General features: G+C 34.0%; 1 protein-coding gene across 2 annotated transcripts; it reads right to left on the bottom strand.

Annotated features, from left to right (window-relative positions):
* Window positions 1–8,028: 8,028 nt before the first annotated feature.
* Window positions 8,029–40,634, bottom strand: rau (RA domain-containing protein rau). 2 transcript variants are annotated; one of them, XM_018551540.1, is made up of 6 exons: window positions 40,570–40,634; window positions 38,739–38,958; window positions 10,530–10,786; window positions 9,773–9,836; window positions 8,971–9,219; window positions 8,029–8,622 (listed from the first exon to the last, which is right to left on the bottom strand). In XM_018551540.1, exons 2-6 carry the CDS (start codon window positions 38,940–38,942, stop codon window positions 8,248–8,250), a joined length of 1,149 nt encoding a protein of 382 aa, XP_018407042.1. In that variant the 5' UTR covers window positions 38,943–38,958; window positions 40,570–40,634; the 3' UTR covers window positions 8,029–8,247. The 2 variants fall into 2 exon arrangements, with proteins under 2 accessions (XP_018407042.1, XP_018407043.1); XM_018551541.1 differs by lacking the exon at window positions 40,570–40,634 and adding an exon at window positions 40,255–40,301.
* Window positions 40,635–53,115: the final 12,481 nt, after the last annotated feature.

The following is a 53,115-nucleotide window of genomic DNA, read 5'->3' as shown; positions in this document are numbered from 1 at the left end:
TGTTTTGTGATTTAATAATAATATAAAACTTATTCTTAATTGGTATCAATTTTTTGCATATTTTTTATTAACTTATAAACAAAATGTTTTGAAGGAAAAGGTGATACAATTTTTCTTTAATCTTACATTTGAATTTTATAAAACTTTATCCATATTTACCTTATATTTGTCAATAAATGCACATATTTATTTCTGGGATTCTATAGTATATATAACATAAATTATACATATATATATATATGTATATTAAGTGCGCGCATTTATTGATAAAAGTGAAATGTGAACACGGGTCTTATCTTTGCCGAAGAAAGAAAAAAAGCATTGAATTGTAATTGAATTAATTAAGACATTATTTTGCAAACTACTAATACAAAAAATTTAATTTTGTCGAGAAATATCTATAGCATTACGTAACATCTTGTTGCAGTTGATTGATACCAATTAAGATATCTATTGAAAGATATCTACTGAAAGACATGAAACATAATTGATTTGCGCACGCTACAATTACGTGCTACGTCTCGTTCATCTTTTTTAATAATACTTAAATCTTAGATAGATATATATTTATACGGATATATGTATATATATGATATATTTGCCTCTTTGAAGCATCTCGAAGCTTCGCATGAGATTTGGTGCCGACAGGAGTTATCGCGCCAATATCGCTTATCAGAGTGTTGAGAATGTAAATTTTATCTTAGGAAGAAATTTTGTAAAAAGAATTACAAATCTTTAATATCTAACGTCGAGCGTTTAAATAAGAAAGTCAAGAACAACAGAAGTTCCGGTTCTTTAACAATTAAAGTATAAAGTCATCGCTGAATCTTCTCGATGTGAAGTTTTCGTAACATACTTCAACGCTATCACAAAACGAATTTGTGAATGCAAAATATATTTCGAGACGATTAACCACGAAATTCTTTTGCAGCCTAGATTTGTACATATTAGGTAAATACGTTTCGTCATAATTGCTGTGAATCTATATATAAAAAATTCACACTGGTTTTTGCTTCCAACAGTTTATTTCCTATAAATTAAACGAGATCATCCCGAGGAAATGCAAGTACACGAATATTCTGGATATAGAAAAATTCGCTTGATTAACTTTTAAATGTGCTTATAAATAGTGGTTTAGTGAAAAACAAAATTTTCAGATATTTGTACTTGTTCCAGACAGGAATACAGTTATTAATATGATGTAAATACATTGTTTATTTATTGTTAAAATTTAGCGATTATATTTTTGGCAATTTACTTTGTATATTTTTATTCCCTACTCTTTTACTGTTAATTTAATTTGTTTTACAATGATTATAGTATGATATTTTGCAGGAAATAAAAGCATTTTGGATGAAATAGATTCCACATTCTTCAGAAGAGTTTAATATGATAAAATCAATTTATACATATTACAAGATTTTTTTCTTTGTAAAGCGGTTTTCTGCAGATTGAGAACATCATTCCATTAATTGATTCAATTTGTTTGTGGATCGGAAGCCCGAGTAAAGTGAACTATATAGCTATAGTTGTGCACACAAGATGTAATATGTCATAGATATTTTTTAATTATCAAGATGAAAATTTTTATAATATTTTGTAACTCCTCAGGATATAAGCAGCGATGAAAATTTACACCATAAATATATTAACTCATATACATACATACATACATACATACATACATATACGCATTTGCATATACGGAAACGTTCCTCTAGAGGAAATGCATCTGTAGCAAAAATATTTGATTTAAGTTTAAGACTTAGCTGCTTCGATTCATTCGTTACTTTCCACATCGTTGATAATACTTCATAAATATATGTAACGCTCAAGTAGCACCGAGAATTCAGTATGTAGCTTGATGGAAACGATCCTAAAAATACGTACATTCTTCGATCACAAGTGCTTAGATCGACGCTCGTAGTTTCCGCGTATAACTACATGATTGACTCAAAACCTCCAGCGAAAGACAAATCACGTCGTCGAATTTTGAAATAAACAGAATTCGTCGTAGAACTTTGATGAAATTCTTAAATTGTTGTCTGTATGAAGTTATATGTGTTGTATAAATAAAATAAAATTTAAATATCTTTTTTATTTTTCATTTGAATTAAACAGAAATGTTTTAGTGTTAAATTTATATCATGATAATTATGTCATTGTGCGCATAATTTATTCAGAGAATGTACTCTCTTTCGCTGTACTTTTCAAATTAATTTTTTCAAGATTTGACGACTTGATTAAATGACTTGTACATTTACATATAAAGAATCCTGCGTCGCCTATAAACATTAGATAAGAAGCTTTGATTGAAGATGATCATAGGCGAGGCGAAACACTGAAAGTCGAATTGGGAACATACCAATTTTCTGAAGACTAAAATGATTCTACGAGTATCGACGTTAGATGAAAGAGACGAAGGCTGGAATACGCTATGAATAGCCTATGAATCTTTGATATTGTATGATAAACTTGCTTAAATTGTACTTGTGCCTAAATCGTATCATAGATATTATTCTTATTTAAAGATATTTATAACGCCCTGGATGATATAAAATAGAAATAACCAAGAGATAGCATAAAATATTCTATAAATATTCTTATAAAATACAAATGTTCTTGATTTTGGAATATTTGAATCAAATGTTCTATAAATATACATAAAAATATTCTATTTAGATATTTATATTTATTTCAAAAAGAGCATTTATAGAATGTTCCTTAGAATATTCGTAGAATATAAAAATTCGTAAAATATTCTATAAAATATTGTACAAAATATTCTATTTATGATCGTAGATTATATTTTTTAGATTATACATTTATAATTTTGCCATTTAATATGAGTATACTATGAGCATATCAAGAATATTTGACAATATTTTGTTTTGAATTTCATACGAATATTCCTAATGAACATTCATAGAATGTTTATGTGCTATCTGGAAGTAGTTAACATTTTATATCAATTATTGTTTACAATTTATATCACCAAGCGTTGTAAACATTTTTAAATCGAAATTACCATAAACGATTTATATACAGGGACGATTTAAATAAGTTTACTCTATTTGTTGTACGAATTGTGCGCGTGTAGGGCGCGAACTGACCTGATAATTGTGTGGGATTTGGTTTGTTGGCTCGCACTGTGTGCATGTAATAATAATCATTCGCTTAGTTAGTTGGTTACGGTATTGTCTCATCAACGGATGCTCTTAGTCGCTCTCACGCGATCGATGCGTTCGCTCGCAAAGTTAAGGATCCAAATATTTATTTGTTGGAACGAAAAGCGAGTTTAACGATTGATTGATGTTGTTTGATCCGTAATTGATAATTAATTAAACGATGATTGCTTGTACCACTAAGTATTTTATCGCACCGTGTGCACGCGGATTTGTAATTAAGATGGAGTTAAGAGATCTCTTTTAGCTTCGAATGCAATCAGATCGAAAATCTCGAAGCTATTCGCGGATCTACTTTGATTTTATACAATGTGCGCAGGGATGTAAAATTTTAACGGATTCATCGTGGCGGAATCGTCGACGACGATCACTGTGACTGTCGTAACGATGGATTGCGGGAACGATCGAGAGACCTCTTCGGGACGACAAATCATTTTTGTTGATAGATTACATGCTAGGATAATTATTTATTTAATGCTTAGTAATTATTTGATCAACTCCATAGCGCGTATTTATAGAATATTTCTAGTTACAATTACAATTTGCGATAAGAAAATCTATTATGTGAGATCGTAGATTTTTTCAAGTGTATTTTAAGAAGAACTTGTAATCAATGCATGTGGAATGTCGTTGCCGTAAACGTTATGGATTTTTATTGGTCACTTTATAACTTGCAATGCTATTAATACGCCGAGTCGTCGACGACGATTTCCCTCGTTCGTCCCATCGACGTGTTTACTGAATGTAACCCTATATGGTTGGAAGGTCCAAGTGAGAATTGAGCACAGGCCTCAGGTACTCTCGCATTAAAGCGAGAGAAACATTTGGCTAATGCAAATCCTCTCAGTATGATTAAAATACTATGAAATGTTCTATCCTTGTATCGAGGCTTACGGCATAATATTGTTGATGGTATAATGCGGTTTCGAAAGTATATCTATATAGCGAAAAGAGGAAATGCGGTGTAAGACTGCTACGGCGTTATACATCGACCCGAATGGATGTGCTTTTTATTCTTAAGTAAATATAAATTAAGGTAGCAAATTTTATTAAGCATATGATAATTCAAAATTTTCTAATTAATTAACGTATTACGAAGAGTAATCTATATTTAGATGTTATTAATCTGTAGCTTGTTATGAGTACTTAAAGAATGAAGTATAGCTTTTTTATAAATATATGTCCTTAATTAATAGTTGTTTAAAAAACAGAAAATGATTTTAAAATAAATATTAATAACGCGAAAGCATGTAGCTTCTTTGTAAACGCTAGTACATATTGTTAAAGAATTCAAATAACACCTTTCACACGCATGTATCGCGAGAGAGACGTCAATTCGGGTCGATTAACGTTTGTACGAGGATTAGATGCAATTCTGTCGCGTGTGTAGGAATCGTCAAAGAAATGATAAACTTCGTGCACGCGCGAGCGTCCTCGATAATTCCCTTTTGTGGCTGGTTCGTCGGATCAAAGATTTTCTCTGTATATTATCTATATTATTGTCACACAAATGCGCAATCAGCGTCGCCCACTAATGAACGCGCAAATGTTTTAGCACGTGGTAGAATGCTCCACGTGATCCACCCGCGATCCATCCGTTTTTCTTAAGAAGAGAACTTTATTTCACTATTGTTGCACCGATAATGAAGAAAGCGAGAGAGAATGAGAGAAAGAGAGAAATAGAAATATAAAATATTTGTAAACTATTGCGTTGAATCGTGTCACATATTATTCAATTGTACATCTAATTATATCGATCGTAAGAATGTATAGTGGATTAAGAAAAGAAGAGAAAGAGTGCGTGAGTGAGCGAGCGAACGAGCAAATGAGAGAATATGGCTTGCGTATAGTGCGTGTAGTTGTTCGGAGATGGAATTGAGATGTTTATTTAACGAGATGTTGTAAATTGTTTTATAGCAAAAATGTGAAAAGCGCTACGGCTATTGCAACGCGCTCCTCGAGAGTCCTAGTATAAAAACGCAGACGAGGACATCTCTCTTCCTGTTAAAATATCGATTTTTAAACATCTTTAAGCGAGTAGAAGCTCGTCAAACGTTTCGGTGATTTTCAAGGAACGAGCTGCTTTGACCGTTTCGATGTTGATATGTCAATGCTGTGATGTTATCCTCTGATCTTTAAACAAGAAAAAAGCTATATTCCCAGCCCCCTGACACGCCCCACCTACGTACCGATCCCTCTTCCCTGAATCCCTGAGGTCCTGCAAAACAGGAGGAACCGTGAGATACCAAATATTTCTATAATTGTAATTCCACGTAGCCCTTAAAATAGCTAGATTTTAATCGTACTTAATGTAAAGATTATTATTGTTACATCTCAGTGATTCTTTCCTTTGTCACAGTGATGTTTTGGAGAGACAAAAAACGAAAGCAAATACGAGGAATGCAAAAAAGCATATTTTAAAAATCATCGCAGTGGATGGCCGATCAATTCTCTCCCGCACGTTACTGGTACCCGAATTCCTACATCTGTCGCATTTGTAAATAAAAATTTTTATCGTCACATAACACTGAGACAATTTGTATTCTCCCTAAATTATTTTTCATCGACAGAGAAGTATTTTGATGATGTGATATATAGGCAAATAGTTCAAAAATAATAATGAATAAAAATTTTTCATGCACAATAATAGACAAAAACTCTTACCTCAGAAAAGGAAAGTAGTGTAATTATTTATTGTAGATCATACTCTCTCTCTCTCTCTCTCTCTCTCTTTCTCTCTCTCAACAAAATTACCTTTCTAAGAAAAGGGGAAAAAGGCGCCAAGTGCGTATTCCCCTCACAAAAAAACGTTACATATATTATAACAGCATACAAAAAATTAAATAAAATCTTCAAATTGCGCCAATTGTAAAAGAAATATATTTTCTTGCAACATATACAACATATATTTTATTTTAAAAAGTACAAAAAACTTGGAACAATTAGCGCAATTTAAAGATTTCATTTCATTTTTTGTATACTGTAATAATATATGTAATAATATATGTAACGATTTTTTATGAGGCAAACTTGGCACCTCTTTTTCCTTTTTTTAAATAGGTAATTTTATTGAGATACTCTATTTACAAGAATTAGTCATTTGCCTCTAAGCACGCAAATAATTATCGATAAAAAATAATAAACAAAGATATTCCATATTGATAGAATTAAAGAGGGGATTTATTCTTATGAAGTAAGCAAAGTGCAGACAAACTAAAGGTGTAAGCTCAGGTTAATAGGGGTCGATTTGAGTATCAGAGATGGCAAATCGCGGTAATTAATATCGCTATTTGTTTCTTACACCAAAAAACGCTGAATGTTTAATTGTTTAATACGTTAAATCCACTTGAAAAATTTAAATTCGCCAAAAAATAGAGCTGATCTTTCTTACATCTTTAAATTGGGCTATTCGATTGGATGTATATTCGGGCAAAATAAAAAAATAGAGAATAATTTAGGACACATGAATCATTATTCGTATTCTCTCCTGTAAAATATAAACGGACAATACAAAAAGATATTTACATTTACATAGGTACATTAATTCGACACATAAGTGACATGAAGTTATATCCTATCGACACACATTGCTATGCTGACGACATACATATCAAAGACTCCTGTGGATAAATGCACATTCGGCTGCCGTATTCGACACACGCGTGTGTTACTCTATGCTTTTATATACGTATCGTACCGAGAAACTCTTTGGTAATAAAATATTAAATGCACTGCGATAAAAAAAGATACAGCTTAATCTTCATTCATTTCCTCTGTATATGGAAACAATGAAGTCACGTGAATCACCATTATCACGTAACTTTTAATAAAGCTTTTCGAACAATTTTAGATGTTAATTCAAAGCGATAAAATTGTTTGCCTTTGCGATAACGAGGAAATGTGTTTATAATCGTAAGCCAATTTGTTTGACGTATTGCAAATTACATTTCTGTAATCATTGCAATACGAACGATAAATATATACCTATATCATTGAAAGTGATTGTTACAATTTCTTGCGGTATTCAAATTAACATGATATAACGGCGAATGTTACTTAAATATTTCCCGTTTACGTGTAGGAAATATATGTCCAGTATTCTAGCTGGATTGCACGAAATTTTGGGTAGGTAAGAGTATTCATAATTTAAAACAGATTTTAAATGAGCTTAACTAAATGCTGTTTACATACTTTTTACATTACATAAATAAATAATAATATTTCTTTCCTTATTAATCATCTTTTGCGCATCTTAAATCGCTCCACCTGAACGAGTCTTATTTTCGCTATGCAAACACGATTTTGTTTAACGTTATCTATCGATTAATATTACAAAAAATATATAAAACAATTTATTATCGAGGTATCGACTTGATATTTCTTTTTTGAACATAAAACAAATCTTTATAAAAATTATCAAAATCTTATTTCGGGCTTGATAAACTCTACACACTTCCATAAATGCGAAAGAACATATTATTTATATTTATATATACTATATGTATATATACTACGTATCTAAAATTTTATACGTCTACCTTTGGTACAATTTCCCTCACTACTAACTAATATCGTAAATTCTCTTTGTTCGGTGTTATCAGCCTTTAATTAGCTGAAATACAAGCGGCAAACGAGCATTTAAACATTGCAATTTAATCCCTTTCTGTTAAAATTTTAGAAAATTTCTATTCATTGAAACATTAATTAAATATCATACAATAGCCACCAAAAATTATCATATATGTTTTGATATTGACTGAATTTCATCAATCTATTATAGCAAAATTAATCAAAATGATTAAAAGCAACGATAATTTAAATTTACATCTGCAACGAAAGAAGGCAAACTACCTTTTTAAATAAAAATCAAAGGTACACGTTTGCTCGCGCCTCATAATGCTCATAGTATTTGACGTCTAAATGTTACACGAAGACAAATGCTATTGAACAGTTGCGATATGCGTATATGTTTCTCGTATCTTCAACGAGTTTCTGGTAACTCTGACCGTTTTCGACGCAGTTTCTTTCAACTTCTATCGTGTTTACGCTTATCAACGATTTTTTATATAAAAAGATAATTCTCGTAATCGGCATAGGAAGAGGCAGTCACGTGTTTTGTTGAGAGCGGCGTCGACGGTACGCTCTGCGGAAATTGCTGTAATCGCGGCAGCTGTACTTGCGGAAGATCCGTTCCGTGGGATACGACTATTCGTGACGTTTGACTGATGGAACCTAACGACGATGAGTGATGTTGATCCCGATGAATAACGTTATTGTTGTTGTTAATATTTGCGGTCACGCTGGTTTTTCTGGCGAGATGATGTAGGCTCAAGTGGTTGTTGTTTTCAATTCTCGAATTGTAATGGATAGGAAGACTATCGTGGAGATTCAGCCTCGACATCGCCATGGTGATGCTTGAGTCCGACGCCCACATACTCTGAAATGACGTCGGATTATGTAACAGATTTGACTTTCTATTAAGCACTTATGAATAATTCTGATGACAGCTAGTAATATAATTACACGGATTGGATTTTACGATTATAATTTCTTTGTCTGAAAATGCAATATCTTGAACTCTCTGCTCCTTAGAGATTGACTACAGAGAAGCTGACTCACTGTATGAGACAACTTATATGACAAAGCATTATAAATAATGAATTATAGTACATTCTTTCGCGAATATAATTTCCAATTTAAATATCAGAAATTAACCTGATTATATTTAAACAAGTATTTTTTTAAGTGCATTAATTATTAATTTAATGAATTTACTATCTATTACCTTTCGCCTGTGTTGATTATAATCTGGATTACGTCTAATGCGAAGATGCCGATCCGCGGTGGTCCATCGTTGCGTGACCTTGAGCGGAGAATCGTCGGGGTGTAATTTCCTTTGGTACTCTTCACCTTCACAGACCTCGTAGAGAGAGAATTGCTCCACCGGTTCCTTGGAGCTATAGCAGCTTAGCAGCATTTGGATCAACTCGTCTACGGTGGTCTGCTCCGAGACCAGAAGGCTTTTGTACTTAGACTGCGAACAATAAACCGAGTTTACTCACAATTACTGCAATACAAACTGAAGCCCCTATTTAAGTAACAATTTTACCGCTCTAAATACTTTGAAAAAAACTTAAATATTACTTTTAGAAGTGGAACTATTAGTTTTTAAAATAGACATTGTATTATGCGAAAAGTAATTTACGTATATAAGTAATTGTATATTACTTAAATATAATTTTTATTTTCAGACTAGTTAGCGTTTCTAGAATAGAAGATTTATATTGCAAAGCTATTTAATTATAAATTAAAAGTTTTTTTTATAAAAATTGTTCTTATATAATAAATATAACATTTTATATTATAAAACTTACCCCCGTATTCATAGTCAGACCTTATACTTAAGGCTTCCTTAAATTTATCTTTAGATACTCAGTAGCCAATAAAATAATTCGTAAATCATCTGAAGATAAATTTAAGGAAGCCTTAAGTATAAGGTCTGACTATGAATACGGGGGTTAGTTTATTAATATTAAAACGACTGTTACGTTTCTTTTTTGTTCGTATAAGAGTAAATATTTATTTACCCCGGACATGAGTGCGCTGTCGTATATTTTGACAAGTCCGCCACGGTGTGTCTGCAACGAAAACCTGCAAACAAAGAGGAGGCATATATAAGTTTATGCAGAGATTCTATGACAACGGCAGGAGTCGGTGAGTTCAAAGGACACCAGACCGAGCGTTATTTCTATATAAAAGCACCGGTTTACGTCTGGAGACAAACGCTCTCGTCCTGTTCTATTACGCGTTAGTCGCGCCGGAAGTCTCAGACTGCCGAGAAAACATCGGTCGCGTCGAGATTCCTTCGCAAATAAACCGTTCTAATCATCAAAGAGTTACATTCAAACATTCTTTTTATATAAGTGCATAGCGATAATATTTCTCATGCACAGTATATAATGCCGTATCATGTTGCAACTTCTGCATTATGATGCGCACTCTGCGTGCGTGGAATCTCAAAAACTCCCGCGTTTCTACACGACGATCTATAACATTTACAACCGCTGTCAAAATTCCATAAATTCCATTTTGTCTCGTAATCGAACAACCCCATATTTACATTCCTTGCGAACCGTATATCAAGGATTTACAGCGACCCACGCGACCAAGTTTTGTGTCCAAGTGTTATATCAGTGAGCAACGCGGAGGACGTCGAACCATTGTTAACTCGTGCTTGGCGGCCGATGGAATGTGTTTATAGTCGCGAGCCCTGAAATTACGTCACGAAGCCGACCGAAACCGAAAGGGCCGGTGGTCAAGTACAAAGGCAGACAAGGAACGTACTTGGAATCGCCACGAGGATGGCAGGATTGCAGGACGGCTGGCCTCGCGTCCTCGTCAAGGGGCAGGATGGTACGCACATTGGCCCTCCTCACGGTCACCTCCATGGTCAGATAAAACAACCGGGGGTCGCGATGTCTCATGCGATACTTGTTCAGAAGGTTTTGTACGACTTCGCGACAAGTCGTCTCATAGGTGATGCTTAGGGTCTTATATTCGATGTCCGGTCGCAGGCAGTTGGCGTAGACTTTAATGGTGGTCTGCAAACAAGATTGAAGATTTTCCATCAATATAAATATTAATATCAATAATAAATTATTTTATATAGAGCTTTCTTTCTTAAAAATATCTCGCTCGTTAATGTGTCTCGTTCTTGTTGAAAAATATACCATAAAAGGGGTAAGAAGCAATTCTTATGGTTATAAGCTAAATTTAGTAGCTCCGGAAGGCGACGTCCTGTTTTGGCGGTACAGTTAGTAAAAAAATGCGGGCCTTAACAATCAGTCCATAATTAACTCAGAGATATGTTGGCCACGCGCGCGGCATAAAACGCTATCAACCCCTCCGATATGACTGGTTATATGGGGATGCGCACACTGAAAATAAACCAGACACCAGATCACCCCGTTCGCAGATGCCACTGCGCGCACGCATATGTTAACGTCTGTATTAATATCCGCTTACCGAATCTATGCGGATTTAGAATAACAGATGTAATTTCATATAAAACTGCTAGAATATATAAATAAAGACTGAAAAGATGTTAACATGTAGAAAAAAATCCATAAAATTGTTCATTTATTTAAATAAATAGTTTTATTATATTTATTGGATATGAAACCTATTATGTGCTATTGTTAATTATTTTATTTAATTTTTTTATGTTTGGAAAAATTTCCATATGTACTTTATATTATTTAAATAATTCTTTTAACAAGCTTTGTTAAAAAATATTATTAATAATAAATATATTATTGTATTTATTATCTATTAATATTGTTAACAATATTTTTTAATAAACTTCGTTAAAAACATCATTTATTTTGTTATTAAAAATATTTTTTATAAATAGTAACACTCATCTTTGCATTAAAAGGAGAACTTCTCACATTTTCAGCATTAAAGATGGTCAGGTATCACTAAGTCACAAATCAGCGGCATGCCAGCTTGGGTGTCACGAACATATGTTTACACGTAAAGGGGTCTTCTCTCGAAACACGAGTTTTCATCGGTGAGATTTTACGAGTCAGTTGTACGCTTTTATCACTTTGTCGAAAATCCTTTGATCCGAAACATGTCTCACAAACAACACGAACGTATATTCGAACATGCTTCTACATTCATCCGAAGAATAATTTTACCGAAGTTTCGTATAAATCATGAAATCGTTACAGGAAACAGGAACCTGGGTTACGAAATCCAGTCTATAAGATCCGGTTGAGTCTCAATCGTGCGAAATAAACACGTTTCGATGACAATCGTGGGATTATACCCTCAATCCGCTTATTACAATGTCAACAATGGCGTTCGTTGCGTACTGGTGCAATCACGTATTGTAAGCTGAATTCGTTGAGGTTATTATTATATTTCATCTCTTATTGTGGACTTCGTGGAGATCCCTCAAAAGAAGACATCGTAGATGACTGATTTACCGTTACACAACCGAAAGGAAGTGATTCGCAATATTCAAGTTCCGCCTTAAGACAAAAGCTATCGAATCTCTTGATCAAGCACAAAAATGTAAATGTTCTTTTCAACGCATTTTTATTTATTAACGCTCTTATAAAACAAAAACACAAACTGATATAAATTTGCCTCGAAATTGTCAGTAAAGTTTTGCGATGACCGAGAATCGATAGGGAAACATCGAATCGAGCCTAACAAGTGGCACCTTAACGAAGCCGAAGATATACAGCGTTGGCGTAAATATACAACGTCTGGTATCGTGGCTGCAGAAAGATTTCCATCTCACCAGCACACTTTGCACGTTTTCGCTGAAATATCTTAACATGTATATAGATGCAACGAGATTTCTGACTCAGCTGTTGGAATTCCAATACATTTACATTAATACCGTTTACGCGATTTTCAATGACGTGTACCAATCTTTCTAGAGTTTCTTTCCTTAAGTATACCGCATCCAGGCAAGGTACAAAGATCGTTATGAATCATTCATTCTAAGTATAAACGATAATACTTTTTTTCTTTTTAATACTAAAGTAATAAATATAAAATTTATTGCAGAAAGAAACATGAGTGATAACAACTATGAAGCGTGTAAAAGTAACGGCAATATTAAAGTTTTATAAATCACAGAAGTAAAAATGTCTTGATCAAAACCAACATTATCAGTTCATGTATAAACTTAAATTCTTGATTAAATATTCAAAATTAAAAGTTGTACAATATAAACATACATATTTAATACACATAGTTAAATAAACTATTTAGTTATTGCAACTATAAAATAGTTTATTCAACTATGTATATTAATTCCACATATAAAACTTGTATAATTATTATAATATATACAGTTATTATTATTATATTTCTCTCTGAGTACATATGAAATCAATATCTAATAAAAATAATTCAATTAAAAAAACTTTTTTAATAAATTATTTATTAAAATATAAAATTTATAAGTACAAATATTATACTTCTGTTGAAAATTAATTTTAATGACAAAAGTTACTTTATTAAAAATCACATCAAAAATCGTTTGCTGAGGATAATCGGTCGACCAATATTTTCATTTGACTGACGGCTAATGAAAGAGAAAATAACGCTAAAGGTAGAAAGCATATGAGTGTCAAAGCAAAGTCTGTGTCTCGTCAGGATCGAGAAAGACGTACGACACTTCGTTACGAACGGTAAGCTCCAATATCTTGCACCCGGTTATGCAGGGTTGACAGAAATACGTCTTGAGATATTTTAGTTCGATATTCCTTTTCAAGTTGAAAATATTGCTTACGCATGTATGATTGACATTACCATCAAAACTGTTGCCTTAATTTTTTATTATATACACAGGATTGTAACATTAGTATATACAATTAAGATAAAATTAGAGTAAATTGAATTTAATATAATTGAACTTCTGCAGGAGATCTTCTTTATTTTCTTATTTATTTCAGTATCTCTTATATGTAGAGTTGCCAGATTTAAATTAACCGCAGATATTTTCTCTTTGGTAGAATAATTTAACTGTACAAACTGGACAGAAGTAATAATTATAAAATTAGATTAAATATAAAATTTAATTAAAAATTACTTATTATATAATATTATTTTCCAAAGTTTTAAAATCAGAATTTCAACACGCACGCAAAAATAAATAAATTCTGTGTAAATATAATTCCTGATTATTTAATAATTACGTTGCATTGTAAAATAAATCAAGCTTGAGTTTCTGATTAAAGTTGCCGGTTCTTAAACGTCATTCTCCTAATTTGAAGCGCTTACTAGCAAAGTGCCATAAATGTTAGCAAACGACTTCTCGTGACTCTCAACAGTTTCGACTGCTAATGGTATTAGGTATTTGAAATGGAGAAACATTGTTGAAATCCGTTGAATTCTGTTTATAAATTTCTTTTCATATGATGTAAATTTTATTTTGTTTATTGGCTACATTTAAAAACTGGACATATGACGTCTGGTTTGATTTCAGTCAAACATCTGACTCCCGAATACCTGATAATCCGGTTCAAAACCAGACGATTGGCAACCTTGTGTTCGTTTACTAATACAGATTAACTTTAATCTATATTAGTATTTATGTTAGAGCTATCATAACTCTAGTCTCTGTACAACTTACTATTCATCTTTTTCTAATTCTTAGATCTAGATGAAAAGTTAGTTCAACCAAGATTAAAATTAACCTACATTGGTAGAAATGGGCATTAATCTATATGGATCTTATTAAAATTAAAAACTTTGCTCTCTGATATATATATTCATGCCATGATCGGGGTTATCAACGTGTAACTCACCTTGCATAATGTGCACGATGATATCACCAGCGTTATTTATAAAACAACGCAGAAGGGAGATTTTGATAACACATAGACTAACTTTTTGTGCCCTTGATCTTACATTACAGTCGATAATATAATGCAGCGAGTTCTTTGCTATCGAAACAATAGCAGTTATCAGAATGTGTATTATATTAATTTTAAAATATATAATGAAAGATAAATTGAAAGAGAAAGAGTGAGAGAAAGAGAAAGAAAGAAAGAGAGAGAGAGAGAGAGAGAGAGAGAGAGAGAAAGAGAGAATTAATTTTAAAATTTTAAACAGAATCGTAAGGTTTGTAATATATTCTCATAAAACTTATAAGAACTTTAACTGCTTATATCTTTATACAATATCTTTACAGACGGCTTTTCACTAGCTATAAGATTTATAAGAAATCATAGATATTTACTAACAATAGTATTCTATATGTTTTACGATACATACGCTTACAAGTTTTATAAGAACAAGTAACAAGTCTTACAATTCTGCTTAAAATTGACCTATAAATTTTTTAGCAGGAATCACTCTGCATAATTATTTAAACACCGATTAATTATCATATGATATATAAACAAAATTCTTGTCACTACGATATAAAATCATTGTATACAACACGGGACTTTTAAATTTTATAAAAGTAATTAGAGTTCCTTTTTTGCATACGGTACTTTAAGTTTTGTTATTCAAGTTTATAATATATAGATCGATTTAATCGATTGCTTTCTAAAAGGTATCATAATTATACGTTGGAAATAGATTGTCTGACAACTTCACTTTTTTTATACTCATTAATTATGGTATATAGTACGACGGATTCAACACATGGGAAACGACTAGAATTTTTTCATTATCCTAAAATCTCATTCTGTAAATCGAAGCTCTAATAGGAAAGCCAGATTGAGGAATTCAAAGTGGAGGAAGTCCCAAAATTTAGCTGGTAATACGCCATATCGAGCACACGATGCGACAAAAAATTAGAACGGAATAGTGAGCGCCATATGTCACGGGATGCCGTTGTAATAAGGGGGTCCAATTTAGCTGGAATCCATAAAAATCTCGAACTTGCTCTTCGCAAAGGAAGAACACTGTAAATACAGTGTAGAACTTCTAAGCCGTTAATGGTACGTTCGAAACCGGTAGATCAGTTATTGCTTGCTTTGACTTCAGTCTTCTTCCTGTTCTGATTCGTCCTGTTCTGCTAGTAGCTCATTGGCGCTCTAAATATAGTCACTTTTATCATAAGTTTATCGTTATCGGCTTAGTTCTCAGCGCTTCAAAACGTCACCCGTTATATATCTTTCTATTTGGAGCAAGGTAAGCAACATTTCAACGGAAATTTTTTTTTCATGTTACATTGTTCTAATTAATAAATATTATTGTTATATTATTATTATTATTTCTAATTAATATATATTATTATTAATGATATTATTATTATTATATCTGTGCAAATATAATTATATTATATATTTGATAAAGAAGAATTAAATATATTCAAACGTTAATTCTTAAAGTAAATGCTACAGTGACCATTTTCTTTTTTCGAAAGATACCTTATATTAAATATAATTGGCGGAGAATGATGTTTCAGTCGATTTACTATGTTATATTGTTCTTAATACGTGTTGTCTCTCGTATGGCGCCGCCCGTCTATTTATAATATTTGTTTTCCAATTGATAAGATGAGCGACGCTGACGCTATATTCCACTTGAACGACAATCGAAATAAATTGAATAATAAAAAATTATACTTAATGATGATAGTCTTCCGTGTTTTACTTGAAAATTGCAAAATTAATTGATAAATTGTGGACAGTAGCCTGCGTATCTTCTGGACTACTGTCTGGATTTCCAGTGATATTGTGTATAATGTGAGGTCACGTTCAATTACTCGAAACGCGATAGTGCAGCAAATTATGTGTCTGCTTGCTTCACGTGAAACAATATATTACAGAAATTCATATAATCTCTTAGCATTTCTACTCTTTAATTATAAAGTTTTAGTGAAAGTGTTATCGTTATTTTTTGATTCTGTGGCAAGATAAAAATTTCTAAATTGATGAATGATTACAAATATAAGTCTAAAAACTCTAACGTATTCATTAATGTACAATGTCATCGTTTTTTAAATTAAGGTTAAAATATATAATATTAACGCACTGTAGATTCGGCGTATTCGAAGTAGACGACGTTTGTTCATTTCCATGCAACTCCACGTAACATTCCGTGAACAGCGGTTTCAATGGCTACCGCTAGTGTCTCAGGTAAGAGACCCGTGCATAATAAATTTCTTATCCCGGCGCTCCATTGAATCTCTTCTTTCATGCATGGCACGTGCTTTTCGGCCCTCAGCTGCCATTTTTCCTCGTGTAGTCTTCAGGTACCGTCGTTACTCGAGCACGTGTCCTCTCTCGTTTATCCTCCCCTCGGCTTCCGGTCGGAGAAGGGCTCGAGAGAACGGGCATAAAACAAAAACTCACTTCTAAACGGACAGGAAAAACGCTGCAGCTTTGCCCTGCAATGCCCCACTTTTAGTTTCTGGAATAATTATCCGCGCGTGGTGATCCAGTCAGCATCACATTACGGTTTAAAAGCGTAAAACCGACATTTCACGTTTCTATTTTAGAGTCAGAATGTTTTTACTTTTGCCTCCTCATAATTATTTTTAATTATTACTTTATTTATAATTTTTATTAATTATCACTTTTGTTATCCTTCTTTGTCTTTATATTAATACAAAGACAGCGCAATCTTATTTCTTGAAAGTGCAGATAGTTTAAACAAGGATAAATGATAATTTTTATCTGGATACAATTAGAATATAAATTTTTGCTCGTGTGCGATTAGAGTGAAAATGATACTCTCCAGCACCTGCATCACGCGCTAACAAAGCTTTGCTGATTATACATAATTTGATCAGCGCGAAACCGCCATTGGCCATCTTGAATATTGTCAGCAGATAATATTGGATTTCAAGTGTCATCGGCTTTAATTAATTTGCTAATCATACGACACTCATTGTTGCGATAAGGCGTAACCTTTTACCTATACGCTATTGTTAGCACGCGGGATAATATCCTTAACACTATTCTAAGAGTCGATGTCTGTTGACTATAATTAAAATTATCCAGTGTGCAGCCACACATTTAATTAAATGGCTGATTACGATTAAATCTAGCAGTCTTCATATAAATAAATTACAATTAACACGATCTGGACAAAGTGCTTGTTATGTTAATTAATTCCGCACATTAATCTCCCTGTCGCAGTCGTTAAACTCAGAGCATTGCAATTGATCCGAGTACAATCACCACTTTCTCTATTTTCCTGGATCTCACGTAAATCGTCCTTTCAGGATCGTTCGCTGATCCAGTGATCTGCGAGAGTGCGAATTCGTTGAGAAACCTCTCGACGGATATCTCCCGGTGGGTTCTTACTTTCGCGCCACTTTCCCGTCGCAAGACAATGCTTGCCACGAAAGCCATGGGAGGCATAATTGTTACCGAACGACGCACATTTCACACGCTCGGTAGAAAATCATGTGACTGGAAACCGTGTGGTGAAGATTTGACGGTGCGGAAACATCGCCCGCGTGCGACTTGTTCTTTTTATTCTATATCGCGAATTGTCGCACGACCCGGTTTACATAATTTCGATCTATAACAGGAATAACTGTTACAGATTGGGTAATGAGCTTGTTTCTGCGAGGACGCGGATACTGTTCTACCTGGAAAGTCCCGGCATTTCGCTGAAATCGCGGAAAATCGTTTCTGTCACGGCTGGTTTATCGTTGTTAGATGAGAGGTCGAAGTAATCAATTTAATAGAATAAAAAATAATTTCATCTTACGTAGATTAAAGAAATTTTATAACATATTTTATTTATAGTGATTAAATAAAATTGTCCTAGATTGCAATATGAGATATAGTGTGATTCCAAAAATTCTCTCTCATTCAAAGAATAATGTACTTTAAAAATTATAATATATAAACGTAATAATTAATTTTCTGTTGGGAGAAAAAGCTGAAATTTACAATTTACTTACAGATGGGTTGGTGAGATTAATTAAGAGCGGTATTCCTTCTTCGCATCGTATCTGTCTTAATTAGCACAGTAATTTGAGCTTTGCATAACGAACTCTATATATTTTAGTTTCGTTCTGAGAACCCTTATTTAGCATGAAGGCGTCGGTTTTCACGGTTCTTCTTCGCGAGAAGAAAACGACGCTAAATCGAGCGTGCCCAGTTCAACTCGTGCAGAGTCTCTGAACCCGGCCCTGGAGGTCAGGAATTCCATGCAAGGGTCAATCACTGTCACTTGCATTGTCGGATTCGAAATGATCGAGATTTCTTTAAAAATATCGTTAATTATTTTATTAATCGCTACAAGCACAGTGCATATATATCTGATTGTGAGATTGATTTCGAACTAATGTTATCTATGCCATAACAATTCTGTAAAAATAAAATCTTATTAAAACATAAACTCATTGCCTTTGTTTATAGTCTATAATCTCTAATTGCATGAGACGGAAGTAAAACTTCTATTACTGCAACATTTTGCATGGTTCTGTTTCCACGGAACAGTAAACTGTTGCATTTGGGTTATAAAATTGAGGATGTTATATCGCATGAAGTTGATGGCGGTAATAATGATGACGAGGCAATGCCATGTAGTGTGGGTCAAGATTATCTTTGTGATCTCCTTTTATGGATTACCGTTGTAACGGCAGATTTATCCGCTTCTATTTCATCGATAACATTTTCAGCACTTTATAAATCCTATATATGGTATATAATAAATAATAAAAATATAAAAAATGAAATTATCAATAAGATCCGCATAAAGAAGGCAAACGATGTTTAAATTATTCTAAATTGAATATTATATATTGAATATTGTACTAATTGACAGCAGCTGTCCAATACATGTCTATATGTCTATAATAAATCTTGACATTAAATAGCAATCTGGTTGTTACCTACTATTTATATCAGTTTTCTTTAAAAAAGAAATTTCACATAAATAAACTTTCTATTTATGTGTTATTTAAAGAATCTAACGTACCTAATAACTTTGAGTCATGAAAGGAACAGACAAAGGAAAAAGATAAGAAGATGCACTCTAAGAAATATATAATAAAAATCTCGAATTACTAAGAAGCTAACAACAAGTCACGCGCCCAGACAGAACAGTCAATCGATACCATATTTATGGTACGTATCTCTGCACACTACACTTGCATCTTGATAAGAAGCCACTCGCGCGAAGGACCACACAGAAGCGCGCCTTCTCAAATTCGCTCACTGGAGGATCGTGTCCGGCCGCGAATGTCTACGAGTAGTTGACAATTGACACCCGTTTCCGGCCCTTCATCGACTGCACAAAGGAGAAGCGATGTCCTAAAGAAGAAAAGGGAGCACGTGCCCTCATCGCGTGCCCCGCTTTTACGCTATGGCCCGTGTTCTTCGCAATGTGTTCTCGGTACATGGAACATAATACGGTCATGCTGGAAAGCTTCCTTCCTGCGAACGCACCGCCGTCGCGTCGTACGTAAGCTTCTTCTGGAGCCATATGGTATCGGGGCTTCTTCCTTCTCGCGCAAGATGAAAGCGAAACCGCATGTTGTTACTACTCGTTGCACGGGCGACTTGCATGCGCGTGCCGTCACGAGGATGCAATTCGCGTGATAGACGTGCCACGAACGGCTATTCTTTAAGCCGGATGCGGGACTCTAAACATTTCTCGCCGATTGATTTTGTAATCAGCGAGAAACATTATCGAATTCTATAATTACTATAGTAATTCCTTTTGTATCGGTGCTTAGACAAGCAAACTTAATTAAAACATTGATAGTTAAACGCACATTGTGGCATCTAACTAAGATATAAACTTTTGTTGGATACTTCTAGTATACATATTTATTATAAGCTGTGTGTTTTAATTTCACATAGTATCACATGGTATGACAAAGCGTAAATTGGTAAATTAAAAGATAAAGGATATTTATATACCTTGTATTTCATTGTATGTATTCATTTCAGTAATGACAAAGTCATCATCTACTCTAGCGAGTTGATGATAATGATGTAGTACGTGCACTGCATTAGTGTATTATGAATGAATCGGATAATACATTGCAGCAATGAGCTATACGGAAGCAATCAAATTAATTGCAAGAATTGCTACGTGGAATTTCTTGACGAATGAAAAATTTCTGCCAAAAGATTTCTCTCGCTCATGCGATTTAAATTCGCTTCATTAATCTTGCTAAATTCTTGCAAAATTCTTTTATAAAATAAGAGAGAAAATTTTACAACTTCTCAAAATTAATAAATCATCGCTTGACAAATAACGCAGGTGTTTAAACATACCACCAAAAGTAATCCGTGACCAATGGAAGTGTCACAGACAGTTGTTTTACTTCCATCATTTATATTTGAATGGGACAGGCTGTGTGTAGTGGACCGACGGGATATAGATCGTTTTCGAGTTTACATCCTGTCGCCTCTCAAAAGGCAGAACGGACACGGTGTCGCGTGCCGGTCCGCGTTTTTAAAAGAATAAGACAGCTGTGGTGAAGTGCCTTCCTTTTGCAAAGAAAGTGCGGCCGCTCAACTAGGGTGAAGTACTCTTCTCGAGAAATGTCTGCCCCAAAAGTATTTCATTAGAAAGAAAACTTATTCAGAGATGCAGCAACTCTACCTTATCGTAAAAAATAAATACGATGAAGAAATAGACAAATACTACCCTGAATAAAATTACTAAATCTTAATACATATTTCTTTGAACAGTACTAATAAAGGAGGGCTCATCAATTTCAATGAAATTTGAGAATTACAGAGTATATTCTGAATATAAATCATTCTCCATTAGAGCGTAGATGGTTTACTGTTTCCGAGATATTTTAATTAAATAATGTTCACAATTAAATATATCAATTAAATTTGATAACGGCATTTCCTTTAATTTATTAAAACGTTCATACTCGAGTATTTGTAGTGTAGTAGATGGTAACAGCAACAGCACCTTTTAACTTATAGACTCGAGTCTGTATATTATCATATATCCATTAATATTTATTATTAATACTATACACTACAAATGCTTATAAGTATGAATGTTCTATTAAATAAACTCTAAAGAGAAAATGCCGTTATCAAATTTAATATTAAAATATCAAATGGAAAGAGGTGATTTATATTCAATATAATTCACCCTATAATCTTGTTAAGTTTCATTAAAATCAGTGAGGACCTCTCCTTATAAGTAAACATTTACTTATAGCACATCTGGAGACACGGTAGTGTCTCGGCGCTAAGCCAGGCGTAGCGATAAATACATATTTACTCGATAAAAAAATAATAATTAAGTAAATAAAGTTTTTGTATCAGATAAATGTATGTTTATATTTAATAAACATTTACTTAAAATTGTTTAAACAAAAATTTCTTAAAATTTAATATTTCTTTGTAATACAAAATCTAGAATATAAGGAAATAAAAATAGAAAAGTCCACCAGGAAATTCTGTTATTTTATCTACTGCACATATCATATTATGCACAAACATTAGCACCATCGCATTTTCGATCTTCAATTCATTAGCTTGCAGTAGAAAATAGTTAGATTGCATGTTAGAACAGTTTCTTTTCACGTGAAAGCGGTGCTTCCCTGGAGAAACGCTATGTTACCAACGGCAAATTATACGGACATATAATACCGCTTTGTGCACACTTAATGTAACAATCTAATAATCTAGCAACTTTCGTAGAACGGATATTCAAAGCGAACTCAACGCAGTTAACCGTGGCTGAATTGTTCATACAATCAGCAAACTAGATAAAGGATCGTTTATGATCTTCACATCAACTGTATCTAACATTGAGCGGAATTGAAAAAATGCAGCAGCTATCATTATTATTAATTCATTAAGTAAAATATTCAATTCTTTCAAATATTATCAAAAATAAACTGCAGGCATTTTATATACAAGAGACGGCTAGTATGAATTTTAGATTTTTTAGGTTAATTCTTAGAATCAACAATATTCTTATATAAACGTAAAATACTTTTTATTATACTAAAATTATAAAACGTAATATACTTTTTTAAACAACTAATATAAAGAGATAAGGACAATGAGCCAATAATTTCGTTAAAATCTTTTTAAATTAATCTAATATATATTGCAAAGAATATTTTATATATTAGCATTCAATTGTCTATGTTACTAATTGATCACTTCAGCGCGAAATCTATAGTGCTTATGAATCTATACTGTATTATAGCAAAAAAACTCTTAATACAAGTTCCATACAGATGCATTATACGTATATAAAAAAAATTATAAAAGTGACAATTATATTTATTACCCAAAAAATATAATTATGTTATCATTAACGTCACCCATTCACTAAAAAAAAAAAATAATTGTAACGGTAACGATGTTACAAGCAATGTGATACTTTTCGAATTTATTGTTCGGCATTTATAACATTACAAAATGGCTCTTAACCGGTTCAATCATTCAATTAACATTTTTTTATTTCTTAATTGTACTGTTCGAAAGAAACAGAATTATTTACATACATTTAAGCATGTTGTTTTGATTACTTATACTTGTTGCCTGATCCGACACATTAAGGGAAGTAGAAGGTCGGTGACAGACGGTCGCAGGTCCGTATAATTGGTCCTTCCTCTCCTGCTGATTGTTTTAAACGAGAACAACTCGACCAACTTTAAGTCCCCCGTTTCTACCAACACGCGCGCGATTATTAGCGACACACAGCCGCCAGTGCGTGGAATGCTCGCATCCGGTTTGTAAAGTGTGGAAGAGCGACAAAGCATCCTATGCTGGTCCGACGTAGATACGGCTCTAATCTCATCGTGCGTGTCACGCTAGCGATCTCTTGAAATAGGGAAACAAGCATAGTTATCATACTTGCGACTCATCAAATGTCCTTCTAGACGGAAGACAAATTAACGCGTAATTGCGATCGCGGAACGTCTTGTAACATTGGCGTATATAATGATTTATATTTGACCCAACGCGTCGCGTCCTATCTCATTAAACATACATATCTATTATTTCAATTTATTATATAACTTTATATTTATAAGATAAAATTATGTTGTATCTTTATTAACGTATTCTTTATATTAATCTTGTAGACTTCTAAAAAAATTGATTAGAATAAATATTACAGATAAATATTAGGATAGATATAAGCTTTAATATTATATATACGCATAAGCTTTCAAATTGAATTAGGCTCAGTCGCGCGCGCGCAATTACATAAATCAATTCAATGGCTTGAATTTAGCTTTATGATTAGTCGTAGTTTAGGAACGGAAGTTGACATATTATTAAACTTGAGTTCAATTAAATACATCTACTTTAAGTGTCGATTGGAAAGCGAGAAGATATTTAGATGCATAAAATTGTACTGAAACAATTTTTAATTCTTATTAAATTTTATTATTTCGTACACATTGCATTTTTAACATTTTTTAATACAAATCATAGTATTTCTTTAAATTTATTTTACTGAAAAGCATCTGTTATTCTAGACTTAACTATCTAGCATCAATAAATCTAAAGTCTGGTTTCCTGATCTATCTAGTACCCTCAGCATGACTGTGTGTGTGAAAGTGATAGCTTATCTTCTAAAGTATATAATGCACAATTTTAATGTACAATTTGGCACTTGGACAGTGTGTTCTTCATGTACGTAATACGCATGCAGAAACATCCATTAAAGCTTTTCGCCTGCTCTCAAATATTAAAGACATAATTATTTGTAGAAGTAGTGAATAATATATAGCCGATATGTCAATCTCCTACAATTTATTACTGCATAGTAAAACTATTTGTCACTGCATAACATTAATATTATTATTATTATTAAATGTTATACACATATATATATATATATATTAAAATAAATTTTTTTTTACAAAATGATAAATATATGTGTATAATTAAAATTAATTAAAACAAAATTTCTCTACATTTACATGAATAAAAATATATTTGTTGAAATTTCTGTGTGTGAATATAATGTTACAAGAATCTCCAAAATATCATTTATCTTCTATCAATTAGTTAAGAAAAAAGAAATTCCAAAGTTAGAAACAAAAATATGCCATGATGAAACAATGCATAACTGAATCATGAAAAAAAAAAACAATGGAAAAGAAGCTTATGCCATTTTTCTACGATACATATCAAAACGATATTCAACGTCACTCTGTAATTTACTTCGCGATATATCATTTTTCGCAGTGATACAGGCGCATAAGATAATTCGCGGGAGTCACGAAAGGGCTCAAAGGGAGCATGATCGTGCATCCGCGCTCACGATCACGGTCACTGTTTTTCCTTTGTGCCGGACTCCTTTGGCTTTCGTCCAATCACGTCGCCACGCTTCGTATCTCGCCCTTGTTCCTTCCCAGTCAATGCACCGTCGCACCGACAGTCTTCCGCTGGACGCACACCTGACTGCAGTCAGCGTAACCGCGACGATAACACCGACAAGGGTGAATTATCATGAGTTAAGGTACGGGAGTTACCATGAATAATGCAACGTCGCGTCGCGCCTGGAATCCCATGCCATGAAATTTATACAGAAAGGAATCGATCTTTTTCGTCAGCAGTAATTTAAATCACACCTCTATAATTTCGTATCTGTATAAAAATAGTATCAGTAAAACAATATTACTGATGACAAAAAAATTTATTTATAATAAATAATTTATGTGATTAACTTCCATAATTATTTTATTATTAAGACTATGAAAATTGACATTTTTGGAGAGAATCGAATTTATTTTTGAATCAATTAAAACTTTCGTGCGTAACGATTGATTCGTAAACAAAACTTTTCTATCTGTGAAACGTCGTTAGATTTTAATTTATCATTTATGGATCAAAAATAAGCGACGAAGCATGATGACGCTCCATCTCATTTAACCCATCCTCTTGACTTCACTTGACCAAGTGTCAATAAGTCATACGCCATGACGAAAACAAAATTCACCATAAAATTCAACCTTGACTGGCAATATTTTTTCAAATCAGTAAATTTCAAATAAGTTAAAAAATCATATTATCTTTAATTTTTATTATAAATTAAAAATTATTTTACGTAGAAAGAATAAAATTTATTGGTATCTAAAAATTTAATATATTTAAAAATTAAATATCTAAAAATTAATGAATTAAACGAACTTACAGTGAAGTTCGATTATAATTATACTGTCTTGTCCGGATGGATAATTGTAGTAGCGTTCCGCTGCTACAATTATCCATCCGGACGAGACATAGCATACTTTAGCTAAATACTGATCTAAAAATAATGTTATTAGACTATCAATATAATTATATAGGATGCAAATTGGTTGCTGATAGATGTTGAAATTTTTTCACAGCATAAAAAATCCTACATAACTATTTTGATAATCCGACATTATATTTTCCAAGATTTCAGCAAAACTATTCGATCCGTGCAGTAGCTGGATCATTCAAGTATATGTTATTATAAAATAAAAAAAAATCACTTCTTACGTTAGCATTATTGGGGTTCAGAAAACGCAGGTGCAACGCGCACCTGCAGTCAATAAATTCCTTTTTGTGCAGTTGCAACTACGCCTATATATAGGCTGTCGAACGCGAGACTTCGATGACGTATATCTTACCGAACTCTATTTCCAGAGGTTCGCCGTAAAACTAATATTGGTGTCGTAATAAGCAGTGAGTGAGTTTGACGAGTTCGTTGCACCGGAAGTGTCATGTTCGTGCTTTAACTCTTTCGACGGGGGCGTGAGGAACTACGGAACTGAGGTAGTTTATCCGTCAACGATAAAAAAGACTAGGGGAAAAGCCTTTCTTCCTTTTATACGATGTTTATCGTCACTATGCATATCTAGTCGTGAGTGATAAGACTGTTTCTCCCAAAAATAATTTTCTACAATATCGTATGCAGTGGATAACGAAGATAGGTATATGTTTCATGATGTGTGCTGGAAATCGGAAGTATTATTTAATAAAATTTGGCACAAGTCGTGGTCATCATAATTTTGAGTTAATTTAAACTTTGATTACAATTTTGTTGGTTATTATTTTTATAAATGTAATTTTTCGTGCGCCATCCACTACATCGTAGGGAAAAGACACTTGATATCTCTGTGGCGCCACATTAGTCATTATATTATTAAAGTTACAATTGATCATGATGCTCAATGTATTTTTCATTCACTCATACAATTGTGCGAGATAATACTAATTAATTTTGAACGCCCTATTCATAGCCATTAGGAAGAACGGATGATACTAACGCTGTATACCTATAATTAGAACACTACTTATATTTGTCGTCGCTTATATCATCGTTACTCACGTTCAACAACACGAGAGTGTCATTGATACCATTAAATTAAGATTAAGAAAATGTATGTGTGCAAATAGTTATAAATAAATCTCGATAATGATTTAATTTGAGAAAGATACACACGAGAAAGATACTCGAATTAATTAATAATAGCATTATCTCATAATCGGATTGTGATTGTATTACTCTCCCTGACACTCGATACGTAGTTCGCAGACGCAGATATGCCGTGGTACTGGCGCCGTGGCTATCATTACGTTGTTTAACTCATAATATGCCGTAACACGTATGCTACTGCACACCCTGTATTACAATCGTTTACGCGTTTCAACGATCCAGCTCACACGTGTGCGTGTCAGAGCTGGCGCTCACACGTGCGCTAGACACGGTACGCTGACCGTCGCATCATCGTCTCGATGCACCATTATGTGCATCACGCGTAATATACGCACGACTCGACTGTTATGGTCGATAAATACGTACATCGGGACATTAAGTGCATGGTTTAAGTGCTCCCAAATGAAGATTTTCCACCTTATTTTTTCATAATGCTGTAATTATGTTTTGTGTACCTATTGTTGCATTATGAGAAAGAAGGTGCCGTCTTTCTTAAATATTTTCTATTATGGGTATATAAATTAAAGCAATCTGCACTCAGAGAAAAACAGTGATAGCAATCAATAGGTAACGGTCATATTTAGAACGCTTTTATATGTATAATATGCACTATATGTAAATAAATATGCATTTTTATTTCTAAAATTCTATACATGCATATGTAACGTGAATGTACACGTTAATATCATATCGTGATGTGAATACAGGACGATAACTATAGTTGTATTTTAATCATATAGAATTAACGTACAAATTTTTTGCAATACCTATTAAATAGTTTATTTAATTACGTGTATTATATAATTCTATATAAGATAAAACTTGTATAGTGTCATCTTTTATATATATATATATGTATATATCTTTTTCTCTAAAAGTACATTACACTTTTATTGAAAATATAATTGATTGTATATAAATTAAAGATATATTAATTAGTTCAAGTGTTGACATCTCTATTTTATAATGCGTAATTTTCTTTTCCCTTCCTAATTGTTATTTCCAAATTACCTTCAAATTTCTTTTCTAAATTGCGAATTTTAAGTATTTAATGTGGAAACGTACGTTCCTTGATTTCGAATCATTTTTATAGTTATCGATTCTCATCTCTTCCAGTTGATCCGTTTTGGACCCACGTACTATCATATTTATATAAGACACACAGAGAACTTCCGGTTGTTTTGAATCCTTGTATGGATCCCATCCGGTCAGCTTTTGAATATCAGGCGGTCCGTTCTCCGGATCAACTGTATCCTATTCAGCATGATCATTGACATGCAGTCCTGTGCATCTTGTCGGTTGACTTTCAAAGGATGCAATTCACTCTTATATTATATTCACAGACATTTAAATTCATATTTAAATTCAGACATTTAAATCCATATCTAAATTCAAAAACAGTTGAATTTAACTTATTCATATGTATTTAATTTCAAGTAGCTATCTCTCTGAGCTCGAATAAGGTATTTTATTTAATAAATTATAAAAATTATTTGTTTTTTAATCCGTCTATTTTATCGCTTATATAGGCGCTGTTCAGGTGCTCAAGCAAAGCCAATTTTATAGTTTTATTCGTGCCGTTCCCTCCTTTATTTCATTATTCACTGTCCAGGACATCGCCATAACTCCTATTTTCTACATCGTCGAGGAATAAACGGCGCCCACGCACTTTCCGATTCCCTCCAGACTTCTGTGAAAAAAAATCTCGCGGCGATAAACTGGCAGAGTCCATAAAACGCCACGAATTGTCAGGGGTCAATCGCATGACAGTTATCGGCAGTGGTGCCTCTCTCGTATTATGCAGTCGAGGGTCTCCCGATTATTATGAAATAGCAACGGAATCGAATCGACGTAGGCAGTGCGGCGTCGAGATGCGGCGACGCCACCAAGCCATCTGGCACACAGTGCTCCCATTCACTTTTTCCTTCGACATTCTGACCACCCCTCACTCGCCCGTTCGTCGCCGTTGTAGTAAAAGTTTCTTCATTCGGCTTCCCCTTTCTCGTTCGCCGACGCGCCGACCGCGGTATATCACAGTGCGATATCAATGCTTGCGGAGTCGCCGCGATAACCATGTTTGCGTTCGCTCGCTGCGCATGGAATTATTGCGACCAGAACAAACGTTATGCCCCGGTGGCCTTCATAACGGGTGAAGTGGCGATCAATATGATAACACTATGACTACTTCTGTTTACTCGAAACTTGTATCAAAGCGTGTGAAAAGACCCGTATCATTTGGTACTGCTATAAATAGTAAAAATATACTATAAATACAAATATATGGGTAGACTATAAAAGGCCCCCTATACATATAAGTACGTACAAAAATTCTGCGCCACCTGGGTTTTCTCTTTAAATTGCACGTGCAAGAACTAACCAAAGTGTATCACAAAGAACTATGTCCGGAAAGATATACATATGCACTGCGAACACACATTCTTTCGCTGTATGTCCAATTCACAACTAAATAAAATAAATAAATGATCGGAACAAAATAAATGGTTGCACGAAACCTCGAGAGATCCTTATTCTATTCCCAAATTTCACGTCCTTGTCGATTGCTATCGATGCCGATCAATGCTGTTCCTTCACGCGATTCCACCACAATTCAATATTCACAATGATTCGCTTTCATCACGATTTTACGTCGCGCATCGTCTACAGAAAGGATGATCTGCGGTTTCACACCGCGGTCAAGATACACGCACGCGTCCGCTCGTCCCGGGCGTTAAACTTCCCAGAGTCGCGACGAAGGGAACCTGTTCGCACATCATTATGCTTTTGGCCGAAGCGAGAGAAGATCCGATCCCGGGATCTCACATTACTTCCTCGCGACCGCAGGAATTAATCATCTCATCCTGTGTGCCATCGCACTGTGTAATTTTTCTTTCGTCAGGCCTGTCCGTAGTTGTGTTTTCTTCCTTACTGTTGTACGTACGTCGAGTAAAAAAACGTACTGTTACGAAAGCAGACTTTTAAAAACTCACATTCTGATTGTAAAAAAAAAAATGTGTAAATACACATTTGATGTTTTTGTTTTGACGCCTATAAAATATTTACATACAGATTGCAAATTACTTATTTAGACATTACTAATATAAAAAATCGATTTCAATGAAACACTCACTCAAAAATAATTAAATAAATTTGATTTCCTAGTCAAACTAATATTATACGTATACTCTTGTTACAATAAATATAATAATAGATAGAAGAGAAAATGTCCAAATATTCTGTAGTATTTTATAAGTGTTATTTAAATAAGTATTATTTAAAAGAGAAATTGAGTTGTGTGTATGGTACGAAGAATAGAGCTTAAATGTCTTTTAATTCCTTCGATCACTCTGTAACCACCCCTTCCCGCCTATGCAGCATTGTGCTACAATGTTAGACTATTATTATGCAAGGTATATAAAGGCTGACGGAGCCGTAAGAATTTTAAGTGTAACAATCAGCATTGTTCGGCATTGCACGAACGAGAAGCTTGACCATCTGTACTGGAGGCTCAAACTACAATGTCGAGCGGCCAGATGTTGAATGCATGTACGCGTACATTGAACGAGAAAAACGATTGAGAAAAGATCTTTAAATAATTTTGTGGAAACAAAAGGCATGAGCACGAATGATTCATTGTTATATAATGCGACTTTTGCAAGCAGCCACCTGTTTAATTATAATTTTATTTCAAAACATCTCTTTGTTCTTAAACATACCTCGGCAGAATTAATTTTTTTATTTTTTCAAGTTTTTTTTATTTATTTCGATAAATTTATCCTGTGAGCGTTCAAAAGATCCAAAGTATCCAAGAACGTTTAGCTATACATATTTGGTACATGGTACGTGATACATATTTTTTTCACAGTTGTGACACAATATGTTGCCAGACGCTTGATGACCTTTCAAGATGTGACAAGTTCCGATACTTTCCCAGTATGAGTAATCAAGGACATTCAAACGGATTCCCAGAACGTAATTTCTCGTCCTACGCGGTGACACAATTGGATATTTCGTAGTCTTGTGATGACACAAGACCTTTTGATGCTTCGGTTGGCAAGTAGCTGAGAATGTATTACAAATGCATTAGCACGCGTTCACGCGTAATAATGTGCAAGATGCAAGACCGGAGACGCCAACGTTAAAGCTTCGAGTGTTCTTCGAAGAAATGTTTCTCTTCGCGAACCATTCGTATCCGTCTTTGATTACGATTATCGTATTACAATAACTAATTCCTGAAACTAATAAATCCACTAATACAGAAGCTTCTTCTTAGTAATCTAAACAGGATCATTAATATTAATCAATGCCTAGTGATATTCCTTTAAGAAGACATTGCACCCGTAATATCTTTCTTTCAGAAATTATTATTAACTATAATTATAAAAAGTATACGTTAAAATAAAAATTGCTAAAGCTTTATTAATTAATAGAATGATTGCGTTTAGCAGAAAAAAAAAGCAGAACAGCTGTGCAGTTATTATAAAATTCTTAGATCGATTTATGCATTTAGATTTAGTGAGAGGAACTAAAGACAAGAATCATTTATATTAAAGAGTCTTACGACAGTTGCAGAGCTACTTTTTTTTGCTGAACGCAGCCAATGTCACTAAGGATAAAACATTACTGCATTCCAGAATTTAATAAAAATAAACATATACAGGCTACTGTAAGCACTGCACTGTAAAATTATAAGAGTAGAACATTATTGTTCATTCTTACAAAATTATGATTTTTAGACACGAATTGAGAAACTTTTGCAATGTTTTATACATATTTCCTTTGTATGCAATTTATGATTCACGCCGTTTCTACCGTTTCTCATTCTTGCACATTATCGAAGCTCCATTCGTTCTACGGGCGTGTAAAACATCTAGTTAACGGCGCGTACATCGCGCTTTCGTCCAAGTGTAACCAGGTAATAATTCGCGGTAGCGTGAATGAGTGTTACTCGCGGGATGAACACTTTCGCGTGCTTGAACGGCCGGCTTCGCGAGTGCTTTCACCAGTAGCTCGTGACCAATCCCTGACGACATTCACCGCTCAGGAATTCTTACGAGTCTCGTGAATGAAATGCACTCGCTCTCGATTCGCTGGATGCAGAATTCGTGAAGTCTTTTCAGTACCTTGCGTATTTTACAAGTACCAATAAATATAGGCATAAAAACTACTTTCTTCTATTATTTATTTAACTTTCTTTATCGGTATCACCCGCGGAAATAATTAGAAGATAATAAAAAGACTTTCTTCTCTGCTTTATAAAAATAAGTTGTCGATATTTTCCTCATACCATATCGAGAGATTTCTTGCGACATGATGAAATCATGCGCGACGAATCGCATGTGAATCATATGTAACGCTTATTCTCTCGTGAGACATATCGATATTTTCGCACATCTCTGCAGTTTCATTGCGTCTGCGTCATATCGTACATAATTCGATCGTGCAAAATGCTGAGCGATCGTTGGGTGCGTACTTGGGAAGTGAATAAGCGTCATATTGCGTAATATGTTGATTATCTCGGGCGTTAAGCAACGAATTCCGGTTCACTGCCGACTCGAGTGTTAAATCGCGGATGTAGCGCTACACTATTCCCGCGTGATAATGGTCAAGCATTTCAATTAGGGATTATCATGCGGTGGCATTGAACAGGACGAGAACGCTCGATCGCGGGCGAGCCGGATGAATTTTGCCGAGTGGAGAAGTCTCGCTGAAGAACGATCTACTTTCAAACTATCCATCCATTTATTAAATCTTCCGCACCATTTTATATTTTTAACTCCATATTTTGAATTTTTTATATTATATATTTCCTTCTAGACATTTCACTATACATTCTTCCATTTAATACTCGACTACAACAACGAGTCATTTGAATTCGAAGCAAAAATTATATACATTTGTGTATATGACTGGTACCATAAATTCTAAATTGTAGATAAAAAGAATTCTGAATCTTGTTCTATCAATCGTCGTAAAGCAAAGGTTCACTTAGATTCTTCAAACAGCACTCTTTAGAACTTAGCTATAGTTTTACAGCTGTAGTTAAAAGTGAATTATTTTATTTTGGAAATTTTTTGAAAGCTCTGTTTCAGACAGCTGCCTTAATCCTTTTAAAACATTTATTTTCAAAGCTCTAATGTTCGATTACAGGCGGAGATAAATTTGAAAACTATTTTTAGAGATCCATAGCGAGATTTCCAGTAGTGATCAATTAGTGGAATTTGTAGTCCAGCTTCTGTTTTTCCCCAATAAACTGGACGCATTGCTTTTTCTATAAATAAGTTGGTAGAACAGCTTCTCCTTTTCTTTTATCTGTCCTGCTAGAGTCTCGACTCAATCGACGGTTTTCAACTGACTTATCGGTGCCGTTTACCCGTTTTTCCACGAACTGCCCTCATATTCATAAAAAAAATAAGACTAGTGATTAGAGTTGCTCGTAAGAATAGAACGAGATTCAACTCAAACGAGATAACGACGCGAGCGCGATGTAACTTCTTTCTTACTTAATGATATTTGTACTAAATATGAATGAATCGATTGAACGGATTCTCGCGAGTGCTGCGTCTGAGGATTAACATTAAATCGCCATTGAGAAAATGTTTTAGAGAGAACGTCATTACGTTATAAAGAATCCATAATCGTTTGAAGGTTTCTACGTAATAACCGCATGATAAGACAAAGAATCTTGTGTATTGTTTTAAAATATACCAAATATATATGAAAAATATATTATTCTTTATCATTATTTAAATATATCTTTGTCACATCAAATCTTTGTATAATCATAAAAATTCTTTTCAATAACTTTCTTTAAAAAGTAAACCGTTTTCCGGAGGTTCCATCAATAACCGTGACGTTTCCAGACTCGATTATTCTTATCGCATGCAATAGGGAATTGCTCCTTGTTGTTAGTAGTTAACATAGTACACTTCCTGTCGTAATCTTGAACTTAGCCTACGGTTATTCTTCCCCCAACATGTGATAAATGCATTACGATACGACGGACTTTGCGATAATATCTCCACATTTTCAACGAAGAAAAGTAATTGCGACCTATATCCTTGAAATATTACATGTCTGAGATATCTTTCTGATAAAAATTTTTATTTCTCACATGTATGAGAGATAAAAACGATGGTGAGTTTCCATGTGTAAACGAAGTCTCGATCTGGAAAGATTATGCATTGAATACGTTATCTCAGTTACATCAACAACGATGAATTCCTCACTGATGATGAAGAACCAAATGTGATTCCTACTTTTTACCGTGACCGAAGTGTTTTCGTACGGTGGCGGTAGTGTGTTTGCTTGAGATCGTCCATTCGGTAAAGACTTCCAAGCCTCCAATCCATCCGAGCAGACGAGTTCATCTCACGTTCCCCTCAGAAAATGCAGGCGGATAATAATCTATAATTATCTTCGGCGTAACAGAAGGAACAACGCGCTGCGAGTTTGATGCTCCGTAAATAGTTGTTAAAGATGGCGACAAATCGGATCGGAGAGCCGATCGACACGAAAAGTTGCCAATATCCAACTGATAGACCCATCAATTGGACGTAAGCACAGAAAGAAACATCATTTTTATACTGAAATAAAAAACACAAAATCATAATAAGTTCCAGATCAAGTAGAAGTTACTTTAAAAAAGTATAATAATGTCTAGATACACTTTAACGATCATTTTAATGAATTAATGGCGAATAATAATTTTTAAGTGGTTCCTAATTAAACAATCATTATTATGTCAAAAATTCGTTATAAAATCATCGTGTATTTAATGACATCGTTATGATTTTTATTCCTTAAAATTACCTTTATATTTGATATTATTTTGATCTTATTATGATTTTGTGTTCTATATTTTTTATTTTTCTCGGGCATTATATAGAACATTGTTGGACATTCCACATTATGAAAAAATTATCCTTGGATATAGAGAAGTTTCCTTTGATCAGCTATATCCTGATTACAGAGTATTGTAATTGTTTGTCATCATACGGGGCCTCTTCCACAGAGAAAACTTCGAAGAAGACATTACCCGCTCCTTTTCTGTATCTCTTCCTCATGTCTTCTTCTCTTTGCGTCGCATCCTTATGCGGGCGAGGCGGCACGTAATAATTAACGCAAACACACATTTTTATTGTGTGCTTTTTATCCCGTCTTCCGTGAGAGGGAGAATCGGAGTAGGAAGAGGAAAAGCAATGTTGGTCGTGAACATTGGAGGAAACGATCTTAGATGAACGTTTTTATTCTCACACGTACGTGCATATAATCGTGCATACCTGGATGTTCCAAGGAACCCGAGATTAAGTTGATTACGCGAGTGACGAAGTAATGACCAATGACTCTCGAGTAAATGCCTGTATAATTGCAAGTTGAGGTGGCGCGACCACTTATAGAGTTAATCAGGATACAGAGAAAGGTATTTCTGATAATATTTCTATCATTGTTGTCATATTATTATTATTATTATTATTATTATTATTACTGTTATTATTGTTGTTGCACAATGACTCAGTAAAAAAAGTAAACATCAACTAATAGTAACATAAAAATATAATTTTACACTCAACAATATAAATGTAATATAACACAAGTTGTAAGTAACAGTTATATTGTTAAATGTAAAATTATCTCTTGTGTCAATGTATAATATTAATATTTTATCTTTTTATTTCGTATTTCACAAGCTTCCCGCTAAAAATGTAAAAATAAAAACGAGATAAGATCAGTACAAGACTGCTCTTTATTGTTCAAAAGGATTTTTTTTTTCGGAAAGTTTGCGATCTTTGATTGTGAGCACCTGGTTGCGAATAAGGGAGGTCATTTACGTTGTAAATATGACCTTCCTAGAGTCACCGAAGCGAGAAACGTTCCTATTCCGAGGGAAATTACGGGACAACAAACGTTTTCGAAATCTATACGCAATCCTCTGCATGTCGTGCCAAAGATGAGATTTCGTCACTTCCGTTTATTATCTTCATGATACGAGCGCAATTTATTACCTTTCTAAAAAACTAGATATTAGAAAATGAGATATATAGAAGATACTCAATTGAAAAAAATAAAATTATTTAAATATTGTAACTAAATCTCTGAAAAAATAACAGACGATATAAAATTCAACGCACAGTATTAAATAACGCGTATTCGATAAAAATTGGCATTTAGCTGAGATAATGAAATTTAACTTATCAGAATCGTCCAATACACACAACAAACTGTGGAATCACAAAGAAACCGGAAACACGGCCTACCGCACCGGATATTGCAAGGACTTAGGACAGGCCCGGGACTAAAAGCATAAACGAAACATAGAATTCCATCTTGTGTGCATAAACACGTAATTCATTATCTCAATTTAATATTTATAATCAATTATACATATGAATAAATGATATAATATTTATTAATATTAAAAATTAAAAAAGAAACGTACAGAAAGCATTAAAAATAAAGATTCAAAATGTGTGACTACCAAGCGATGGCGCTTCTCTCACGTGTCTAGTATTGCAGCGTTAATTAATTGCGAGAAATATGGAATTCAAGTGTCAGCAATTGGCCAAGGTTCTTTGCAAACATACCGCCTAATCGTGACCGGGCAATAAAAAACTCTGTGTAGACCGGCAGCCTCGATTAAGTGGATCCGCTATGGCTACCGTCGCTCGTTTAGTTTTTCACTGCGCATTGTAAACGTGGTTGCAGTATGTGTGACATCACGGTATGCGGGGTTCTCACAGAGAATCCTCGGTTCCAGCGACAAAAACTGCAGTGTATATGTATCTTACGCTTTTGAAAACGGGGATCTCGTCGCTGCTTTCTATTATATTACTTCCCACAATAAAAAGAAGATACATCTTGTCGGGATGAAGATACTTATAGAATTTGTAGCGCCATAATATCTCATGATTAAAAATTTAATATCAAACAGTCGTGATCGTATAAAATATTGTGTTCAAAACATTGTCCATAAATGTTTATTGAATTAAATGAAGTCATTACAATTATAATTGGAATACTAATTAAATATCAACTTTTCGTACGTTATTAAGAGATTACTTATAAAGTATAATTATATAAAAAGGCACGCACGACCGGTATCTCTGATTATAACGGAAGCGACTTATATATTCCGTGACGACCTCTGCAACCCGCGTGCGAAACGGGTCAGACAAGCGTAAATACAATGAAAAGTCTTTGCCGCATGGAGAAGAATTGCACGTGTAATATTTAGAGCTCAAGTGGAAACGAGGATGGTGACGTTTGCGCGTATAGTACATTAAAAATTCTAAATATGACGACCTTGATCGTAATCAAGCGTATAAAATTGCAAAAAGCATTTAATCGCCTTAGGAAATTCCTGCACTTTGCCGCTTACAACCGGTTGCATTATTTTATTCTTATGAAAAATATCCACGAGAGACTATTCTCTTTCAGGTAAATCGCTGTTTCTTGAAATTACTCTAAAATTGTTATTTTGCATTTAAAAATCGATTTATGCCCAGTTTCTTCACCTCTGATAACCTTTATCCAGGAGATAACTCCCAGAATACAATATGGAGATATCTTCTGAATAAAGTTATCTGCAACTTATCTAAAAGTGAAAAAATTGGCCATTAAAGACCAATAATCTTTAAGTATACCCGATATTTTTCGGGCGGGGAAGAAAAGAGATTTCGGATGACAGTAAGCATGTGTTCAGGGTCTGTGCAGATGGTGAAGAAAAATATGCTCTTCCTAAACGTCCCTTGCCAGGATGAAGACTCTCGAGAGACTCATGTTTCTTTTCGCACAAAAAGGAACGCCAAACCGCATGAAATCGTGAGAAATTATGTCATTGAAAACAGTCCTAACTTATATACATATTTTAAATGTTCAACTTTACAATGCAGCTATTATTTTAACAATATTAATCGCTAGTCTCTCTTATATCAATATACAATAAAATTACATTCTTTAACATTTTTTATTACAATAGTAGCATTTTTATTGCTGCCATTACTGATCTACTTATTAAATATATTACTTTATCATATTTATAATTGCATTCAGAACGAAGGTGTGACGTGTTATTACGGATTAAGCAGCAGAAATAATCATGGATTAAATATGACGAATCCATCAAGCGACGTCAGGCGGACACACGTGATCCAGCTGTTAATAAGTGTTCAGAAAACATACTGCTCTCATTTTCGCTAAACCGCTTTACGTCACTTAACATATCGCCCGCGAATGCGGTTTTGTTTTCCTCGTTTGTTTTATTGGACGCAACATCACTACTTTTTACACTCTCCCGCGTTGTTCTTAACCATCTCCCGCAGGCGACATGAAACCATCACGCGTTACATTATAATAATAGTCCTATCGTGCTTTCATTCACGTTATACGTCAGTTGAATTATTGCGTTCACTGTTAAATATAAAACATATCCCAGAACAATCTTCACGTCTTTATCAAATAAATTTCTGTATCGCAGCAGACAATCTGTTGCGATATAAATAAAAAAAAAATTGATCGAGAATATTAATCGAAAAGCAATTTTGTTCGCGTGAGCGATGAGTTTAGAGTGCTGGGGGTCTACTGGGATCCCTCCCGGTTTTCGTTACCGGATTAACGATTCTACGGAAGTTTCCGCTGTAAATACGAAGTGAATCCTGAAAATGTGTAGGAACATAATCACAGGGTACTCACCTGTTGGGGCGCGGTATCAGCCGGGGAGAAGCTCGAAAGGGCGGTTAAGGGTGCTAGGGATGCACACGATGATGCTCTCGAGGGTGGCGGTGTGTGACCGGGGGTAGGACTTCCGCTTCCGCAGCTACTCGCGCCGCCGCTAGAAGAGAGGCTCACGCTGTCCGCCCGCCCTCTCCACGGCGAGATAGACACGTGCTTCAACATTCCTCCTTGTTCGTACCTGAAATCAGGATTCACAGATCGTTTGCCGCATTAAATCGCGAGCGTTGAACTGAGGAAGCAACATAACTAGTACAACTATAAACCGGCTATCAACTCGATTAATTTGTTCTGATGGATCGAGGCAACATGCGATAATAGTTCTCGACTCGCGCGTTTTATCAGATGTTCCTTTCACCTCTTTATCTATAATTATATTCAAATGGTCAATTTGTATTAAAAGATCTGCATAACAAATCAGAAAAGTATGCATAATAGGAGCTTCAGTCGATATACAGAGAGCGATATGATAGAGAATACATAATACAAGAGGATTGCGATAAAAAATTCATGATCTACTGCAGGTTTAAGAACTACTTATTTTTTAGGTACGTTACGAGCAACACAAGTGAAATTGTCGCTCCGGATTTCACTTGGCGTGGGCTCCCGCCCATGCAATGTACTCTTAAGAACATTTACTGGAAGTCGTAAAGAACAGCCTACATTTGAATTAATCTCTTTGTACGTTTCCTCTCGCAAGGTCGTAGAAAAACCGTAATTGGTGCGGCGATCTTTCGATAAGTAGTGTCCAGGACTGTGATTGCTGGGCTCAACAAACGTGGAAAGTGGCGGGAAGCTCGCTCGTGGAAAAACCGGACGTTCTCAACGGTACACATTTAAGTGCGTCCATGTAATTTGATGTCGGAGTGAAACCAGGCGGTTGCAATGTCCAAAACGGTGTCCACGCACGCCTACTGTGTGGAAAGCAAGAAAAAGCCTACGCGCTCGAACAAACATTAAAGTCAGCTGCAGATACGGAAACCAGAAGCTCAAAGATCGCATGTGCAGAGTAAACGGATGCTTTTCCGCTAACTGCGGGATGTTGCGGTGAGGAGAAGCTAATGAAAATAGTTTCTTCCTTGTGCCTTTGTCATTGCAAATTATACTTTATCATTATACGGCATTATTGTTAAGTACAGAGAGTTGGAAAAGTTATTTTTATGAGTTACTTTTTAGAGTACTTTCTATGTATTTATAATAGAAATTGAGTAAAAAGCAGTACACAAAATTGAAGCAAATGATAAAATATAATATAAAAAATGAAATTCCCGAACTTATCGTACTCAATTTCTAAAATAAAAAGTAACTTGTAAGTAACTCATAAAGTAACTTTCCCAGCTCCGGTTATACACATGTAATATATATGTATATGTATCATTCAAGAATCTTACAAATAAAAAGAAATATAAAGTGTACCAGTTCATTCGTTATATTCTTCAGACATCTAAATTAAAAAATAATAAACAATTATGCATACTTTTTACTGTTAATTCAAGATAGAAGTCATTCTGCATAGCTTTGGAGTACAATGTATATTAATTATGCGCTGCAAAATTTTCCATTTGGAATTGTAATAGGAAACAGTAGTGTTTCCTGCGATGCATCATCGGCGAACCGATGTGTTGCAGTCACGTGCATCCGAAGGACGCATCGGCATATCATTACAGGCGCAGTGAGAGACGGGACGGAAACTCGTACGCACATTTCTGATTTTTAAAGAGAAGTAAAATGAGGCGATATCTCATGAATATCAAACACAAATTTTATATTATTCTCAGTATTGTATACTCACACTTCAATTAAATTCACAGCTGAGCGGCCTGGACACCCAATAGCCCGCGCGTCAATACGCGCCAAACATTCAAAGTTGACGAATGTGCGGCATTGAGATCTGCATCCAAGTTCACTGTTTTAAACCAGAGAGCAATTTACGCGCGACGGTCACAACACGAATGGGTTCACCACCAGTCACAATCGCGTTGCATCGACAGAATGCACGAGAGGTGATTGCCGGCGCGCATTTCGGCATATAAGATCTCGCGTAAATAAATCGCTTTGCACATTTCACACGAAGTGAATTGTCCTCGAATTGCTATTTAAAAAGACATCGTGTAATGAATATTAAAATATGAGAATTTTCTTGATGAAAATTTCGACCAAGTTCGAGGTAGACCTGAGACCGGTTTGAAATGCACGGCGACGGATGCACTGCGGTGCGCGCTCCGAGAGCGTTCTATCGCGACTGGCAAACGCGCGAGTAAATCGACATAGTAAGCCTCGCACCAGCGAACGGACGAGGCAGAGGAAAGAGAACGACCTTCTTGTGTAGTATACACGCGACTGTATACACGCGTGCCATCGTGTGCGTGCGCCGAGGAACTGCGGGGGCGATGACGGTACCCGCGTTTGTAAGAAGAAGGGCATATATCCACGGAACCAAGCCGTTCGCTCGAAGAGAGACAGGCCCTACTCTTTCGCTTCAGAACTTTTTCTTGCGTCTCGCAAACGAGAAATGCCCACCTAGGATATGAAGGAAGGGATTAATGAGATTGTAAATTGAGTGCTTATGTGCACAAGATAGAGAGAGGTTATAATTGATAAATTCATCGCCTACTTTGCAGATATTAATGGGTTTATACATTCACTTTGAAATGTATTAAGAATTGTTAATAAATAAGTGTAATAATAATAAATATTACTTTTCTTGAAAAATACATGCAATTTACATTCTTATTCCACAAATTATATTTTATGAATAATAACACAGGTCTACAAAATTCACTTTTTTTTTTTTTTTTTTGATGTGAGACTGGTTTTTGACGTATTTTTGTGCTCTGAACATGATTCTGGGGTCCAAAAGTGCCTATCACGTCATGATTTTGAGAAATATGGGGGTCAAAACCGTAAAAATCGTGTTTTTGGGTGTTTTGATCCCTATTTTTCTCAGAAACCAGATGAGCTAGAGACTTCAACCTTTACTCAAATTAAAGCTTGACTCTTATACCACAAGAAACATATATGCCAATAAAAAAAAACTATTTTGTATAAAATGGGGTTAAACTTTAAATTAAGTTAAACCTCTACGGCCCAATTTTCGATCGTAATAACAGGGCCGTAGAGGTTTAACCCCATTTTATACAAAATAATTTATTTTTTTTTTAATTTGCATATATGGTTCTTGTAGTGTAAGATTCAAGCTTTAATTTGAGTAAAGGTTGAAGTCTCTAGCTCATCTGGTTTCTGAGAAAAATAGGGATCAAAACACCCAAAAACACGTTTTTCGCGGGTTTAATCCCCACTTTTCTCAAAATCATGACGTGATGGGCACTTTTGGACCCCACAATCGTTTTCAGCGTACAAAAATACATCGGAAACCAATCTCGTATAAAAAAAAAAGAAACCATGTAGACCTGTGTAATTTATAAAATTTATAATTTGAAACAAATATAAATTAAAATTGAAAAGAAAATGAATAATATTATTATATAAGCTATAATATTACGATTATATAAATTATAGAGCTTTATATAATATTATTTTTTTATTTCGTAATATGTGTTTTCATATTTATGATATTTAGTATGTTTATACATGTATAACAATTATTATCAGCAGCAGCAATCACGCATAGTAATTCGTGAAAATAATTAATTCGAGTTGGAAAAGCGACCTGAGATTATCTTATTACGTAAATAAATTAAGATGTAATATAATATGGCACAGCAAGTTCCGCGTTGTATTGTTGAAAAAGAAGTGAACTATACATATATGGTAGCTGAGTTTCGCACCGTGGGGAAAGAGGTCCTCGATCAGTTCCTCGGTAGTTACAGATAAGCACGTCCGGCAATTTTATCTTATATTAGCTGTTCCGCGTATAAGAGTCTCTACGGATTTGTGTCTGAGGTAAGAGACGCGTAGGAGCCATTATGCAATGACAGTAGTATATGCTCGTTAAGGTAATCATCATCACACAGGACCAGAGAGTATGGCGACAGCGACTTAACATCCGAGGTACATAAGTTCCTGTGTGAATTTTCTTTTCTTTTGTCTAAGCTAATCTCGTACTATTATGATTGCGAGAAACGGAGAAACTTTATGAAATCGAATATAATAAAATTTCTTACGCAAAACTCTGCACAATTTAATATTATAATATTTATTTCTATGTATAAAACGTTTTTTAACATATATTATAAAAATTAATTAATTTTTTCCACGGTTAAAATTGATCAAAATTTTGACAAAGCTGATCAGCTGATGTTCAAGCAATCGAACCACTCATAGAGGGAGTTAAGAAACTGTTTATTTGACTCATGCTCAACACAAATCTTCATTCCTGTCTCCTCACGGCAATATTTCACATACACGCCTGTACCTGTCACATTCGAAGAGAAGAAGAAAAAAATAAAACACGAGACTCGCATCCTACGTGATCGTCCGACCAGCGACTGCATGGGCGTCGAGTTCACGTCGAAGAGAAAGAAGGGTTTACGTCTCTGCGAAGTGAGAGACATACGTGGGAGTCGGCTCGATTCGCTCAATAACGTTGTGTACGCTTCTCCTTTTGATTTAATAAACTAGGTGCACGTGCCGGCCAGCAAAAACAATAACTCGTGGCTGAGATATTCGTCGATTCGAGGAAAATATGCCGTACGTATTTATAGAGGGATCTAGCCGCCATTATACTTCACGATCTATAATCGGAGTGTATATTTGCATTTGCATAGATATGCGATCACGCTTATTTTCGTAGAGGAAGGAAGGAAGAAGGAGTAAAACTCGCCGTCTTCCGATGTGTTACGTCTCACGATTGAGTTTTTCCAACTAATATCGTGGCTGCATTACATTTTCCGATAGTGATTTATTAAAATGATCTTTAATAAAGCTGTCGAATGAAGCACTTGCCAAGCAGTCCGCAGGTACTCACGAGAAGGTGTAGGCTTCGAAAGGAAAGGTGATTAGGTACCTGGGTGGCATTTACGATACACAGCCGATACAACGTGGGGTGGTCGACACGTGTAATTCGAGGCCAATCTGGGACGTGTAGGCGTGTCGAAAATAAGGGATGTCTTTGAAATACTTCGCGCGGCACACTTATATTATATATAATCTAACGGTTGAAATCGAGATTATAAAATACTCGGGGATGATATTAGAGCTTTTTCCAATTGTTTTCAATTATAATCCCAAAGTTAATAGTCATAAATAATATTGAGGTAGAAAGAGGATTTCAAAATTAATAGTTTGCCGATTTGATTTACGTCTTTATATCTGTATTTTGTAAGTTTCCACAATTCATTACCGTTATGTTATCGTTATCATTGTATTATCGCACAGTTTTTTTATTGTATCTATATAATACGCAACAACAGTAGGTATAATGATACTGACATTATCAATAAAAGTTATAGAACTAATCGTATCTTACATTCGTCGTATTATTCATAAATGACTACTTTTTTCAGGAATGCGTATCGATGTTCAGTTTCTTGAATTCTTTTCTTTGAATTCGTCGGGGTCGAGAACCCATGAGCGCTAGTTGTAGAAAAACGTCACTAGTCTAACGACGGTATGTCTGTAAGAACCGCGAGTGACTTTGGGCCGAGCCGACGCGGGATTGCGGCGCGTTGCAACTTGCAACGCTAAAGAGTTCCACACAGCAGCAGCCACGCGTATTATCGCGATTCGGTCGTGTAACACGCGTGCCTTTTGTCGCGGATACAAGGAGCTTCTCTGTGAAAGGTCCTTCCATCAGCGAGTTCTGGCTTCTCTTACGACGATCTCGGGGAGAAAATTCAATTAGCTTTGCCAGGCTAGATTGCGGTGCAGCTGCAATCGGCAGATAAGCTTCGCTAGTATTATACATGCGCGTGCAACGCGACTGCCGACAATGCAAAATGTGTGTGCACGTACGTGCGTTGAGTTTCATGAAGCGGCACAGGCTTATCGCTGACACGCCAAAGGTACGAGCATCGACCTGTCGTATCAACTCACTGTCGTGACAAATATTTTTGTAAGTCAGCGAACATTCTTTTTATTATCCCAATCGATACAAACTACAAGTAACATAATATCAACATTATAATTTTGCGCTCAATAATTGTTATGTAATACCATGAGTTAAATTACATTTATATTGATGAGTATGAAATTAGAACAATAATTTTATATTATTTTTAGTTAGGGTCATCTGAGATAATGAAAGATACAATTAGAGATTCTGCGGACAGTGTATTATGCACGTAGAATAATTATATTGGAATGATCAATCGGATTCAATGTAAAAATTTGTAAGAATTTGCAAAATCTTTGAAATAGCAAATTCTAAATAAAGGCATTTAAATTTTATTAGAATAAGAATATTTCTAACAATCACGAACAGAAAAAATTTGCTATGAACGCTAATCCTATGCTATAATGGCAAATTATGCATATATGTATAATTATGTTTGCCCTTCTTCTTAACATTCAATTCTTTTTGGATTTAATTCTAAGGTTATAGAAATCTTGTTTAATATTTCTTTTATATTAAGTTATGATATTCCTTTTACATAATTGCGGTTGAATAATTATCACGTTTTATATTAAGACAGGCTAGACTATAGATGTGAAAGAGTAACCACTCTGCGTCGTTTCAATGAAACTGCAATCACATTTTTCATCATTTTCAATCTAATAGTGACGTAATGACGTTACATGAATTACATGTCATTACCGCCAAGTACATAGCAGTTTATCAGTTTAGTCTATGGAACCTGTTTGTACTCACCGATAATAGTATATAATTTGACGATTTTACACAGTTATCATAAAGATGATCAAACACAATACACGGTCAAAATATTGCATTAAGATATTATAGCATTTGTCGCAAATACAATTTGGTGGTAGAATTTTTATGACCCATAATTTGCCTAGATTTAGTCGCAGCAAATGGATATATGTATAACAAATTTTAATTTATGGAATTAAGTGACCGACGATAAATAAGATATCAATATGTTCGCTCGTATGCAAATTTCACGAAGTCGATTGACCACTCGAGAACCACTCGGGACCGACGACGGAGAGAGAGTGCGAGGGGAGAAATCGGAACCATGGTGGTCAGTTACTTTATCCGTGTACACGAGCAGAAAGTACGACGGACATGACGGACTGTAGTATGCGCGAGGTACTATGGGACTTTGGTAGAGCAGCGGTCCAGCCTGGTGGATCCCATGGTGTAGCATTACTTTCCCACAGGCGAGGCTCTTCCTCCGTGTGATATGTATACGTATGCGATTTTTTCCAGACGTGCATCCATCGTGCACCTGCACACGTCGACTTGGGTGTATGCGTGTTCGAGGCGAGGGACAACGAAAAGGGATATGTATCTCACCTTGCAAGGCGAACCTGTTATTCGTCAGTTCGCCGAAACCAAAGAGGAAGGAGGAACGATGGACATAACCATGTGTTATGCCTGAAAAATAATTTTCACCTTCTGGTACCAATTTCGATGATGTAGGAAACTGTGAGACATTCCGTGTCTCACGGAAAGAGATGAACTGCCCGGAAAAGGAAAGGGTGAAATTATCATAACTGCAGGATGAAGTGCAAGAACAGTGGAATTTATTGGCAAAGCATACGTGGTTGTTACGTCAACAAATTATATCGTATAATATATTTGAAATTTGCAAAAATAATAATTCATCTTAAAAAATATATAAAATTTCAATTTATAATATATCTATAAATTTGTATAACATAATTAAAATTACATTTTAAAACTGTTAATATAAAAATTGTAAATTTAAATGTCAAAATAAATATATGTCTTATATTGTGTGCGTGCAGATATTTTAATTTTTTTCTTAAGGAATACTATATACAACCTATAGGAAATAGTGGTTGAAGTTGTCGATGAAGGGAGAAAAAATACTCATTGGGGTTCCCTTTTGATAGAGCACGGAATTGTGCCGGAAATGAGCTTCGTCACGCAGAGCGGAAGCTGGACCTTGCCGCATCATGGAATTGCTATTAAAGTATATTGATCGCGGTTAGAATGTGTTCTCGATTCTTAAAGGAGGATTCTAAAAGGAAAGAACAATAATTGTCTTTTAAAAATAGTACATCTGATGGGTATTATTTTCTTTTCCTGTATTCTTATTTTTTTTATTATCATTATTGATATTATATATATATTGACTTGTTATTATTGTTATTGATGAAATAGAGAATTAAAAAATATATTAATATGTTTAATTAACAAAATTATATAATTTTATTTATTAATAAGAGTATTTTTTTATTTGCAGGACAATAATAATGTATTTTGCATATAGCGGATCAAATATAGATAAAAATTATGTTCTATGCTGGCATTATGCTAGGTAAATTTATTATGCTAGAATTAGCCATGAAAAGAGTTAAGCAGACAAAGGGTTCAAAGTTATCCGGTGAGAGCGAGAAGAAAAATAAATACGAAAGCTAATCTTGTAGGTTTCCTCACGTTACGTATGTGATAACGCGAAAGCTGGCAAACATCAGAAGCGTTAAGGGATCTAAGAATCAAATTTGTACGACAGCCGCATCTACAAAACTTCACATACATACATACATACACACTGTGTGTGTGAATACATATTTATCTTTAGAACACAAGACCCTTTTTGTACGAAAAGAGTTTACCTGATATACTTTACTACCATTATTAAACTAAAATTAACATACTGGACATATCCCATTTTTGAGACAATATCAAAGATAATACGCAGTAAATATATATCTTATATTTATTTTTTATTTAAAAAATAAAAACATTTTATAAACATAACAATAAAATATCAATTTATGAGCCTCTCTATTCACTAATCTTTTACGAAAGAAAGAACAAATCTTTATATTTCATAAGTCATGTGTATGTTACGTATATTAGCTAATTGTCATTTTCATCTCTCACTTCATTTCAGGTGAGAAACCTTCTCTAAAGAATCTGATAAAAATTGCCGGTCATCCCATAATGTTCTATATATAACAGTTGAGTTTCGATAGCCCCACATAATCCCATTTTAGAGAAAATATAAAGCTAAAAATTAATTCGTAGAAAAAGATAATAATTGTTTTAAACTTTTTTTCTGAAATAATGTAAAGTCTGTTATTTATAAATGTTATTGAATATTTAATTTAAACAATCACAAATCACCTATTTTACAATCAATTTTACGAGTAATTTAATCAATTGATTTAATGCATGTTTCACGAATTAAAATTCTTTTGAATTAAAAAATGTTTTGAAAATTAATAACCTGCGTAGACGTTTATGAAGATTAATATAATCTACGTAGATATACAATATTATGCATAACTTTAATATAAACTGGTTGGAGAGTGAAAAATCAATTAACTAAGGCATGTAAATTAATAACGGAACAGTCTAATTTTGTACATAAATTGCAACACATTAACGTTGTAAATTGTTAAAACTAAATTGAATTTATAATAATACCATATCCCATTCTTCTCGGTTATACAATTAATTAATTATTTCCTACGTGGCAGTGCATTGACAGCAAGTTTGTAATTTGGGAGTGGTTGTGCACATATAGGTCAGCTCTTATAATCTCCAGAATGATTGACTTACATTATACGCTTCATGAACTTTCGGATTTTTTTTAAGACGATTGACGGAGGGCAACGATGGGCAACGGACGAGACAAAAACTTGTTCTCAAAGGGCTGGAAAAATTGTATTTTGGAAGAAATGTCAGTACATTAATAGAAATTTTTTAAATTATTTTTTATCATTAAAATAAATTTTAAAATAATATTATTATTATTATATTATGCTTATTTTGTATTCTATTTCATTTTATTGCAATTTATGTAACTGCAATAGAATATGTTACAATATAACTTGAATCTGAATAAATTACAAAAGTATGTAAAACGATAAGAAAGGCTATCGCGCATGGAAAACTTATATCGTCCATGACGTCGTATAATATTATATTATGACTAAACGATTCGAACACATATTGGAAACAACAATTCAACGAGAAATACTTTCAGACAATGATTGCCAAAGAATAATTTTTGTTTATCATAATCAAGAATTATTTATTATAATGTCGTTTACTAATTTTTCAATGGTAAATATTGAGATGGAGGAGCCAGCACCGATGACATCGACTTTGACATATGTTGTCAAGGCCATGACCCCGAGTAACCTCCAACAGGTTTTAGCTGTCGCTTATGTTTGTTAAAAAGCTATTAATAAAAAAAATTATGAAAAACACTCTCTATCATTATAAAACATTTTGTATTACGGAATATTAAACACTAATCACAGAAGGTAAAGGAACAATATGAAGAACCGATTACAAAAACTGCTCACAGAAGGTCGTACATATTCATGATCCTTGTCGGATATGAATATTGATACATCGTTTGAAACCATCTAATTGTTAGATCGTGCAGCTATATCACTTATAACTACGTGGCAACTACGTGAAAAATATACTCTCTAAAGTTGAAATGTGCTCTAAGAAAAGAAAATGTGCTCTTAAAACCTTTTTTATAAACTAATGGTGTAGACATAATTATAGAAGTTCCATTACTGGAATATTTTTGGTTGATGCTCATTAAGAAAATGACGTTAAATTAAATAGCCCCAGTCTGCTGTCATGGAGATGAAGAATAAGGGTGCCTACACGTGCGTGCAGCAAACACCACACCCTCGAAAGCCGCTCCCTTATTTAGGCGCGGTCGAACATTGCACTTTCCACCCTTACGAACAACGCGTGCAAACATGGACCATTAGTTTGTGTTTTCACGTGATAAAGCACTTCGATATGATTATATGGAACGGCTACGATGAAAGACGAAGTGACGGGCAGACAGTCATGTTCGTGGAAAAAGTTGGAACTTCATGAGACAGGAGAAATAATAGCGGAATCGCGGTACGATATTATGGAAAACATGCAAAGTCATATAAGTATCGTATCGCACTTCAGTAGCGTAATCGACCATAAAACTAATTATATATCATACTTACATCCTATTTCTATTTTACGCAGATTACGGTGAATGAGATCGGAATCCAGTTGGATTTTAACATAAAACTTGTTTACCAACATGCTGTTATTTACTTCAACTTATTACATTAGATGACCCAATACTAAGATATAGTCATTTCTACACAATTGCTACACCTTCTCTATAAAGAGATGATTTCTTAGTTATAATTCATCTCCATTACTTGATCTTATCTATTCTCCATTAGTATAAAATTATTAATTTTATTTTCCGCGTGCGTAATATATGTTTATTCTATAAATGTATTTATTAAAAATTGCTATTATTCAACTGCACGTAATTTCTAATCTTTTTAAGTCTTAGAAAAAAGAGCAGAAGTATTCAATCTAAAATGCAGTATGTAATTAGCGAAAGCGCATTATTTTTAATTAATTATACCGCGAAGTTACTTTCTATCTTCAGTAAGATCAAATCCTCCTTGTCAAACATATTCATCTGTTTCCGGAAACGACTCGGTGCTTCCGGGACAGCGATTTCGTGGAGAACAATGACGACCTGATCCGTTTCACGTGGTCTTGCCGTGAATTTCCGGCACGACGACGCTTAATTCGCTTCCACTTCCGGCGGAACCACACCTATCAAACCGTAACGAATTGAATGGAATTTCTCTATTTTCTCAGACGACTTCGATCTAATTTTATGACTATATCATTATGTTCTTAAACATTTTTACACTGAAAGAGAAGATTGGCTACTGCAAATTAGATGGTAAAATATGCTACGGCATTTTCAATCGCTTATTGCAAACAATTAAAAATACTATGCCATATTCAGCCAATCTTTACTTTCAGTGTACAATGAAGAAAACATTTTTAGCCAATAATATTTAATTCAAGCGTATAATTATGTTAATTATTTTTTATCTTTTATTACCATATAAATAATTCTCACTTGCAACCAGTAAATAAAAATGTAAGTCTCAGAACTGCGTTGCCGCAACTTCCTACTAACATTTCATGCCATATACTGAGAATTGCATCGTCGCGTCGGCTGAGTTGCGTCTACGCACTTGCATTACTGGATTGTATTCACGTACCCACGCATGATTGTAGAAGCCCGCGTCAAACGACACGGCTGCAGCGGGATACGAAATATTGTGCAACTTGTGAGGCGAGGCTCGCGTGTAAGCCGACGAACGGGAGTATGATTTCCGCCAAACGAAGACAGACAATTTCATCAATTGATAGCGTTACTCGCCAAGATAATCAAAAAATAAAAGTAACGTGCTCGCCAGCGTTTTCGCAGATAACGGTATGATACAATGAAAAAAGCTATAGCGAGCGATATAATATTACGAGAAGACAGGTTAATACTTGCTATGTTTCTTACGCTAACACAACTTGGAAATTTGCATCCGTGTACAACTTGCCAACGGTATATCGTTTGGTCAATGAGTTCTACACGATCCAACCAGTTTTATCAAGTCAATAATTTTCGATAAATTAAACTTTTCCGCTTTTTTTTATTAACCTTTCGAATCTGACGTGATCTTATAGAATTATTTTCATTCTACATAAGAAAATTACATATAATGTAATAACTATATATATTTTTAAATAAATTAATATAACGTTATCTTGACACGCGTTGCATATCGAGTAACAAGTGCAATAACACAATGAGCAATATTGCAGATAGCCATTTGTCGCAATGCACTGTTCATTATTGATGCTGCTCTTAACTCAGGATGTATTTAATGACGGGAAAAGCATGTCGGAACATTTTTTGTTGTTGACCCGGAATCCTTGATAGCCTAATTTAATTTAACGATGGGAAAATCCACGTCGCGTAAAAATTGTAAAGAGAAAGTCGTAAGAATGAAGGATCGGTATGCTAATTAAACTACTTAACTCATTACATTTAAGTTTGTTTTTCTTACTTTGGAAATTTAATTAAATATATAACACTTAATGTAGTGATAATTAGTAAAATAAAGGTCATAACTGTAATCGTAGTCATAACAAATTGTATAAACATTACACCCCTTTTTTTAAGTCACCTATTTTGTAATATGTAAATATACTATAGGAATTTATATATGTTTTGAACATCAAGGAGAATATTTGCAGTTCCAGTTTATTGCCAGGCAATTATATGGCTGATGAGAACTAATGGAAAGCAAATATCGATAACCCGTTGCAAAGCTGGATTTATGAGCGCGTTTATATGACGACATTTGGAATTGCGTGTCAAGTTGTAACCGTTCATTTTGTCACGTTCAGGGACAATTTACTGTTAGCTGTATAAACGTCCTAATCTTGTCTCTATGGATAATAGGCACGCACCGATATAAGTCGATAAGTCATAAAACATTCACTAATTTCTTATCTTAATCATTACCCTAAAAGTCGTTGAATTGTTTTGCGAATGATTAAAGTCTAGAAGCACGGTATATGTAATTAAAATGCATAGAAATTTGATGACGTAATTACAAACATTATCGTGCTTAAAATAATGCACGTTTTTATTATAACAACTATAATAATTAATAAGTATAATTCCTGAGCTATAATACTTTCAATATATTAATATATGTATATTTATTTAATATTTAATATTGTTTAAATATATATGATATATTTGTAATAATAAAAAATAACACAAACAAACAATGCTTTATAATTTTATATAAACAGAATATCATAATTTTTAGGATTTACTTCATGCGTCTTCGATTTACATTTCACGTTGATATAATCATTTTTATATTCGTAAATTGTATAAATAATGTGTCGATCTTATGTATACTATTCTATTTTGCGATTTCGAAATACTTAGAATGCTGAGATTTCATTTTCTCACAGTGTTACGTAAATTTCCTGCAACGATTATTTTTATACATCATAGCTATAAAAGAGATTACATCATTATAAATGTCGATTATAAAATATAGTAATTTAAAGACTCTGATCTCTGAACGTGCAATGTAAAGTTGCAAGTTAACACACACACAATGTTGCTAGTTATTAGTAAAAATAGGAATTAAAATAAGCAGTTAATACAAATTAATAAAATTAATTCGTTGTACTTTTACACGTAGTTGCTTTCTTTGTTACTGTTCCACATCAATTAATAATTTGGATAAATATACATTCACAAAAATATTAAAATATCAGAAATTTTTTGTACAATTAGATAATATTTATTAATAAAAGAATATATTTTTATTGTACATATGTATACATATGTATATTATATACTATAATAGATTTATATATAGGTATATGTTACAAAAAAATTCTGTATCTAGTTAAAAAAGTTTATCA

Source organism: Cyphomyrmex costatus, unplaced genomic scaffold (assembly GCF_001594065.2).
Source record: "Cyphomyrmex costatus isolate MS0001 unplaced genomic scaffold, Ccosl1.0 scaffold141, whole genome shotgun sequence".
NCBI classification, from domain to species: domain Eukaryota; kingdom Metazoa; phylum Arthropoda; class Insecta; order Hymenoptera; family Formicidae; genus Cyphomyrmex; species Cyphomyrmex costatus.
Note: the sequence above shows the minus strand (reverse complement) of the source record. Positions and strands in the feature narration are given on the sequence as shown.

What these genes read in the sequence shown, in the direction of transcription:
- rau (XM_018551540.1), bottom strand. Translation starts at nt 38,942, where the DNA reads ATGTTGAAGCACGTGTCTATCTCGCCGTGGAGAGGGCGGGCGGACAGC. An exon ending in CTGATACCGCGCCCCAACAG is followed by an intron (nt 10,787 to 38,738) that starts GTGAGTACCCTG and finishes TCTTGTTTGCAG; the next exon opens with ACCACCATTAAAGTCTACGC. An exon ending in ACAGCGCACTCATGTCCGGG is followed by an intron (nt 9,220 to 9,772) that starts GTAAATAAATAT and finishes TATTGTTCGCAG; the next exon opens with TCTAAGTACAAAAGCCTTCT.